The sequence below is a fragment of the Equus quagga genome, chromosome 17 (genome assembly GCF_021613505.1).
Source record: "Equus quagga isolate Etosha38 chromosome 17, UCLA_HA_Equagga_1.0, whole genome shotgun sequence".
Taxonomy (NCBI): Eukaryota; Metazoa; Chordata; class Mammalia; order Perissodactyla; family Equidae; genus Equus; species Equus quagga.
The window spans coordinates 43328477-43389408 of record NC_060283.1 but is presented as its reverse complement, the minus strand read 5'-3'; the positions used below and the strand labels follow the sequence as shown (position 1 = coordinate 43389408).

The 60932-nt window shown below is 40.5% G+C and overlaps 1 protein-coding gene across 6 annotated transcripts; it reads right to left on the bottom strand.

Moving 5' to 3' along the window:
* Positions 1 to 23646: 23646 nt before the first annotated feature.
* Positions 23647 to 43158, bottom strand: SLC19A3 (solute carrier family 19 member 3). 6 transcript variants are annotated; one of them, XM_046644953.1, is made up of 9 exons: positions 43075 to 43158; positions 40393 to 40549; positions 38439 to 38526; positions 35243 to 35404; positions 31552 to 31703; positions 29090 to 29918; positions 27328 to 27520; positions 25727 to 25868; positions 23647 to 24945 (listed from the first exon to the last, which is right to left on the bottom strand). In XM_046644953.1, the coding sequence occupies exons 4-9, from the start codon at positions 35274 to 35276 to the stop codon at positions 24769 to 24771; spliced, it is 1527 nt and encodes a 508-aa protein (XP_046500909.1). In that variant the 5' UTR covers positions 35277 to 35404; positions 38439 to 38526; positions 40393 to 40549; positions 43075 to 43158; the 3' UTR covers positions 23647 to 24768. The 6 variants fall into 6 exon arrangements, with proteins under 6 accessions (XP_046500909.1, XP_046500910.1, XP_046500911.1 ...); XM_046644954.1 differs by having other exon boundaries at positions 35243 to 35398; XM_046644955.1 differs by having other exon boundaries at positions 43079 to 43158.
* Between the last annotated feature and the right edge of the window lie 17774 nt (positions 43159 to 60932).

Sequence of the window (60932 nt, the reverse complement as noted above, 5' to 3'; positions counted from 1 at the left end):
TTCACTGAGTCTAGAATTGTCCTCCATTTTGAACCAATCTCCACCCTCACTTCTTGAGTTCCTTGAGTTCACTGAGTCTAGAATTGTCCTCCATTTTGAACCAATCTCCACCCTTACTTCTTGAGTTCCCAGGTAGACGTTTACTTAAGTGTTCTTAAAGTTTGGTGAATTTTATTCTTGTTCTTCCTGGCATTAAGGTGTAGTCAGTAACCTGGGAAAAGCTGCCTTCCATATCTGGTTTTTGTGACAGTCTCTGGAGTCTATATCCAGCCCAGGGATGTCTCCCAGCTAAACCGGTTTGTACCTAACGGCATTCAAGATTGGCATGTCCTTGTGTTTATTGTGAGGAAAAATGGTGGCTTGGTTTAGATGGCAGAGGTTCCTTCGTGTGGGGTGGGGGAATGTGCACACTGGCTGGGAAAGGGAGGCAAAGGGAGATAAAATTGTTATGCCTCATTTGCTGAATTACCAGCCTGTAAAACTGATGTTAGTGACAGTTTTTTCCCTAAAGAAAGTGAACTGGTACAGTTCTTTGTCTGATCTTGCTATTATTCAATGGCTTAAAGCAATGGTTCTTGAATTTTCACATTTGTCAGATTCACCTGGAGGGCTTGTTAAAAAACGGACGTACAGATTCCATAGATCTGGGATGGGACCTGAGGATTTATGTTTCTAACAGTTTCCCAGATGATGCTGATGCATTGGTCCAAGCACTGCATACACTTTGAGAACCACTCACCAATGAGCTTCTTGGGATTAAATCCTATGACCTAATAGTTAAAAACGGCCTTAATATCTATAAATAAAGAGGGGAAAATCTTCAGAGGATGTTTCATGTGCTTTTTTAGTAACTTTTCCCCTCCAAATCTTATATTATCCTCTAAGATGTACTCATATCTAGGGATAACTTTATCTTAGGTTAACGATAATAAGCAATAAAGTCCTAGAGTATTGTTTTTGTACAACTGAAAAATTAAAGTAAGGTTGTTTGGCACCCACTCATTTTTGTTGCAGCTAAGGAGTTTATATTTTTTACATGTCATATACATGAAAATCATTAAAGCCCATTTGTTCCCATTTGAGATTGTAAGATGTGCTGATATTTTACTCCTAACCAAGGCTTTAGAGATTGGTTTTAATGAGACTTAAATCTGCAATAAGCATGTTAGTTAACTTACCACGCTGAGGCTCATATTTTATTTAGTCCTGCTAAATAAGGTACGACAAATGGCTCTGATGATGTTCAGGAACGTCCTGGTGATGATCGTCAACAGTTCACGGATGGTTAAACTGTTGCAGACAAAAGCGAAAAGCAAGTAAGAAGGATTGGTCATCCATGCAACTGATTTCTTTTCATAAAACATGCATTCTCTTCCCCATGCTCATTTTGTCTTCAGTCTTAAAAACGAAAAACATCATTGTGACAGTGAAAATATATCACAGATCAAAACACAGGAATTTGAGTCTTTTCTTTCAATTTCTTGGTCTAAAGAGAAAACTACTGATTAATTGCAAACATTGTGGTAAGGTATTAAGTTTTATCTCAGCTAGAATGGTGTGATCACTGATGAAAAAGTACTCTTACCATGCTTAGGTAAGTCAACCACGCTCCCCTTTAGTCTTTTATAATAGAAAAAAATCAGCGAATTTTTCCTGAGGCAGAAATCTTGGGCAGAAGATAAGACTGGTGGAACTGAGATAGGAAAGAGAGTTTCCAACAGACTTTATCGCTAAGCAAACACCAGCGTCATGCCCTCCATCGTGAGCCTATTCACTTGTAGCTACTGATGAATTAGAAATTCATTTTAATGAGTATTTAGAAATGGTGACTAAAATAGCCTTTGGAGAGTAAAGATTTATACAGCAGATGGAATCCTGACTTTTTCTAATTATCAAAGTCAAAGTGAATATTGATTTAGCATAAGAGGCCTCAGTTAATTTGAACTGTCATCCATCCAGGTCATTTGATTTGTTTTTAAGACCTATCTTCAGAAGAAGAGTTACATGATATCTAGACAACATCACGTCATGGATGAAATTGAACCAACACTTAGGAGTATTTTTTTGAGTTGATAGCAAGCCTCCTCTACACCCCTCCACTCCTATTTTTTCCCAGTTATGTTGCTCATACTAAAGAGGCGGAGCTTATGTTCAGGATGATAGGCCTTAAGTTGGCCGACTCAAGGGAAGACAAGGATACCCTTTAGAAAGACAATCAACAGCTCCAGGAGAAATCTCACTCACTCAGTCATTGATTGTTTCTTCTCTGAAGCTTCCTGACCCAATCCAGCACCTCTCCCTCCTTACTCTATGCCTCATTTAATTACAGCCCTGGCAAGAGCTTCTGGCACAGCAGTCAAGGGCAGGGCTCTGGTGTCAATCAGGTCCAAATCCTCTGTTACTCACAAGCATGTGATCTTTGGCAAGTTACTGGACCTCTTTGTCCTCAGCTTTCTCATCTGTAAAATGGGATGATAATACCCAGCTCGCGTTGTGAGGATTACATGCATTAGTACGTGTTAGGACAATGCCAGTCAGGAAGCATAAGCTATACAATCTGTGCAACTGATGGCTGTGAAAGGTACTGAAGTCTTGACAGGCACAGCTGCTCCTTAGCCTGGGAGCTCCTTGGGAGCAGGCATTCATCTTTGTCACCTAGTTTAGCACAGTGTCTTATACATCAAAGGTCTCCTGGAAAAATGCTTGTTGAAAGTACAGTGATTGGGCCAAACAAGGTTTTCTAAGCAGAAGAATTCAAATAATAACAACGAGATGTTTTCCAAGTGTTTTGTTTATTTAAAGTTGTTCTCTCGAGTGGGAACTATAGGCCAGCATTTGAGTCTCAAGAATATGGAGGTTACTCTTAAAGCAGTTTTGGAAAAATGAAAAGAGGATTTTCTAGCAGGAAGAACTTGGGCTTGATAGCTGAGCGAATCCAAATCTCTAATCCACCCTTTCACGTCACATGACCCTGGACAAGTTTCTTCATGTGTTGGGGCCTCAGTTTTCATCACCTGCGCAGGTAGATTGTAACGCCCATCACACAAGTGTAATTGTGATGAAACTCCCTGGTATAGTGTCTGTCACGGCTGCAGGTGCTTAACATGGGTTAGAGTCCTGCCTCCACCTGGAGAATCCACATCCAGCTTCCATGGCAATGGACTGGGCAAGTATCAACTTTGCAGACAGTGTTGGCATTTGCCACCACTGCTCTGGTTCCTTTTGGAGTATAAAATGCTTAAGCCGCAGGTAGGTTCTAGAACATGGGGCAATGAGGTTTTAAGTGAGCTTAAGGATTGAGATTGTTGTTTATACGGATCGGTCCTGATGAAGGGGAAGAGCCAGGGAAGATTTTTATTCACCAGAAATAATTCCCTGGAGAGTGATAAATAATTGCATGCTTTATAACAATTTGTAATATCTCACTGTCTGTCTCATTGCAGTTTTTGAAAGTGTTTTTTTAGAGAGTAGTAGTTCTTGGGATACGAATAATAAAATGCAGAGTAGAAGCATACAGTTTCTAATACAAGTTGTAGCCAGGAAGTCTCAAATCCACCATCTGAATTCATGTCTCAGGTCTGGGTGTGGATGAAATATCAGTCACCATTTCTGAGGCCAGGCACTTCCGTTCCAAAGAGACCATGGCTTCAGGTTTTTATGTTGGAAATAACTTCTGATTCCACTCTTAGTGATGGCAGCCAGTTTGTAAAAGCAGAAAGTTGAACTCAAAATGGATGGATTGGTTGGTCTGGCTAGATTAGGGAATCCATTACCACCACAGTGAAAAGACTCACATACAAGAAATCACATGGAGAAAATAGCTACAATAAAGTCTCTTGAATGTGCGATTTTGACTACTCAATTAGGGTGGGACCCAAGTCTGCCCCCTGCTGGCTTCTTCGTTTATTGCAATAAGATGGGATGTTTTTATTTTATCTGTTAGTATTCTGCCTACACAGCTCCACTGAATTGAATGGCTTTCCTTGCGGCCTGTGAACGCTAATGGCTCCCTAGGAAGAACTTTGAAAACATAAGGAGTACAATATTCCTTGATTAGGTGGTCTCTGCTGAGATTGAAGGGAGCAAAGAACTCAACAGGAAAGATGAAAACAGCCCTTCTGAGAGCTCTTTTTCTAATTCCAAGGCATTTTTCTCTTTTTAAAATTAATGGTGGAATTTAACTGTAAAAAAAGAGCAATACTGAATTTACAACCCCAGGTTATCCCTGTGGCATGATTTTTAATATTTCAAGCAGGAGTAATTTAGTTAATTTTTAACCCGTTGCGTCAAAGGTCATTGGAAAAATCAGTTAAAATGTTACCAAATGCTCTGATTTGCTCCTAATTATGTTTAAATGCAAATTTCTAGCCTTCTCAAGGAAACTGGGTTCATTGAAAGCAGTGCACTTCTGTTTCAGAATGGTGGTCTATCCTAGTGTTATCTTGCTGGGGAGTCCTGGAGCCTGGGGTCCCACCCTGGCTCTTTGCAGAGCTGTCAAGAGTGGGCGGGCGTTTAATAAATATCCCAGCTATTACTGTGATGTGGGCCATCAGATATATATATATATATATATATTTTTTTTTTCTGTTGTACTTAATCATAGCTGGCTGACCTTACCCAAGTTCCTTAGACTCTCTGAGTCCCACTGATTAAAAGAAGATAAAAATTATCTACTTTATTGTTTGTGAGGAGTAAATGAGGTCACTGGAGTGGACTCAGGGCCATGCCTAACACAATAAATACCAGCATCTTTCTTAGGCCTTTCTTTGAGAATCTGCTCTAGCCCCAGTGATGCAGGAAATCACAAGGACCAAGGAACTGCTGATAAAGTAAAAGCTCATAATGTCAGACCCAGCAAATTTGGATTGTTGATCATCGGTACGAAATGTGTAATTAATTTCAAGGTTATTTTAAGAGAATAAGGAGAGATTGAAAGCGTAAATTCACAGTTTAAGTAAGGTTACAAGGAAAACCGTTTCTTTAAGGAATTACATTGTCTGAAAGCTCTTTATAAATACTAACCTACATAAGAAAAATCATAAATCATACTTATCTGCCTTTTAATCAGTCTTTACAGTGTCCCACTCTAGGGAACCCTTGGTCAGTTTATTTGGGTTCTGCTCAAAATACATACTGTCCACACACACACTTTATTCAGAAGTTTTGTTAATTCATTTAGAGTCTTCTCTAAATAGTCTAAATTAGGGAACATTTACTGTACATACTTTTTAAAGAATTTCAAGGAAATGATCCCCATATTCCAGCTCATCGTGACTCAGTATTAGAAGTATTCTTTTTATTCAGATTACTTAAATCAGCATTCCATGTCAACATTTTCCATCTGAACTTTGCCCTGCCCTTTCTAACCAGCGGTATTGGTTAACACACACAGACCATGTAGCTCATCATTTTTAGTGGTGATTGGACAGACTTTCTCCTGGTTCACTTTCAATAGTCACATCACTCATCTTGCTATTTGGATGCGATGAGCTAGGACTAAGGATTCATTTCAATGACATGTTTCCCCTTCACCCGGCAAACCACAAGGATTAATGGATTGTTGATGCCAATTTTGATATTGGGAAGTGAGCTGCAGCTGTGACAAATATCTAAAAATGTGGAAGAGGCTTTGGAACTAGAGAATGAATGAGTAGAAACTGGAAGAGTTCTGAAGTACTTGATAGAAAAACCTTAGACTGCCTTAAGAATATTGTTGGGAGAGATAGGGTCATTAAAACAAATTCTGGTGAAGGCTCTGAAAGCAGGGAGAAGAGCTATAGAGAAATCTTCTATTGTCCTAGAGAATCATATATCATCATGAGCAGAATGAGGCTAGAAATATGAATGGTAAAGGCCCTTCTGGTGAGGTCTCTATGGAAACGAGGGAGATGTTATTGGATGCTGGAGGAAAGGTGATTTTTGTTGTGAAACAGCAGAGAACACGGTTGAATTATGTTCTATTATTGGGAGGAAAGTAGAACTTGTCAGCAATGAACTTGGATATTTTGCTTGGAGATTTCCAAACAGCATGGAAGGTACAGCCCAGCTTCTCCTTGCTGCTTATAGTAAAATGTGAGAGGAAGGAGATAAATTGAGGAAGGAACTGCAAAGCAAAAAGTAATCAGCACTTCATGATTTGAAAGATTCTCAGCCTACCCAGATAATGTGCTTTAGAAGCAGGGCCAAGAGTGTGGCTGGACAATCATTTGCTAAAGATTAGTGTGTGGCTAATGGGGCCAATCAACCATCTCAGCAGAAGCCAAGACTAGATACGGTGTTATCAGGGAAAGTTCCATGGAGAACTCTCTTTTATGATGGTTTAGACCTCTGTGAATTGCATGGGAGACTGACAAATTTGTTGAGAATTTTGTACCAGCAGAAACACCACCAGCTTGGACTAAAAGCGCCAGAGACAGTATGAAATGAAGGAAAAATGACACTGAGGGCAGAGGCATGGATGCAAAAGCTTGAGTTGATGGGACTTCCTTGTGCCGAGAGGGCGGGGCTGCCATCCCATCACGCTGAGAGGACAGAAAATTATTCTCAGGGCTTGAAATCTAATGGAACTTGCCCTGCTAGTTTTTAAGACTTGTTTGGGACCTATTACCGCCCCCCCCCCTTTTAATTCCAATTTCTAGCCTTTGGAATGGGAATGTCTGCCCTATGTCTGGATACTGCATTTTGTAAGCAGATAACTTGTTCTCTGGTTTCTTAGGCTCACAGATAGAGAGAAATTTTACCCCAGAATGAATCATATCCTGAGTCTCACTCAGACTGATTTAGATGATTTGGGTGATGAAATGTGGAACTTTAAGTTAATGATACTTAGATGAGATTTTAGACTTAAAGTTGATGCTGAAATGATCAAGACATTTAGGAATGTTGGGAATGGGAGACCTATTAGATGAGTTGTCCTCTTCTTTGAGGTAAAGTAAATCCTGGTCCAATTTATATCAACAAAGCTCTTACTTAAATAGGGTAGGTGGCGAGGACAATCAGAAACTGAATTATATCAATAAAGAGCAATGATGACAATGAAAAAATTTGCCAGTGGTTAAGTTGAGGTGACTGCTTTCCATCTACTTCTACCTCACTGAATGTAGGGAGTTGCTCTTCTATGTGGGATGCTTCTGGAGTTTTCTAGGCCTTTCGTGTGTAACTTACTGATGAAATGACTATCCGCTGGGTCATCAATGAGACTTACTGGGGTCATCTATTTTCTGTGCTCCTGGAAGCCCACTCTCTTCTTTCTTCCATTATATTTCTGTCCAGTCTGACCATGGATTGTTTGCACAACTCCAAAGTTGAACTTGAACTGAATATCTCGTCTTTTCTTTTCCATGCCTTTCATGTATCTATTTCTATTTCTGCTGTTCTGGAGATGCTGAAACTCTCTGCCTGTTTTCATCTTTTTTCCCGCCTTGGCACTCCTGCCCTCTGAATTTGGCTTGAGAAAATCAGAAATAAACCTAATAGAAGAAATATAATCTCCCACTTGATGGGGAGGAGAGAGGACCACAGCCTCCTTGGAGAGAGGAGGGGATGAATAAGAAAAGGTGCCAGGATCAGGTAAGAAGATAGAAATGGAGGAAGATGATCTTGAGAGAGAAGGGAGATGGAAGTTATTTCCCCCAGTTAATAAGGAGAGCAATCACGCTGCTAGTATTTTTCAGGTTCTTGAGTTCAAACACCAGCTTCATCATTTTCTAGCTGTGATTTTGGGCATGTACATGTGGTCATTGTATTGTCTTTGATCCTCATTGCTGCTCCCAGACAATTATTCCCAATCTCTTGGGAGAAAATTAAAATGTTTGCTTCTTTGAAACTCATCTAACTTGACCACTTTCTCCCAGTTGCTGATATCTACTGACCTCCTGATCTCTTTTCCTCAGTCATCAAACTCTTTGGCATCAATTCTTCATCCCAAGTCCTGCTACTGTCTTGCAGTTCTTCAATATCCACATGAAAGTCATCTTGTCTTTCCAGTCCTTCAATCTTCTTATTTCCAAAGAGCCTTTTTTCCATTCTACCTCAACTACCCATTCTTGTGGCCATACCCCCATTCTCCCTCTAACAAGGAATTCAGTCATCTGGCTTGTCTACAACTATCTCTTCTTGCTTACTTGATCAACTACTTCCACTGTACCATTCTTCAGCTCCGTCAGGATACCTCTATTCTCCTTCCAATCTTTACAGCCCTCTCCTTTCTTTCTTTCTCTTATTTTTTCTACAGTAATCATGCTAATGCCCTAAACTCCATTGCTCTCCATGTTTTGATCACACCTGTGCGGAAAAAACCCAGTCCTGGGGTTGAAACAGAGGCTTTCTCCCTCTTACATGGAGATCCTGGGGTACCCTTCCAGGAGGTGGTACTAGAATGTCCCATGTGCAATTTTCAGTTGCTACTCAGTGATTCTTCTGATTTGGATGTGCCCTACTCCAAGCTGAGGAACACTCTGGCACCCCTGCCCAGATTGCTTTCCCAAAAAGGGACTGCCCGAGTGTCAGGTCTGCATGCTGCCTGGTTTAGCGCTGCAAAAAGGCACTGGTTAAAAGATATATGCACACAAATATCTGAAATCTTTTAGTCCACATAAGACTTTCTCCACCTCCATACCCCTTAGAAAGACCTGTGTAGTAAAATACAACCCGTCATCTACTAATGCCTCTTTACTTTGAATAACCCCCATAAGTATGACTTCTGGCAACCTAATTCAATCTGGTTGTACCTGTCTATCCACATTTCCTGAGATTGTGAGTGCTCAGCTTGCACTCCAAGTGTGCAATTCTCCCTCAGAACCAAATCAATTCTTCCTAACACATAATATTAACAAGTACATAAAAATGACACTGCTGGTAGTTGCCATTTTTTACCTCATTTCTACTTAGGCAGATCTTTATACGATATGCTTTCCATGCCTTGTTTCTAGTCCTTTGAAAAGTTTGCAAAGTAGATATTGTCTCCATTTGGCATGTAAGAAAGTAGAAATTCAGAGAGAGAACATGGTTTGTCCAGGGTTGCAGAGTTTAGAATCCAGTTCTATAAGGACGCAAAGCCTGAAGTCTCTGTTCTCTCCCTGCTGGGTTGTGGCATGATAGTCTCAGTTCCTTTCTCTCCTTCCTTTCAAGTTGTTCCACAGTCTTGTTTATTTCCTCTGTCTCTGCTGGCTATTCCCAAAGGTTGGACCTATGTGGAATACGACTTAAGGTTGCCATCTAAAATGATGTCTCATTAAATGGTTGAGTATTACCCCACCTGATAATAAATGGAGCATGCATTCTTGAAATCAGTTCAAAGGACATTTACAGAAGATCTTCTTCAAATAGTTTAAACCCTCAAATGCTTTTCCTTAGGCCAGTGATCCTGTACTATTTACTGCTAGTGACATCTACTGGGCACAGTTGGAGCTATTAGGCTCTGAGTGACATGGAGCTTAATTCCCATCTGAGAAGGTTCATACGGAAGGGAGGAACATCTGGATTGAGCGCTGGCTCTGTCTCTGGGGCCCAGGAATGCAACAAGGGATAAGACCCTTGCTTTTCTCTTCCTCCAGATTAGGCTGCTGCTGGGGCCACTAACAGAATTTTGGAGATTGCTTCAAAGATTCTTTCCCTTTATTCTTGCACCTAATAGTGTATAATTTTGAGTAAATGTAGCAGCCCCTCTCCAACCTGGGGCAAACTACAAAAATCAATGACAGTCTAATTATTATATGACTCATGTAAAGGACCTTCTCTATGACAGACCCAGTGAGGAGGAGAAATAAGAGTTCCATGCAAATTACTATTTTGCTATTGCCCTCTTTGTTCTGATATAAAAATTTTCTCTCCTCTGGAATGAATAGTTTTCCCTACTCAGAATGCAAAAAGGGTTAAATCCCTTATTTTCCTCCGTGTTGTGACATGAATAAAACTAACTGGTGAAGTCCCATAAACACAGTTCTTTACTTTGCACCTTTATTTTTTGGGCTGGCCAAATAAGACACTAATCCTGTATATCTTTGCTACAGCAGTTGGTAACACACTCACAAAGTCGGTTCCCTAAGACCCCATTTACAAAAGCCTCTGCAAAGGATTCTAGCCACATACATAAGTTCAAGACAATATACAGATGCCAAAAAAGCCCAGGCGTGTTGATAGCAGAACTAATCTTCTTGCTAAGAAACAGAAAACTTTTAAGAATGAGTGAGATGAACACAAAAAAATGGTGCGAGAGAATGTAAAAATCCCAGTACACCTGGCTGGACCAATGAATAGTATCTATAATCATAATTATGCAACTACTTATTGCTTTTTAACTTTTAGAATTGCTTGATGGTCAAATTGTTGAAGGCTTGTCAATAGTCATAGAAGGGAATAGAATGTTATCAATCCAGATATTGTGAAAACAAACGGAGAGACAACGGAAGTTCAGAGCTGTAAAAGGAAAGGATAGATGGAAGAATGACGAGGAGTCTAATATGCTCATTTTATAGGGTGGGAAGGCAAAAGATAATGTATAAGTGAGTGATACAAGACATAAAGGAGATAGCGAATTATTTAACAAGAGATGATTAATAGGCGAACTCAAAACAGTGATATGCCTCTATTAGGGACCTGTGATTTAAGTTAACTAAATCTTTAACTGTAAAAGCCAGAAATCAATGGCTAGTGTTGAAAATTGATAGAGCAGAAAAAAAGGGTCTGAATGCATCCTCTAGAGATAGGGCAATATTTCTTAAGTGAAACCTAGGAGCAGAAACTGTTAAGAGCATTAACAGAGGTTCTCCTAAGAGAGATTTAGGGCTGAGGAGGAGCACAGCAAGAGAGGACACCATTGCCTTACCCCATAAGGCCTTCTATCTCCTTTGATTTCTTTGCTTTGATAAAGTATTTAAGATTATATAAAAAGAGTAAATGATGCTTTCTCAGAGTGGTGCACACTGATAAGTTACGAAAAAATGAGCATTCTTCCAGAACCATGACTCCCAATTCATCATCAGTCAAGCAATTTGGTCAAACCAATGTCTAAAGCAAAAACTAGAAAGATGTCTTTCATCAGCTGCTTCTTCCAGTAGTTAAGTACTGTTTGTCTGGGTTTACCTATGTGGTCTTGAAAGTGAGAGAAGAGGAGGCTTTAGCCAACGGGAGAGTGTTAACCAGCAAAAGATGGAATGAACAAGGTGAACATGGAGCTCTGTACTCTGCCCAACCAGAACACAAGCAAGGCCAGCCACAATCAGCCACAATCTCAAAGTTCCTGTCTATAGGGTTGTGAAAATCAATAAAGGCAAAACTCTTTTAAAATGGAGCCAGGAAGCCAGAAGGGGGAGCTCCTATGCAGTACCACTATAGGTCAATTACAGACCCCAGGAGAAAGAAGTTGTCAGTTACAGGAAGAAATGTGCATTGCATCCCAAATAGTAATAGACTATCTCAGCAAGTCAGCCAATGAGAAGCCATCACCACCTTGAACTCTTGCTTTTCTCCAATGGACTTTTGTTCAAAACAGCCCCTCCCAATTGCCTCCTTTTTCTCTGTAAAATAACATTCCTCTCCTTTGTTTGTTGGATTTGCCTATGGTCCATAGCATGCACACCCTGAATTGCAATTCTTTGGCTATTCCCGAATAAACTTGTTTTGTGAGTAAAGCAACTGGCCAATTTACTTTTTCAGTTGACAGGGCAGATCGGATAACACCTGCCACAAATCTTGATTGAGCAATGAAGCTCACCGTGACATGCTGCAACCCTCAGCAGACAGGAAGGAACAAGTCAGAGTTCCATTACCGCAGGTTCCTGAAACTTCCACCTTGGCATTGGGAGAGATTCGATTTTTCCTTGTTTTAAAGATAAATCACTGCTATTATATCAACAATTTCTCTGAGAAGCTAAGTTTCTGGATTTTCTCACCACCTAGTTTTGTTAGTGACCAGAAGACCAGCTACATTCCTTCTATTTCACTAGCTTCTTATTGTAATCTCATGCCCTAGGGCTTTTCCAACATCACAGCTTCCTTCCTGGCACATCTAATTGGGTTGAATTTTTAAGAGTCCACACACTTGCCCTTTTCTTTGTGACATTTGCCTTAATTTCTCTAAAGTGGTTGCATTTCCCCCTTATCATTTTCTTTGATAATGTCTCCCTGTCCAGGATCTCCAAAGTGGTTTGATCTCTTAGGATTAGGATTCAGACATCTGTCTCCCTTTATTGCACTTATTAATGTGCTACCTCATTATTCCTGTTACATCACTTACAACCTGTTCGTGGACCACCTCCTCCAAGACCTTTGCAGCTGGCTCCAGGCCAGCATTCTTCTCTTTCTACGTGGGTGTAACTCACAAGGATGGCATTTGCCAGTCAGCACTGTGGATTTTATATAATGGCCCTGAAGCCCACACACATTCTTAGATGAGATTGGTTGTCCTTATAATTGTTCTGAAAGATAGGATAGGGAAATGATGTTCATGAAGGATTCAAAAAGAAATGACAGTGTTGCCCCAAGTTCTCATTTTGTGCATAATAAAAGGGGACAGAGTGTGGGCTGTCCCCCCTCCAATACTCTAAGAATCCACTTTGGGTAATTTTAGCCTCCCCTTACCTCTCAAGATTCATCTCTCATCTTTCTGAGTCACCTTGCCTGTGGGAGAGAAACTCAATGCAATACCTCGAATAATAGTGTCTGTGGAGAGGACACAGTCAAATTCCCCCATATTTTTTCAATTCTGAAGATCTAGAAAAGCTAAGCTAGTGACAAGAAATTTGCAAATGATTTGATTCTCATCGCCAAAAATGCCCACATTACCTTGGCAACAATGTTTTACACCCCTCTTCATAACCCACCATTTCTTCCAATGTCTCCAGAATAAACTCTGACTATAACGTTACAGATTGGGAGTTGGGGACAAGGTCCCCAAAATTGGATACCTGAAATGGAAATTTAAGCTTCTAGTTGAATTTCGTACACTTTCAAATAAAATAAATTTCTAATTTACTCTTGAGTGTTTAAGCAGGAATAAAACTCTGAATTTAGATAAAGACACTCTATGTTCTAATCCTGGCCAGGATCAGATGGAGCAGAAGCTGATGCTATGGGAAGTGAAGAGACTTGTTTCATTTCTGTTTCTCTGCTGCAAACAAAGAAAAATGGAAAGTGATTTTTCTAAGTCTTCTGATTAAAAATAAGCTAATTGTAAGACCTATAAGAATGCCTAGTTCATATCAAGCACTCAATTAATTATTAATAAGAGGTCTTGCTTTAGATGGGACCTCCTCCAGGGCAATTCAGTATTTTCAACCTCATGCAGACTGTCTCTTCGCAAGACCTCTAATTTTCCCATTACTCCAATGACCATAGTTTCCAGAACCCAAACATGTGCTCTGTTGTGTAATTAGGCAGTACTATGAGATATTTGAAATTGGGACTGTCCCAGAAAAATGCTAACAACATCATCTCTGCGTCAAAACTGGGGCAGCTCAAGAAAACGTGTATGCCTGGACATCTCACATTTAGAGAAATAATTATTAATAGTAATATTAGCCAAGACTTATTGAGCCCTTCCTGTGTGTTGGGCATTCTTTTAAGCACTTTACTTGTGTATCTTAATGCATTTAGTCCTCACAACAATCCCATGAAGTAAGACCATTCTTGTCCCAGTTTTATAGGTGAGAAAATTGAGGTATAAAAATGTTGAGTAACTTTCCCCGAGTCACGCCGTATGCAGGGATGTGAAGCTGGGCAGGGTGACTGGAAAGTCTGATGTCTGGACCACTTGTCTGTGCCTTCTGGAGAAGGTGCACATGCAGGGCAACTCCCCCTGCAGCTCCATCAACACACAGTATCAAACCATCCCTCTTCCATCATCGAGGAAGACAGGACGCTGGTAAATGGAACTAGCTGCCTTCTCCTGTTCTTATTCCTTTCTTCCTTTACCAGTTCTGATTTCTGCTTCTCCTGCTACCAGTCTCTGTGGTTGCCCAGCTTCTCAGTCCCTCTGAGCCACCTCCCTTCACTGCCAAAGTGTCAGGGCATAGTCTAGACACTGAAGCATACTCCCTGCTGAAGCCAGCTTCTTTTTTAAAGTCACGCAAAAACTTGATTCTCGGAGCCAGTTCCTTCTGGAAATATAGGTAGCTGGGGAATAAAGCTTGAACCAAGATTTTCCCCAGACTGATAGAATCGAAGAAAACTAATTCAGAATTTCTTTTGAATTCTGTGCTCAGTGGCTTAAAGTCCTAGAACCACAGATTTAGAAATGACTCCCAGTGCAACCTCCCACCCAGTGCAGAGAGCACCTGGAGGCGGGTCAGAATGTTGTCACTTTTATCCTGCTTTTCTACTTTTCACTTGAATATGAGGTGTTTTGCTATGTAGGGAAGAATTTGTGCATCAGTAGAGAACTAGATATTGGCTAGACTCTAGAACGTGTTCTTCTCGGTTACCTATTCTAGCCTTTCATTGCCAGGTGGGCTATTTCACAGATCGGCACCTTGCAGATGACTACAAGCAACACGAAACAAATCTTGTCTATAGACCTGTGATTGAATTCTGTCCAGAAATAATAACTCACTTACAGGCTGCTTATTCTGTTTATCTGTGGTTAGATTTGTTTAAGTATCAGAGGTGACATGTAGCTGAAAACGGAGGACTGGGAAATATGGTGTAGATGGAAACATAGCTTAGTTTTCCAGCACCTAAAATTCATTGTGGGTGAGTGGTCCCAGGGTTTGTGTCCCCTTCTTGGTGGCTTCAGCCAGTAAACATTATGTCCAACCTATTCCTTTTTACTTAAATGTCTGTTATCCCAAACTTTGTTTTCCTAAAATACATCAACATGGAATGAGCTGGTTAATTCTACTTGTCAATGCTGACATTCTGCTCTTTGGCTTGCACACTTTTTTTTTACATATTTTTATGGGTGTTTACCACATATAGCATAGAAGAGTGAAAGATCATGGGCTTTGCAGTTGGACAGGCTCCTGGCTCCATCGCCAACTGTGGGACCTGGGACATGTTACCTCCCTTCTCCCTTCTGGATCTCCTTCCATTCATCTGCAAAATGCGGATGAGAGATTTACCACTCAAGTTGTTGGGAAGAGAGTGTCTGGCTCCAAATACACCCCAAGTGCTCTGGGATATTTGCTATCTGCCACCATTACTTTTTCCCAGTCATGGTCAGGGACAGACCGCATGTCCCTCAACTCATCTGTAATTAACAGGTGTGAGAACTGACAACGCAGACACAAAAATCTCAGAAGAATGTCTGGATATTATTGCATAATTAGTGTTCCAGGCTGCCAGAAATTGATCAGATAAATTTACCTCTGAATCATTGTTACTCTGTAAATTAGCATTATCTGTTTAGATGTGATAGTTGGGGGAAAAACACAGTTAGGTAATTAATAAATATAAGATTATTTGAAATATGTTATCTACTGAAAGAAACCCAAAAAACCTTTAAACACAGTCCATAATCTGTCAGATTCTTTCGAAGGTCCTAATTTTGGTGTCAAACTGATCAAGTCATATTTTCAGGTATTATCTATAGCTGTATTAATTTTTTCTGTGGAGGTCCAGGTATATCAATTTGTCTTTGAAACATTATGCATTTTTCTCATTTTCCACCTTCAAGGAAGTTTAGAAATATACTAAATCGACAGCAGCAATCCCACTGGATTATCAGAAGTTTATTTCAAGACAGTTATCTTTCAACAACGGCTCAATTCCTTTTTGCTTCCTTAATAATGAGTTCTGACAGCAGAGCAAAGCTGAACCCTGTCTATCGCTCTTCCTCACAGGGACATCTTGCTGCTCTGAAAGGATTTGCTCCTTTTTAATTCAACTCTGTTAAATTTGGGAGAAGCCACAAAACGCCATTAGGAGGTAATTGTATCACCACTTTTTTTTTTTTTTTTAATTCCAGGTAAACCTGTGGGGATTAATAGGGGCAAAAAAGAAGAAGAAGATTCACACTGATGTTCAAAATAAAGCTTCCTTTGTCTGCCAAATGAGAATAAAAGAGGAAATATCCTTTTGAGGGTGCAGTCTAATTATACAATCTTCCTTAGCTAATTTTTATGTGCATGTGTAGAATTGACATAGATGTTTTTCTTTCTTATACTTCTCTTGCCAAATTTCACTGTCAAATTATAACAGACTCATGGAAAGAGCTGGGGACTGCTCTTTCTTTTTTTAACTACTATCTGGTAGACTTTGTGAAAGATTCAAATGAGCTGTTCCTTGACTGTTGGGTAGAATTTGCTTGTCAAACTGTCTGGGTCTGTTTTTTCTCTTCTTTTTTGGGTGGGAAGATTTTAAACTTCTAATTTGATTTCTTTAATTGTTAAAGACCAATTCATGCTTTCTGTTTCTTCGAGTCAGTTTTAGTAAGTTATATTTTCCTATGTCCGTTTTGTCTATTTTCAAATTTATTGGTATAACTTAGTTCATAATATTCGCATGCTTTGATCCCCACTGCATCTGGAGTTATACATATCTTAAAACTCATAATACTATGTGGAGGGGGCATGATTCCCTTTTTTCTCTTTTTTTGTGACCAATATTTCTGGACGATTATAAATTTTCTTAATATCTTTGAAGAAATCTACTTTTGGCTTAGATAATTCTTTTCACTGTATATTTGCTTTATTTTTCAGTAATTTCTGCTTTTAGCCTTAGTGTTTCTTTCCTATTTTACCTGGATTATTAATTTTTTCTAATTTGTTAAATCGAATGAGTAGTTCAACAATAATTAGCCTTTCTTCTCATCCAACGTACAGATTTTAGATCTATAAATTTTCCCCCGAGGACTGCTATATTTACATCACACAAATTGTCTCACATAATAATTTTATTATCCTTGAACTTTCTAATTTTTATTTTTTGATAAATGAATTATCTATAAATGTTTCTATATTTCTAAAAATATGGATTTGATAATTATTTTTTGTTATTGTTTCTAACAATTGCATTATGATCAAGATGTATAGCTTATATAATACTGAAGTTTTGAAAAATTTCGAGACTCGTTTTGTGTCTTGGATAAAATCAACCTCTGTAAAAGTTCTATATATACTTGAAAAGAACATTCACTTCATTTATTATAAATATTGATATATTTGCATTCATAGTTACCATTTTTACTTTTATTTTCTTGCTTTTCTGATATGTTACTTTGTTTTCCCAGTTTTGCCTTTTTTTAGACTAAGTATTGGTGGTTGCTGTCATTGTTTTTCTCATTCTTTTTTTTTTACCTCTCTTCTAGTTTAGAAGTTATGAATTATAATTCTAGTTTTTTAGGTGCCACTTGAGTAATTATAACAACAAATATGTTTAGCTATCGAAGTTTGAAGTTAGATGATGTGTTTGTTCTTCTCCCAAGTAATTCAAAGACTTTAGAATGCTTTAACTCAGGTCATTGTCCAACCTCAACGCTGTGGTTGTTACTATTTTGGGGCTGCATTTTTCATCCCGTGGATGAGAAGTTGTTGTGTTATACGGTCATTGACTGTTTAGATCACCCACCTGGTCACCTTTCGCTTCACTCAACCCCTTCCTCAGCATCTCAGACCTTCCTTCTGAGATCATTTCCTTCTTCCTGAACCACATCCTTCCATGGAAGTTCCTTTAGGGAGGATCTGTCAGTGATAAACATTCCATTTTTTTGTCCGAAAATATTTTCATTTTCCAAGAATTCTTGAAAGAGAGTTTCTTTTGGATACACTTCTAGGTTGACATTTATATTCTACTGTCTTCTGACTTCCATTGTGTTTAGACATCTGCCTTTGGTTTAATGATCATTTCTTTGCAGGTAATTTTCCTTTTTGTCTGGCTATTTTTAGATTTTATTTTTCTTTTTTGTTCTTCGGTTTCACTACAATGTGTGTAGTTTGAATTTCTTTGATTTTTATCCAACTGGTATTTGTTGAAATATCTGAATTTGAGGATTGGTGTCTTATATCACCATGGAAAATTACCAACCATTATTTTTGAATAGTGTGTCTTCTCTATTCTCTGTATTATCTTCTTCAACTTCAATTAGACATTTGTTAAGCTAATGTTTCTCAACAGAAACACTGTTGTAAATCTGGATGGGAAAATTCTTTATTGTGTGGGACTCTTCCTTGCATTATGGGACATTTTACATTCCTAGCTCCCAGACACTGTGTCATTGTGATGAAATGCCTTCATACATTTCGAAAACCCCCTAAGATAAGCAGTTATACATCTGCTTGGGAACCACTGTGATAAATCTTTCTTTCATCTGTGTCTTCTTATCTTTCATAATTTTAATCTCTATGCCACTCTGTGCTGAATTCTGAGTAATTTATTAAGCTGTTTTCTGTCACTGGTTTTCTCTTCAACTGTGTCTAATAATCTGTTTAATCTTTCTATTGAGTTTTTAAATTCAATTATTTCATTTTTCATTTCTAGAAGTTCTAGAAATTTGGTTCCTTTGCAAATTTGTTTGGTAATTATTTTCATTTATTTATTTATTTTTGGTGAGGAAGATTGGCCCTGAGCTAACATCTGTTGCCAATCTTCCTCTTTTTGCTTGAGGAAGAGTGCCACTGAGCCAACATCTGTGCTAATCTTCCTCCATTTTGTATGTGGGACACCACCACAGCACGGCTTGATGAGTGGTGCGTAGGTCCGCACCTGGGATCGGAACCTGCAAGCCCTGGGCTGCTGAAGCAGAGCACATGAACCCAACCACTGCACCACTGGCCTGGTGCCTGTTTGGTAATTATTGATAACTTTGTGTTCCTTTGTCATATTTATATTACCTTCTTTTATTTCTTTAAACATATTAACCATTTAAAATTTGTATATTTCATTCAACCCAAGATGTCACTGATTATAAGAAACATTACTCATTTATGTATCACTAAAAAAAGATAAAAGGCTCTCTCTGGGGGCTGGCCCTGTGGATGAGTGGTTAAGTTTGTGTGCTGCATCCGCTTCAGTGGCCCAAGGTTCACTGGTGGTGGCATCGCACATAAAAGAACTCCATTGATCTACAACTAGGATATACAACTATGTACTAGCACTTTGGGGAGGAAAAAAAAAGAGGAAGATTGGCAACAGATGTTGGCTCAGGGCCAATCTTCCTCCCCACCACCTCCCCCCCAAAAAAGGCTCTTTCTGTGATAGACAAGTGTTATTCCAGTATCCCTCTGTAGAGAAATATTTTTTCTTCTTCATTCAATATTTTGAAGGCATAGACAGTCTTACTTATCTTTGGAAAATAATCAAACATCTAGCACTTTTTCTGGAGATTTCCCTGTGATGTGAATTAAGGCTTAAGTTTAGAACTGTAGTGGGAGAAACCAAAGAGATGGCTAAAAGGAAAACCTAGTTGGGATATGACATAAATATTTCAGTTATACAAATTATTTTCATAATTTCTTTAATTCTATTTTGGCGACCCTTAACACAGTCAACCTGCCCATCCATGGTATAGATTTATAAGACAACAGGGAGATTTAGGTATAATTTGAGGTTATGATAATGGAGTAAATTTAAGTGGCCCACATAATGGTATAACTTGTTCTGTGGCCCCAGTGAAGACTCAGTGGTCCTTCTTTGATGACACAGTCCCAACTTGGCTCTCTCTGGTGCTGCCAATAGCATGGAAGATGGGCTATGTCTCCCACTTGATCCTAGTCCTGGTTGTCTGGCCTGACATCCTTATGTCCTGGATCATTTTACTCCTGCCACAGTGACCCTTGGCAACCTCCCCAGCCAACATCATCAGCTCGCCTCTCTGTGCCTCCACAGTGCAAGGAGACATTTGGGGTCTCTCCTACTCCACACGGGATCTGGGGGTCACTCTCTCAAGTTGAACAGGCCACCCCAGGATAAGATACATGTCAAATTATTCCTTCTATCTCGATTTTTCCGTCTTTTCTTCGCCTCATACTCTACTGAGTCAGAAGGCATTCATATACTCCTTTCTTGTATGTCACATCTTCTGAGTTTTGTAAGTCTATGAGGCCTGGTTCTTAACATGTAAATAGGATTTTAAAAATTTAGAAAATTTCCTTCTGAAGTTCAGCTCTTTTATTAAGCCAAATGTTTCCAGTAAGGATAGAAATGAGAAAGAATTCTAAATACTCTTCTGGATACTGGGATAAATACTAACAAGGAAGAAGCCATTTGTCATGCGTCCTGGGTCACTCCATCACCATCCTCCTCAAGATGGTATATAAGGGCCTCCCCCAGCAGAAGGTGGCATCAGACCTCCCTCACCTCCTGAACATCCCTCCTCACCTCTCTTGAGTCCTCTCTACTGACACCATGGGGTGCTGTGGCTGTGGAAGCTGTGGTGGCTGCGGTGGTGGCTGCGGTGGCGGCTGCAGTGGTGGCTGCGGTGGTGGCTGCAGTGGCTGTGGTGGCTGCGGTGGTGGTTGTGGTGGTGGCTGCGGCAGCTGCACCACCTGCAGATGCTACCGGGTCGGCTGCTGCTCCGGCTGCTGCCCCTGCTGCTGTGGCTGCTGTGGGGGCTGCTGCAGTGTCCCTGTGGTCTGCTGCTGCCGCCGCTCCTGTGGCTGTGGCTCTTGTGGCTCGTGCGGCTGTGGGAAGGGCTGTTGCCAGCAGAAGTGCTGCTGCCAGAAGCAATGCTGCTGCTAGGGGGCCGGCCTGGCCCCAGCTTTAGGGTGAGAAATGCTGGGACTTGCTCTCCTCATTAATGAGACTTTTCTCCACCCATCCTGTCTGCTCCTCCTCCCAAACCTTCCCACTTGCTGTCACCTGGGTGTCCTGGGACTTCTTCTTTTGAACATATCTCTGGTTTTGGAACTCTGCTCCCCTCTCTTTCAACCTAATAGTCTCAAATCTTTTTATTTGAAAAAAAATTCAAAGAAACAAGAAATGGCCATCACAACGATGTAAACCCGGTCCAACACCTGACGACCCATCACCTCCCTGAGCCCAGCCAGTGATCACGATTCTGAGGTTCTATTTGATGGATATTCACGTAGCCTTCCAACCTGGTACTTCTCCCTCTCTGCGTCTGTGTGCACACGATTTCTATTACTCTTACCTTTTCTATTGCTGTCACTATTGTTTCCAGTCACCACAAAGTTGTTGCCTAAATTTCCTAATGAAACACAGAAAACAGCCCTACGTGATTCTGCTTTTGTTCAGCTACAGCAACAGGGCGCACACAAGAGATTTCTACCTTCTGGAACAAGTTGAACGATAACTATGCAATGACAGCAATGCCACCACCAGGCCTCCGGGCCCCGCCCCTCCCAGCTGCGTGTCATTTTTCCATCTCATGAGATGGGCTATTCCCTCAGATATTTCAACGCCACTGCTGTGTGTCCCTCTTCCTTGAAGGCCCTGTGACCCTGCTTACTTGTCAAAAGTGCGTCATGTGCCTCTTCAGCCACAACTTCCTCAAACCGGATCTAAATATCTCGTCTAAGTCAAGACCTAAATATCGGCAAACGGCAAGTCCAGACAAGCTAGAACCATAAGATTTTATTTTTTTCTCAGAAATGGTTATTCTCTTGCCATAGCTATCCCCTTATTTCTGTTATTTGTCTATGAATTCTGTTTCTATTGTCGTTTCTGAGTCATTTTATGTACAAAACAAAAATTTTAAGATATTTCTCCATAAGGTGTTCTTACCAGTCACAAAAACAGACACCTTATAAAGCAAACCTATGTTTTAATTTTTAAAAAAGCTGTTTCTCTTTAATGAGATACCAAATAAAATTTTTTTATTTAAAAAATATTTTTTCTTCTGTCTGTTCCCTTTAATTATAAATGCACATTTACTTATGCATATATATTGCAAAAAATGTAAAAACATCAGAATGGTTACATATAAAAAAATTAAAAATCTCCAGCTCTTTCTTCTTCAGTGCTAGTTTATTTCCCAAGAGGTTAAACAGTTTTTTAAAATTAGCATTTTAATTTGGGGTGGGTAATTTCCAGGGTGCAAATATCAAAAGCTGTGAAAAGATGCCATCCTCCCATTTCCCATCATGCCACAGCAGGTCATCACTGTTAGATGTTTTGTTTGTCCTTCCAGAAAAGTTGTACGTGTATATAAAGCAACATAGATATTTTTGTCCATACTTTTAAACAAATGACAAGCCATTGCATTCATTATTATTTTGGCACTTGACTTTTTCTCCACATAATAATATATTCTAGAGCCCTTTATTGCTATGTAAAGATGCTCCTCATTTTCTAATGTAGTTAATATGATTATAAATGAATATATTAGTGTACCATAATATATTTCCCTGCCATTTAATGAAATTTAAATAGTTCCCAATCCTTTGTTCTTAGAAACAACATTGTAATAAAAAGTCTTTTCTACACATCAGTTCCCAGCCTTGCAAGGATATCGGTAGTGTATATTGCCATCAGAGAAATCTATAGGTGGAAAGAGATGAACATTCGTAATTTTGAGAATGTGGGATTTTCCTTCGTAGCAATGAAACTACTTTACACTCTGACCAACAATCTTTGAGACTGTTTGTTGACCCATTTGCAGGGAACAAAGTGCATTGTCACACTTTGGGATTACTTTCTGGTCTGACAGTTGAACAATGGTATCATTACAGTTTTAATATACGATTCTCCCATGAGTTAATTTGAGCTTCTTTTACATGTCTGAGCCATTTGTATTTTTCTTTCTCTGAATTCCCTGTTTGCGTCCTTTTCCCATTTTTCTATCAGGTTATTGATCTTTTTCTTATCAATTTGTATTGGTTCTTTATGAATTAGGGGAAGTAGCTTTGACAAGTCATACTATTTTTCCCAGATTATCATTTGTCTTTGCTTATAGTTTTTCTTTGATGCATAGTTTAGCTTTATGCTGTCAATTCTTTTTTTTTTAATGACTTCTAGGTTTTGTGTTCCTTTAGAAAGGTTCAAGGTTATAAAATAATTCTTGCATGCTTTCTTCTGGTATTTTTGTAGTTTCATATTTTACATCGGCATGGTGATTCATATATATTACTTATTGAGAGATATTCTAGCACTCTTGGGTCCTACTTATTTTCTCCTTTGAAAAAAATCTGTTTGAATCTTATTAACTATTCCATCCTCTTCTTCCTCTTGTATGAGATGCGATCTTTATCATAGTCTTAAATCCCTTATGAATTAGGAACTCATTCAGAACTTTCTACTCTGTTCCATTGGACTTTTTCATGCTCCTATGTTACTGAAATTAAGAGCAGAGAGTAGAATTTTACTCTCTGCAAATAATTTAATCTCCTTTTTACACTTAAAAAAGCATTCATCCTCAAAAGTGTTTTCAGGTGAATTCATATATGTTATACACATTTATTAAGTTATTAATTAAATATAATCTTAGGAATTTTATTACTTTTGTACTACTATAAATGGGGTCTTTTACATCCATGTTATCTTCTAAATAGTTGTATCTTAAAGCTGCCAGTTTTGATATATACTTACACTGTCTCAGTTTTTAACTGAGTCTCTTCAGTGTATACTTGTAGTCTCTGGAATAATGATAATTTTGCCTCCTCCTTTCCAATTTCCGACTTCTAATTTTTTTTTTGCTTGTCTGATTGTGTTGGCTAATACCTCCAATACAACAAGTTAAGTAAGAAAGCTGATACTGATCATTCTTTCCCTGATTTTGCTATAAGTAGGAAAGTTATTAATTTTCTCCATTAAGTGAATGTGTTGGCTTTTGGGCTGAAATTTTCTTTTCAGTCCAGGGACTGAATTTTTGGATTTGGAGAAGAGTGTATTTGAAATACAAATCTTGAATCAGCATTCTTTATTCCCGCTGGCAGACTGCTCAATACAGCCTCTACTGAAGATTCAAAGGACAGAAAAGGCCAATTTTCAGTACAATTCATCAAAAAATTAGGCTCTTTAATATTTTTGCACATTTAATTTTATTTAGCACAATTTCTGCCATTTAAAAATCAGGTGCCTCCCCCATCAGTGTTTTCTTATTTACAAATACTTCTAGAAACCCCTGGAAATTTCTACTTAACTTTTTCTGTCTTGGACAGACATCATGCTGACAGAGCATTAAAACACCTCTCTGGCGTCACATTAGGGAGAAAGCTCATTACTTTTCCTAGGGCCACTGGGAATGGACATGAATGTCATTCTGTGGACACACAGGAGGGTTGCAGCTATTCCTGAGGTAGAGTTTCAACAGCACAGCTCAGCAGAGCGCAAAATGAAAAATAATCATGAAACAATTAAATGGTGATATTATCAAATACTAGTTTGTGAGTGATGCTATGTTATCAGGATTGAAGAGGAGTCCTTAGAAATGGGACTAAATCCTGCAATTCTCTCAGAGAACTGTTAAGTTATATAGAAATACACTTAATGGAAGAAGAAAAATGGCTCATGTGACAAAAATGTCCCATGGGTTGCCTGTTTTGGTAAGATAAAACAAATATCTAAGCCAAGCAACAGGGTCAGTCTAGCTAGTATTTCTGCTCACGAATGGGGAACATCAACTCCAGGACAGCTGGAACTTTCTTATGGTTTCTTTCCATGCCTTTGCATGTCTTTGCAAGTGATCAAAACCAGAATTTTCCAGCTATTGCTATTCACTGGGGTTGCCAAAATGGGTTGTTTCATTGAGATAATGGGCCCTGTTGACTTCATCCAGTTCAGCTGAGCACATAGATATCTGGTCTAAAGCTGACATTTTGTTGTGGTTTTGAAAAGGTTCATTGGAAACCACACTTGTGAAACATGTCAACTTATGGCACTTAGTGGCTTTGTGACCAGCACAGTCCTTGCTCAGAGGTTGTAATGGTTCACATAAGATTAGAGCTTTGTTCCCATGATGACATCCCTTGGCTCCTCTGGGTGTGGTCCATATGGATTCTGACTTGTAGCAGAGCTCTGCACCTTCTTTTGGCATTTGGCTGCATAGATAATGTATACGCTTCTCATTAGGAAAATTCCAGCAATGACTGCAAAATAACTCCCATAAACTAAAAACTGGAGAAAAACAAATGGAATTAATTAGACGCACACAAAATCTGTCCATGTATGTCATTGGTAATACATGGTGATGCTGTTGATTTGCTTGGATTATGGGGTAAGCGAGACCCAGGATCTTAATATGGGTCATTTAGATTTGCACTAGACTCCCTTCTCCCATCTTAGAAGAACCAGGTATGAGAACGTAAGCAATACAGTAACTAAGGGTGTGGGCTCTGGAGCCAAGGTTGCTTGGGTTCAGATCCTAGCTAACATCACCAATAGTGAAAAAACAGTGAATCTCACTGATTTTTGTGTCTATGACTGGAGGATGGTGCAATGGTATATGTAATGTCTCTAAGAATCAATTTTAGACATTGAGGTGACTTCCTATCTATCTTATCTCCCTTTCTTTCAGATCCATATGCAAAATGAGAAATTGGACTAATTTTAAGTGAAGTAGGGAAGAGGGAACTGAGTTCTGCAGTTGAATCTCAGTAAACCTTGGAACTGGATGGTGGGAGGAAGAGGAAAAACATAGGGGACACAAAAACCAGTGTTACCCAATGATGTTTTAGGAGCCAGAGGTAAATGCTGACCTATTGTGATTATTGTTCAAAAACTATTTGGTATGTTATAACATGATAATTAAGGAATTGCTTATTTTAAAATTTTCCTAGCCAAGGAATTCAAGAAATTTGAATGTTGGCAGTGGTAAAGTTGAAAAAAAAAACCTTTGAGATTACCTACTATATTTCCACCAACTACAGGAGTAGGAACACAGAAGTACTGAGCTCACCTGAATGCTGATTGGCAGATTGAGCCCTCTCTGATCCACCACGATCACAGTTACAATGGTCTGAATCACCAGGGCAATGAAGGTGTTGATTCCAAACACGAGAGCATAGCGCTCCACGCTCAGATTAACTGCGATCTGAAATCTATCATCAAACATCAAATAAGTTTTTAACAAGAACATACATGAGATTCTTATCTTTAAAAGACAGAAATGGAAGAGAAAGCAGTATCTTGTTACCAGCACTTTTTGTCTAAATCTCCTCCAGGAAGAGCAAAGAAAGGGAGTTAAAAAATACAGTGAAAGGCTGAATTAAAATACAGTTAAAGGAAATGTGGCAAAATTCCTCCCGTGCAATTTGATGCTTCCAGAAATTAAACCTAACGTTCTAAGTTCTCATAACTTGGGAATATTGGATGCTATCTGACTTGAGATATGGTTTTGCAGTAAATTTTTATGAAAATGCAAGCAATACCCAATCTGAAGAATTTTTTGCAGAGTTATTCATTTTATTGTCAACTGTCTGCATTGACAGTTTCAAAATTTGGTAGGTGAATTATTCTTTGGAAGATCCAGATCATGGCTGGTTGTCCAATTGAGTCAATTTGTAATTAATTTATTTTTAATAATTATATAGGTTTTGAAGTCTTACTACAAAACATTTATGAAAGACTGGCAATTGTATATTATTTAGAGTTCTTCTTTGTAATTCAGGTAAAAGGCTCTGGATTCTGAATACTGTTAAAATGAAAAGAAATCATATCATCTTACCTTAACAAATCCTCACATTAAAAAAAGAAACTCAAGACTCATGAGTTTGATTCATTAAATTGACACATTTCAGTGAAAAAAAGTAAACTTCTCAAAAGTTTTATCCCTTTCCTTTATTTCACGATCTTTTCCCAGAGTGCTTAGAGTTCTGTGTTTTGTCAATTGCTTATCAAACATTTTTCACATATTAAAAAACAAAACTTGATAAACCTTTTGTCTCTACTTCTTTTGTGGGATTTGAAATTCAAATGTTTCTTACCTCTTTTGGTTAATACTAAAGCACATTTCCTACCGTTAGATTTCTATACACTTATTTTGGAACTAAATGTTTTCAATGGTTTTTAAAAAATGATCTCTGGGATTTACAGTTTCTTGTAACTTTTGCATCTATAATTTCCAGTATCCAAGTTTTTATAACCTGCTGACAATATTTTGCTTCACACAAAAGCATATGCCTTTTATGAGAATTACTCAAGCAATTAAGTGAAATTAAGGATGAAATCTAAACCTAATCATTCAAAACCAGATTGCACCACCCCTTGTTATGGCCAACTGCTCGAAACAGGAAACCACAACCTGACAATCTATGTCACTGCTTTTGGTTTATGAACCTACACAACTTTCTCTCCTTGATGACTAATCTTAGCAATATTCAGAGGGCAAAGAGTTAAGCGAAAGATGGCTTAATTTTCTCTAATTTAGTATGAAGTAGTCAACATTTAATATTGCAACTGATTAAAATTCTTCTGAAGTTCTCAGACAAATTATAGGAATACAGAAAAGAGAATATGGTTTAGTTTTAGGAATGGAAAGAAATGGTTGGTAATACCTACACAGCTATGGTTATAAGAAGCATATAGCTGGACTTGAATATCAAATAGCCAGCATAGCATGCCCAGATGTTGGTTGTGTAATGCATGAGAAAGAGAGCGCCTGCATTGGCAACTGAGAAGATCGCCAGAGCCAACTCTCCCAGAAGATCCCAGTTGACTTTCACATAACCCACTGCAAAGGCAGCCACAGCCCCTGAAAAAGAAACATTAAGGAAGACGACACATACTGACTTTGCACATGGGAAATATCAAAATGCTCTCTTAAAGACTCAGGTCTTAGGTAATTCTCAAAGATGAATATGTTGCTATCGCAATTTGTGAAAATACTGCAATACACCTAAATGTGGATTTATCCTTTTCTCAATCAGGTTTTCTTTTCCCTTTACTTCCTATTCTTTCAATCATTTAGTCCTCACACTTTCAATCAGCATCAACTACCTGCCAAGCGCTGTACTATGCAGAGAGGCCAGAAAGGTTCCTAATCACAACAGAGGAGAGAGAAATGATACATAAACCCAATCAGTTAATATATCGTCCTAAGGGCAGAGACAGAAAAGGATGAAACGATTGCTCTGGGAGTACACCTGGCCTGTACATGTTCGTCTTTCTTTATTGTTTTTTATCATTATGTTCTTTTCAATGATGGGTAACAGATGTGTTGCACTGGGTAGTAAGTTTTAGTCTTCATTATTAATCTTTCTTAACCTTAATCTTATCTCTAGTCTCCATCTTAATGTCTTCAAGATCTGGCCTAATTTACTTGAGGCTTTTGGTGCACAGACCTATACTGACTTATAGAGTTTAACAGATTGAATAATTGCCAGTAATTAGGGTTACTAATTATAGTTCTCTTAAACAAAATGAAAGGCATTTATGTTTCAAATTATTGACATTCGATTATGTACCTTTTCTGCATGTGACCTAGGAAAGAACCATTGTTACAAAGGGCATAAAACTATTTCCCCCCCTAGAATTTGGAATGTAGGAGAAATAATTTCAGTGAACCAATTCCAGCATAATCTTGGTTTTCAGAAGTTAAACTGAGGCCTCCTAAAAGCAAGACAATAATAACACGGATGCCACATGAGTTTTCTGAAATTTTTGTAAATGAGGGTGTGGAAATCGGCAACTTCCTAGAAAATATCTTCAAAGTCTCGGTTGAATTTAAGTTTCCACTTACCAGGATATAAATATTTATTGTAGAGAAAACTTCAAAGGCAGATTTCCCTCTGATATTAGAATCCTGACTCTCACATATCTTCCACTCATTTAAATCTCATAGGAAAGCTACTTTTGAAAATTTTTGGTGTATGGCCTAGAATTGCTAAAGGTGGCTGCCAGCTAAGTCCAATCCTTTCTTTAAAAAAACTCTCCCAGTGATAATCTGAAGCCTTAATAGTTCATTTTCTAAAATAACAAAACTCTTAACTTATATACAAGATGTGTATTATCTTTTCGATATTAAAAACAAGTCTGGAAGAACAGGGTATTTTATTAACTTTTCTGATGATGAAGTGGAATCTCAGGAATTTGGCCAGAATTTGGTTGAGCTCTTGAGTTACCTGTTGTAACTACAACACACTAAATAGAAGTGTCATAGTCCTGTCCCCTCCACCCCCCACCCCCAGTGCCTTCCATTTCAGAAAAACATTGATATGCCTTCCGAACACAGCTAATTTTCCACCATGGAGAAGTTTAGCAACTGGAAAGATGAACTTAGTTGGGGTAGCCTATCAAGGAAGATAAATCAATGTTTACCTACCTCCAAAGGTTGCGAGAGCTTCTACTGCCCCATTATAGACAGAAGAATTTTGGGATGGTGCTTTATAATCCCACAAGACTTGAACATAGTTCAAAATCTGGTTAAAACCTGCTGTGGAAAACGCCCACCACAGGGACCAGTAAAAAAGACGCTTTGAGGAATAGCACTCCTTCAGATCTTGGAACCACTGCATGAAAACTCTCAAAGCTAAATTTTTTGGCTTTAGGCTGCTCAACAGGCCATCATCTGGGTTCTCCGATGTGGTAGATATTTCCGACGTGGGTTTCTCCTCTTTGCAGCCTGGTGCTTCCCCCTCCTGAGGTTCACCTAACACGCCATTCTTGTTTGATGGCTTTTGTACTTCTTTGCTGGGTTTTGCATGAAAAAACATGCTTTTCTGGGGCATTGGTAGAAAAAGTGAGAGAAGGAAGGCCATGGAGACAGAGACCAGGGATATGACATTGAGGTAGAAGTAGGATAAATTGGCCAGAGATACCAAGATCTGGGCCAGCACTGAGGCTGCTGTGTAGGCCACCAGCGTGACACTCCTGCAGTAACCACTCACTTTCTGATAGTGTTCTGGGCTGACCACACTGTAAATGTAAGCATAGTAGGCCACCTCGGTGGCAGTGACCATCCCATAGAAAAACTCTACAACCTGCATGGTCTTCACTCCTTGCCCAAACAAGAGCAGCAGCCAGGTAACGATGAAGCTAATCCCTTGTAAGATGATGACTGGCTTGTAGCGGACGTAATCGGTGAGGACAAACACGGGGAGAAGCAGCACCAAGTAAGAGTATGTCCACACAGGAAAGATCTCATTTGTGATCTGCAAAGTTGAAAAATGGATCATGTGACCACAAAGCATGAGGAAGTCAGAAGTGCTAGCTTTCTCAGATATGTACATTACTAAGGTACACGTGGCTTGCCCAATGTCAAATTCTGCATCTGATCGGATAGAATATTCTTCATATTACAGAAAAGCACAGTAGAAAACCGATTTTCAAGGAAACCACTAGGAAAAGCAAGCCTCCTGCCCCCCAAAAAACCAACTTACATACTTATGTGCATTCCAGCAGAAAAATATAATGTGCAATCTGAACTATATTAAGATATTATGTACATTTGAGTAAATTAGTTAAAAATTATTCAACAGATACTTCTGGGTTTTTAAGGCTCTTAAAAATTACCATTCTCTTCTTGTTCAAAGATTAACATTAGATGAATCTGGAAACCTTTATCTTTATTTGATCCATCACTACGTCAAAAATATCAGCCCTTCCAAAATCTGAATGGACATATATATGAAGACGGCAAAGAGTAAATAACCTTGCAGAATTATGGAGTGGGAACAAGTAATGCATTTAATTTCCTTGCTGGCCAAATTTGCCAGGCTCAATCTTATTCAATATTGCTTTTTCAATTCTGGCCTCAGTATAATATGGGTCATCTCATGGATTTAGTCGGAAATGCATAGGAACTCAATGTTCATTCATAAAAAGAAAGGACTGAAGAAGTTGTTGATCTCTGGGGCATGACAGGTGAGTTGGAGCTCGGTCACATTAGCCTTTGTTCTGGTCTCCAGCAACCTCAGTGGGTCCAAATGTCAATGATGAGGGGAAATTCAGTGATGTGAAAGGCTAGTGCGACTGAGCTGCACTTTTGAGGATGGGGACATTAAGTGATCACACAAGCAGATGCCAGTAGGTTCACTGGCTGATTCCAGACCTCTATCTGTTGTTTGCTTGTCTTAATCGTGACATGCTTCCATCTGCGTAACTCTGAAACAGAGTTTCACTAAGCGATCTTACAGCAAAGCACAACAAGCTTGCTTTTCTATATTTACCACCTTATCACCTAATAAACCAGCATCAATTAGCCTTCCCAGTAAAGCTACACTCTCTGCAGTGTCTTCATAGCTCTGGTTGGAGATTATAAAACCAGCCAAGGGTAGCTCTCCAGCGCATTTTCTTGCTGCACTTGTTATAATGAAATAGGGAGATCTTTTAAGTAAGAGACTTTGGCCTTCTGGGGCCTGCTGGTAAATAGTTTTTCAAAACTGAGTAAGTGTCCTAAAGAAATGGTACAATTCTTTATCAGATTCTGCTTATACCTCAGCAGCATGAAAGTTTATTAGGACTAGATCCTGTGCCTGGCGGTGATTTTATTTTAGGATTAGCATAATAGAATTAATGGAGAACTGAAATGTTCCGTGTAGTAAGATTATTAGTAGAACTCTATAAAAGTTAAAATATTTATTTCACATACACTGTGTTTTGTTTCCCGTTTGCGCAAGTATGAGGAGGAAAGAATAATTAGACCAGTTCTATTGAATAAGAAGTACCATGAAAATCGAGGTCAGTGGTTATCTTTCCCCAAGTTGAATGAAACTCTGACCTCATGTCCTTGTTCAAGTCCTGCAAAATTAAACCACATTAAGATATGTATGTATGTTAACCTACCTCTGAGCTGGTCAGGTTTTTATCTGGTCCAGATAAATAAGGGATAAGGAAGGGTTCTGAGGGTCTCATCATGGAGAAAAATCCAAATAAGCAGAGGATCACAGTGGGATAAATCCAGGAATGACTCAGTGAAGTTCGGAAACAACCCATGGCTGATCAAACGGAAACAGAGCCAAAATTAACTGATGTTTATTCCTGTCCTTGGATGTAATGAACAATTGATTATTTCTAAATGGTTCATGAAAGGATAAAGTTTCATCCATCTGCAGCTGAAATGGAAAGGTGAGTGATGAATAGCTGCTCTCAAATATCTCTTAGGTGACCAAGTCAAATCGTCATTGTCAACAAACTTATTCATTAGTCCTGGGGGTAGAGTCACACTTCTTTAGTGTTCTCCATCACAAATACAGTAATGAATAGCTCCTAATAAATGGTAAACAATGGGCCCATGACTGCTTGAAAGTCAGTAAAAAACACTGGCCAGGGAATTGTTGGTGTACATGTGGTAGATAAGGTACTTCTAGGAGGTCAAACCCAAGAGAACATAGATTGAGTTGATCAAATCTTCTATTATCTGCCCACTATATTTTGCACTGTGACTCTGAAACATTTAACACACTGAATGGCATGTGTGTATTTATACATTTATCTCTCCACTAGACTATCCCTTGCTTAGTATTGTGCTTAACACATCATAAACATCCAAGATATTTTTAAGTGTCTCCAATCTGAGAATTTATAATTCTTCAGTTAAAAAAATTAAAATGGATAATGATGTAACTGGCCATCTTCTCCATATTTCTTCCTTCTCCCATACTGGTCCTAACTCTATCTTGGGAATGGAAGCCATCCCTTCTTAGACTGTTACTCCACTTTTCTTTATGACTGGGCCCATTTCTTCCCTAAACCTGCAGTTTCACACTATTCAATGCGGCAGGTAGCTAATTAATAGTTCATACTTTTTTCCTAACTTAGAAATAAAATTGCTTGAAATTCAAACTTCAGACAAAAAACCCAGCAGAGTATCTCATTTTCCACTGCACAGAAACAGCAAAACAAAACCAAAAAAACTCCCTTATTTTATGGTGGCTATCTTTGAAACAATCTTTTTTTTTTCATATGGATTACAATGTGCATCAGGAAAATCCTGTCTCATTCTTTCTTATTTTGGATCAAGCTTTACTTTGTAAAGCATACATGTTTTTGATAGTCTCGGATGTGGTTAAGTTCTCTGAGATAGTATATAGGAAAGAAACTAACCTGCTGTGAGTATGATGCTTTTCTGCATATTATCTCATTAAATTCTCATAATAACTGTAAAATATGTACTAACTTCTCAGATTCCCAGGTGAGTACATGGGAGATCCAAGATGTCCAACAAGTGGCTTCAAACCACATGGCCAAGAGTTGAATCCAGGTCTCCCTGACTCCCATCAGGGTCCTTTCACCTGCTCCACTCTGACTCATTCTCTTGGTCTTTTCTCCTTGGCTGCTGGTATTAACCTAATGTCAACCTCTCCCCAGTGAGGGAAGAAAGTGTTTTTATAAACACATTGATACTGAAGATTACGGCCTAATGCATAGAGCTGCCAGGGCCAATTATAGTTTGAAAGCGGGCCAGAGAGAGGGAGGATGCTCACTCCAGAAGAGCAAGTCACCAGGGTGGAATTCCAGGTATTCAGGAGGAGGAACTTTGCTAGGGGCTAGGGAGGTGGGGAGAGCCTCCTGGGTCATACCTCGGTTTGACCCCACCCTACCCTTTCACAAGGTGGCCCCAGACAGCTGCATAGTTCCTCTCAAGTTAAATAAGGTGAACACTGTTTGCATCTTTGTCAACAAAACCTTTGATGAAGTGGTGCAGAGACAATGGAAACCCGAATTTGGAACTGGATTGCAGCAACTATGAGCAATGCTGACAATGTGAAAACTTTGCCAGAGCACCCTGGGTTTATCCTCCACCTCCTCCCCAAGCCCAGAAGGCATGGACTTATCTTCTTCCTGAGCTGCTGCAGGAGTGTGCTGGGGCCTTATTTCTTCGTGAGTAATGTTCTTGTAGAAAAGGCTAGCCTGGGTAGGCAATTACTGAGGCTTGGCCGTCTTTCAAAGTGTGGTCTTAAAGGAGTGGCATCCGCTGACTCGACATCTAAAACATTCTCTCACTAACTCCAAGTCATCCTCTTCTCCACGCATCTCAGAACCCTAGGACTATGCCCATGGGCCCTGGGCTGCTAAGAGTCCCCTGGACTACTGACGTCTTCGTCTCTTAACTGTTCTAATACTGCTGCCTGACTGGATTTAGTTGGGAAGGTGAAGCAGGAATGGACAGTAAATGCCCAACTAGAGTGGAAGCAGAAGGGCAGGGTTTTTTAACTGTTTGGGTCACTGCTCTATCCCTGTGCCTTGAAGAGTGCCCGACACACAGTAAGTCTTGTAGAAGGAAGGGGGTGAATGTCAGACCTCCCCACTGAGAACTAGGAAAGCTCTGCCTGGGTTTCCTGAGTGCACTTCCTAGCTGCATCAGGTAAAGACCCGGGAGGCCCTCAACTCCACAAGGGCCCTGTGGTTCAGCTGCTTGTCTGTAAAACGGGATAACAATGCCACTTGCATTGTGTGAGCACGGAGCACCTCGATACTTGGAAGTGACTTGGGAACATGTTGAGCCCAGAATTACTCCTCAAACACATGTCATTTCTCTTCCCTTTGCTCTCTTTATGTTGGAGGACTCAACAGTGCTTCTGGCTTAATGAGGAGAAAATGAGAGAGGACTTAGCTGAAAACAACTGAGAAACATTTGGGGAGCTCGTCCCTGCACCCCAGGATGCTGGGCTTCCTTCCCTCACTCCTTTTCCTAGTCCCCTCCCCTGGAAACAAACGCATGCGTCAAAGCTAGCTTTTGGCCAGAGGAAATGAAAGAAGGCACTTAACCAAACATTAGCAGGAGTCCTCTGAAACCAGAAGGACTCGGGAGAGCAGCTAGAGTTCCTGGTTTAACCGCAGCAGCAGCTCCCAGACCCTTTCAGAGACCACGTCTCTCCTGGTGGCTTTTCTTCAGCCTTCAGGGCCACAGCCACTGTCCCTGCCCACTGCCTGCTCTCCACTGGGAGACTCCTGAGACTCTTAGCTGCTAATATCTGGCTGTTCTTTCACCTCTCTGCAACTCAGAGTCTCTTTGTCCAGCACTTGCCCCATTGCATAACCCTTTCCAACCCTGGCCAGTGAACAAAGACTGTGTGAACATGACTCACACATCAGAATCACCTGGGAGCTTGGTAAAACTATGGATCCCTGGACTCCATCCCTAAAGCCTGATTCAGTAGGTATAGTGAGGCCCAGGAATCTGCATTTATATGCACTGAGTGATTCTGCTGCAGGAGGGCCAAGGACCACTGTCCTTATCTATCCACTGGGCTCATGGGTTCCACGCCACAGCCTTGGACCTTAATGGGCAGTGAGGGAAGTGGATGGAAATCATCTAGGGAGCTTTTTCAAAGCTACATATGGACTCACAACTTTGACTTTCTTTTCTGGCCCTCCAGGTCCTGGAGAGTCCAGGACAGGTGGAAAAATCCTCAGGTGACTCCGATGTTTCAGATATGCCTCTTGCACTTTGCCCCAGTCGACTAACCCCTTCACAGACACACATCACTCCGTGTTTGTGACCCACTCTGTTCCATCCGGCCTCAATCCTTACCCAGCAGGGGCCCCGGAACGCCTGTGTTCAGCATTTAATAGAATACCATGGTTCTGGCTCCTTCAGTTACGCACAGTACAGATATCTGACATCATCCAGCCAGCACGGCTTTTCACCCACCCTCTGAAGGCAGTGATCGTTTTCCTTACATAAAGTCTGCAACTTACACAGATAAAATGGTATCAGTTATTATTTACTTAGCTCCTGCTTTACACCAACCATCGGACTAGTCGCTTTATATAATTGTCTCTAATCCTTACAACAATCCTAATTATATATATTATACATATAATTACATATAATTATATATTTATATTATATAATTATGCAAATATAATACATGTATTTATTATATAAATAACAATTATAAACATTGTTATATTAAATAAATATAATGATAGAATGTTATATAATATTTATTACATTTAATATTACATAATAATATATCATTTATATATACAAAATGTCCCCAATTTCTCAGACATGGGAACTGAGCTTCCTCAAAGCTCACAGACACCCAGCTAAGAAAGGTTCCAGCTGAGCTCAGAGTCTGGTCTGTTGGCTGCAAGTTTACATTCCCCCCTCTACTCTGACAGGTAGCTGCCTCCCACCTCTGGGGCACCATTCCCACCTCCTTGACATTTTCCTCTCCTCCTTTTCTTGCCAGCTACCCCCAAAGGCACTGTCCGTGTGGGCTCTGGGATTCCCACCGAACAACCTGGGTACTACCAAAATCGATCTCTCTCCTACTGGAAAAGCCTGCAGCTAATGGTCTCATAATGCTTGGAAGTCTTGATCATCATCTTTTATTTTATCTTATCATTGAGGAGATGCTTCTCTTTTCTGTCATCGAGACCATGACTATGATAATCAAATTCCTAACGCAAGCTCTATAACTTTTACATTCAGAAAATTATTTTACTCTTTCTTTGACAATTTTGTGAGGAAGACAGAGGAGATGGTGTTGTCCTCATTTTATAGATGGGGAAACTGAGGGCCATAGGCAATAAGATTTGTGTGTTTTTCACATTTAACCAACCTCAGAGCCTGAACTTGGACTCAGTTTTTCTAATCCAAGTTCAGTTATCTTTCCTGTTACATCATGTTGAGAGTGCCGAGTTATATCCTCAAAATTCCAATTCCAGTTTATTTTAGAATAGTGCTATTCAGATCGTGGGTGTCAAAAAAATTTAGTGGGTTGCAAATAGGATTTTTCAGCAAATATTGCAGAAAAGAATATTAAATATCAAAGTACGCTGCGGAGTAGGGCTGTTTTTTTCCTGAAACTGTGCTTGGGTTATTAATATATAGATACACAAAAATGATCACAGTATGCATTACAACCTACTATGGGACACAGTCACTGGGTGAGAGGTTGCCGAGAAAAGACTAGGACTAATATCTTCACATCCCTCATAAGCACACCCATCTGGGAAGACCACAGCCTTCACGGCAAAAAATCATCTGGAACAGACTGTTCTCTTGTAAGTTTTCATTTTATCATTCTGTTTTGACCTCATAATATTATTCTCCTCCTAAACAGTATTCTAGATTTCCCTTCATGGAATCTAACTTGAGGACATGAACTGGGTTGGTACGTCTGAAGGGAAGATATTTATCTTTCCCCTTTACTTTCTGTGCTTTCCAAATAAGATAATCCTTTTAAAAGGCGTCCCTGTGCCAGTAAATCTCACACATTACTCATATGCTCTATGACCATTTTTTAAAAAGTACAAGAACATTGTGTGGGTAGTAGGTTAAAAGGAAAATAAAGAAAAAGGACATTCTTCAAACAAGTCAGCTATCAGGCTATCGTGACTCGAAATCTACAGTGAAGATGCCAGAAGCAACAAGAGAGGCTGAATGAATCAGCCGTTCCTTCCAGCAGAGATCCGGAGCAGCTCAATCCACCAGAGCTTACCCTGGTGGGCTGGGATGTGTAGGGGAGCTCTTCGGAGGGAGAGCTCTAGCTAGCAAAAGCAGATGGAGGAAGTGAGTGCTGAGCATCAGCTTCTGCTATGGTGGTCCCTGGCAGGTTGAAGTTTCCCTGCTCTGACCCTCTAGGCAACCAGGGATCACCTGCTTATGACCCAGTTGCGCCATCTGCACACACGTTCAACACACCACATGGGCCCTGGGAGTAAACGGCCACGTGCACTGTTGGGGTTACCAGCCAGCCTGTGGTGATCTTGAATGAGCCCCAAGGGCTACCAACACCTTTGCACTGGAAGTGACCCAACTAAATTACTTTGGAAATGATGTGTTTCTTTCTCTTTTTGCTAGTAGGGGAATAATAATTATTTTTCATTAAAATTCACAGCTGTCCCACCAGGGGCCCTTCAGTATTCTACTGTTAACTCTCCAGCTTCTCTCAATCTCTAATTTGGGTCCATTTCTAGAAGGCCACATATTTCTATGGCTGCTTTCCTTTCTTCAGGTATGGGGGCTGCTGCAGCCTTCTTCAAAATAGCAATCCCCTTGCTAGCATATCTAATCTGACTTCATTTTAAGGTGTGCATAGATTTTTTTCTTCATCTTCTAAAAAATTTAAGACTTACTTATGTTTTGACTATGATCAAGTTGGGCTGTGTACTTAGAATATTTCTAAATATATATTTCCATTTGCATAGAATAGGTAACTACTAAAAAGAACTGTAGAAACTGGCACACACGAGTGGGCTTCCTGGCTCCTGAGTCCTGGGTAGACTTCTTAGCTAAGGAGGACCTTAGTTGAGCAGATTCCTCCACCCACTCCTAGAAGATGGAATTCTGCTCCAACAGAGCTGTGGGGCTTCCTGAAGTAGGGGACAGGAGGATCTGGCCAAAGCCAAGACCTTCCCCAAGCTTGGATTTGCAAAGGTTCCCCACAACAAAGAGCCTAGAGTATAAGGGACTGGGTCAATGGAAAGGAATCATTTTATCAAATCCTCTTCCATACTTGTTTAGAAGATAGTGCCAGAATTAACTGAGATCCCAACAATTTAGAAGGAAACTATCTAGAAACCCCAGTCTCCACCCAACACCTGTCTGCCCCTCCCAACTAAACCATCCAGTCATCTCAGAGAGGGTGCCTGACAAGACCACCAACGTCTGAGAAGCGGGCTGGCCTAATTTTCACATTACTCCCCAGAACCTTTACTGCAGTCAAACACCTACCTCAAATAAATTAGACTGATAACGTAAAATAGTCACGAACCTCACAGCCTCTAAAGTTCCAAAGGACCTGGGCAGCTGGGCAAGAGAGATGACACTTGCAGATGGTTTCACTCCCCAAGGCCCAATGCCTTTTGAAAAATAGTGAGGGTCAGTATTTATTACATTTTCCAAAAAACGTCTCACTTTTCATGTTTTCAACATTGCCAGAGCCAAGCCATTCACTGGACAGAAGCAAACCAAAAGTTTGATTACTGGAAACTAAAATTTTTGCTTTTAGCTGATATCAGAGTATAACAACTAATGAAGCCTTTTAGCCTACTTACTACTGAAAGAGAAGAGAATATAACTTGGAGAAAAACCCAAATAAAACAAGAGCTGCAATGTGCTAAGGTCAAAGCAGGCTGGTGCTGGAGGAAGGCATGGGGAAGGGATTCCAGCATAGTGCTTTATTACTATACCTCTGTTGCAAAATCAGGATTGCAGGATGGTTTTGCCAACTTCTACTGTGCTATTGTATTTCAGTTGTGACTTCACCTGGTTTAAAATGCATTTTACTGATCTCTATCTCACTCTATACACAAAAACCAATTTGACGTAACAAACTCTAGGACCTTAGAGTACCATCTAGAAGAACAGAGCTTTGTGACCCAGGGATTAGCAAATATTTTACCAAAATGACAAAAGGACTAAACTTAAAAGGAAAAAAATAATGAATTGGATTTTATCAAAAAAACATATCTGCTCATCTAGCGATACCATTAAGAAACTGGAAAAAAACCCACAGAGAACATTTCACAACCACTGGAATGCCTGAGTATAAAAAGACTAGCAGACCAAATGCTGGCAAAGATTTAGAGCAGCTGAATTCGTATACATTGCTTGTGGGAATGCAAGGAGGTACCAAATTCTTTGGAAAACCATTTTGTAATCTATACAAGAAAGTTCACGTATTCATAATAGTGGAAAAAAACAGGAAGCAACTGAAATGTCCATTAAACGGTGAATGAATATACAATACTGTATATTTATACAACTAATACTGATTCAACCAGCAATAAAAAGGAATGAACTATTGTAAAAACTTGGATGAATATCAAAAACATTAGGCTGTGACAAAGAATCCAGACACAAAACTGTATGATTCCATTAATATATCTAAGGTCCTAAAATAAGCAAAACTAATGTATAGTGATAGAAATTGGATCAGTGCTTGCCTGGGGTGGGAGACAAGGGAGGGACTGACTGCAGTAAACCACAAGAGAACCTTCTGGGGTGATGAAAACACTCTGTATCTTGATTGTGGCCGTGGTTATAAGGTTACGTATATTTGTCACAACTCATTGACTATGACATTGACACTTATAATGTACATGCATTATATGTAAACTATACCTCCACAAAGGTGACGCGGAAAAAAGAAACTAATCACTGATACATGGAACAAAACAAATGACCCTCAAACATTATGCTTCGTAAAAAGGATCCAGACACAAAAATGCCCTCCTGTACGATTCCACTGCCGATAGAAGTCAGAACAGTGGTCATCTCTGAAGTGGAGGTGCAACGTGACTGTAAAGGGGAAGGAAGGAAGATTCGGGGGTGATGAAATATTCTATATCTCAATGGGATATAGTTACTTGGGTGGATACAATTATAAACACTTAAAATCCAGATATTATATTGCATGTAAATTATATCACAATTAAAAAAATACACCCTTCCCCTCCTCCCCTACTTCAAAGCATTTTACTGTGTAGGACTCCCCACAGCCCTGACTTATTCTATTGGTGCAATGACTAAGGTTTTTCCAAATTTCACATGGGGCAAGGCCTCTATTTAATCTGAAAACAGAACAGCATCTTTGAAATTGGGTCTGTCCTAGAAAATTGAGAATGGAAACAATGCCCGTAGATCAAAGCTAGGACAGGCCAAGAAACTCTGGAAAGCTGGCCACATATAACACTCTTCAAAATAATACACAGGGAATAAGTTACCTGTTCCTTCCGTGCCCTGAGCTTATTTCTTTCTAGGAGCAAGTCCAGTTTCCTGCCTTCAGATCCAGCTTCTGCTCCTTCCTGCTGCCAGCTGCTGGGAGTCCAAGACACAACGGCCCTTCTTCTCCTTGAAGTCTTGAGTCCTCCTCCTTCAGGACTGTGCAATCAAGAGCAATGGCTTTACACACCAAAGCCCACCCTTTTCTAATGGCTTTATACACTGGAACACACCCTCTTCCACAGCCACCCTCTTTTGGAAACCCATTAAAAAAAAAAGAGAACCAGATTCATATCTTTCTGAAACACAGATGATTAGGGAGGTAAACACCAAAAACCCTTCTCCCTGAATGTTAGTACTAAAATAATCGAATTTAGTTTCTCTAGAATTTTGTCTTAAGTGACTTAGAATCGCAGAAAACCTCAAAGTAGTCCCATCACCTATGCATAATCCTTTTTATAGCCACCCCCCAAAAATACCGAAGACCAAGAATCTTTGCTGAAATGAAGTACTCCACTGAACTTCACAAGGTAGGAATAGGCCCAGATATTAAACATGTAGGCCAGAATAGTTCAGCTTTTGGTTAAAACCACTGCAAGAGTAGAGATACAAGTGATCTTTAAAACACACGCTTCGGATTCCATTTTGTCACATATGGCATCATTCCTTTTTGCTTGCATGACACATTTGCTGATCAATTAACCATCCCCTTACAGACTGTTTATTCTCTGTATGTCTATGGTTAGATCAACCTAGTCTCAGGTGCAGCTGGAGAAATAGGCCTGTCGAAACGATAAAACTGGCAGAAACTTACACAGAAAGTCAACTGATCATATCTAGCCATTGAAATGCATGTGGGTAAATGGTCGAATGCATGGGGGTTGGGGTGGGGGTGGGAAAAATTTATGCTTCAAGGAAAAACTACGCATTGTTTGAGCTATTTTAAACCTCTGTAAATTATAGTGACTGATAACAGTGTGCAATAATTCTTGTCTATAGACATGCAAATAAGTTCTATCCAGTGAAGGGAACTCTTCCAGTCTCCCCCTTGGAAAACCAGTTTTACCTCTATCTCAGTATTTCTGATCTATAAGTGTACCTATTTTTTAGATTCTCCTTTGATCTGATTGTAACAGCCTTACCATTTTCCTCATTAATGAGTTAAATAAAATCTTTAACCCGTGTTCATTTTTATATCCGTACGAAAGTCATAATTTTATCATTTTCCGAAAGTTATCTTTTTTAATACTAGTTACCATTCGCCGTGCCTCTAGCCTATCCGAATAACCTCTAATTTATTCCTCTGAACCTAAATGATTTGCTCATAGTTGTTAAATTACTGAATTAACTTTAATATTTTGACATCTCACTACCACCCTCCCAGTCTTAGTTTTTTTTTTTCACTCCAGGTTTGGGTTTGCAGTGGCCGGTGTGGTCCAGGGGAAAGAGCATGACTTCGAAATCTGGGGCTCATGTTCTTCCTGGCCCCACCTCTGTTTGTGGCAGTACGTAACCTCTCCAAGCCTACTGTTGAAACGTGGAGGATAATCACAGCCACCTCACCAGGTTGTCCCCGGAACTACTCAATCTGGTTCTTGGCCCATATTACACACTCAATGCAGATTCCCACCCATCTCTCTCATGCAAGCACAGGTTGCAAATTCAACACAACACAGCTGGGCACTCATAGATGAGAGACAGCAACTTCCGAAAGGTACACAGCAGATAATTTCACCTAAACAGCTAAGGAGCAGCAGGCCAAATGAATTCATCTTTGAATATTTATGCTTGAATTGCATTGCCCATTACCCAACCTTCAGAAACCATCGTTGGTCCATAACCAAAAATGACCAAAAGAAATTAGTTCTTTTGTCCATTTCAGCTACTACTAAGGCAGTTTGAAGAAAAAACTTTTTGGAAGTTAGTTACGTTCTGGTCTCTTTAAAATAGCTACCTGAATGAAAACACAGCTTTTGCCTTAGAAGACAACGATGTGTTCTGATAGCTGTAGGAGCAAAACACTATGTGTGAGTATTTTTAGAAAACACTATTTCCTTCACCCTTTTCAAACTTGAAGCACTCCACAAGCTCAAACCTTCTGCGTATTTACAGCAGCAACAATGACTTGACAAACAACTGGTAGGTTATTTGATGATTAGGTATCCTTTCCGGCAATATTATCGTAAGGTATGGTTATGTTTCCTTTTAGTGTTATTAAAGTCTTCTGAATCGAACCCTACGTCTCTTAACCTCTAAGTCCCCCTTCTTTTCCTCACTAGGGCCTTTTTGCCATTCTTGGATCGGGGTTTGGAATTCTGGGCTAAGGTTTCTTTTCAATTAAAAGCTGTGAACGCGGGTGTAACCATGGGGGATGCTGGCCCTTTATTAGGATCGTGGTTTTATTTAAGCTGCTTTTCCAGATGGCTGGAAGTGAAAATTCTAGCCAAACCTCCCTGGTTGCGTCTCAGCATTGCAACCGGCAGCAGAGCTCGGGGATGGCAGCCCCAGGGAGCGGCCTGACCCCTGCCTCCGGCCCCGGGATGTAGTCCCGGCCGGTTCCAACCCGCCCGCTGCAGCGCAGGTGCCCGCCCGGCCCGCGCTCCTGAAACTGGGGCAAGGGGAGGGCTGCGGCCGGGGGATGACGGCGTTTCTTCGCTTAATTCACTTCCCGGGGCTCCTCTTACCTACAGGAGGGAGTCTCTACTCGCCAGATCGCTCACATGCGGGGATAACAAGCGCCCGGACCGGCAGCCTTTCTGTTGTGTGAAGCCAGGGGGGGGGGGGGGGGGGGGGGGGGGGCGGGACGGAGCCCAGAGGCCCCGCCCCAATATTTTGCACGTGCTAATTAGACTTCTTAACCTTTAAACGAGAGGCGGGAATCCACCGTCTGTAGACAAACCTGGAAGGAACAGCTTAAAATAATATACTGATGCCCCAAGTCAACGTAACAAAGCAGGATGAACTGAATGTAGTATCAATCATCTGCTCTACTTATAAATACGTCCTTTCCTATAAGTCCACTTATTTCTCCCAAAAACGTATGAGAGAGGTACAGCTATGATCCCCATTCTGCATATGAAGAAAGCGAGGCAGAAGGAAGTAAGACTAGTAAATAGAGAAGGCTGGATTGTGGGAGCATCCTGGCTCCAGAGCCAATGTTTATAATTACTATGTATTTTTTTTTTTTAGGCAGTGTGGTGGGATGGTTTCCTAGCACTTTGAGGATTTTGTAATGCAAATAGTTAATATATTAAATACTGTTTATTAAGCAGAGTTTTTTTTTTTTAGGCAATATAAAGTTCTTGTTGGTTAAAATGGAATTGTTTTTAAAACTTTTTTAATCTGTTGTGGAAATGGAAACTCTTCTCCCCAAAATAAACACTGCTTGGTTTCTAAGGGCTAACAGCTCTTAATGAAATTGATTAAAATTCCCCTAGGTGTCTTGGGTCACGATCCTATTGGTTTGGATTTTTCTATTCTCACCCTCCTTTGATTTGTGGAAAGTCTGCCTATAAATTACTAAGGTGCATCTCCGGAATGGGAGTGCCCTTGTAAATTGCCAGGCCCTCCCAGAGAACACTGTGGAATTTTCTTAAATGTTGAAGGTGTCATGATTTCCTCCACACCTCTCACCAAGAGGCAACCTCAATTTGGACCTTGAAAAGTTTACCTCTCTGATATCTCATAGGCATAGTCTAAATCAGAGAGAGATGATAAGGAATTCATTCATTCATATAAAGGTAAACATATTTGCTGATGAGGTGACATGAGGTCTGGATTTGGTTCTGAACGATCCAGTGGTGGGAAGAGGGTGGGTGAGGTCATAGATGACAAGAGATGGGCTATGTGTTGATAATTGTTGACCTGGGTGATGGTTCTTAGGAATTTATTGTACTATTCTCTACTTTTGTGTATGCTTGGCATTTTCCATACTAAAAAAGTTAAAAAAATCATTTATTCATTCAGAGGCTGTTTATTGAGTATGTACTATGTGCCAGACGCTGTTCTAGATACTTGAGATACATGAGTGAACTAAGGAGTGAGAAATCTTTGTAGAGTGTACATTCCTTTTGCTTGTGGGGTGAGGCAGAGGGAACACCATAAGGTAAACGTGATAAATTCATGAATTTTATGGTATGTTAGAAAGTGTTAAGTCCTATGAGAAAGAAAAAAAGACAGACTAGAGATCAGATGAGGATGTAGTACAATGGAGAGGAGGACCAGGGCCTGAGCCGTGGGGCACCAGTGTTGGGAAAGAACATACAGAGGAGGTGGAAGAGGAGCTGCAGCGAGGGCGAGGGGGTTATTAGGGAGGAGGAAGGAAAGCCAAAGAGAAAAGTTTATTAGGGAGGAGGGAGTGGCCAGCTGTGTCAAATGCTGCTGGGAGGCCAAATGAAAAATGCTGTGGAAGCTGTAAATCACTCACTTGGTTGGCTTACCTGGCATAGGAATTGAGAGTCACTTACATTGATACTCAACCATGTGGCTGCAGTAATGGATACAAAAATCTACATAAGTCATTGATATAGGAGTGGGGAAAAGGTAACCAGGCAAAGGAAATCTGACATAGGAAGCTGTATTGTAAGTGACTGTCTCTATTTCCCTCTAGGACGTCAACTTGAAGGCAAAGACTTGTTTATCTTCAGCTCTCTAGTGCTTGGCTGAATACCTGGCCTAAAATAGCACTCAAGTATTTGCTGAATGAATGAGTGAAAGACACATGGAGCTCTAGAGTGAAGCCATGACCTGCCACACTAGAACTGTCAACACTTATAACCAGAATTCGCTTGCAGAGACAGACATCATGAAAGCATCTGTAAGAGAGCAGAGGAATTTCCCTCATTGATAGTGATGACCAGATTTCCCCCCAAATTTATGTCTTTATTGTAAAACCCATTATAGGACATTATAGGACCAATGATCCGTTAACTGAAACCTGGCCTGTGTCTTTGAATATCACTCTTTTTTTTTTCTCCATTGTGCTCACCAGTGGGAGGGTACGCATCTTACAGAACAGAGAGACACATTAGAATAAGAAAATATTTTTTTTATTAAGAAAGAGTTGCCTTTTTTTTAACAGAGACATAGAAATGGGAAAGATGTTAGTGAATGTACAATAGAAAAGAACAAAAAGTTCATCGTAAGTAATTTTTTCAAGAAAACTAAATATTAGCTATCATGATTTTATTTTGTTAAGCTTATAATGTAAATAGATTTTTGACATGAGTGGCTGTGTTCCAACCTCCTAATGTTGATGATATAAGGTGATCATTTTATCTTTCTTCCAAACAGAGACAAGATGACAGAGAATAGATACTTCTTTGATGCTAAATTCTGGATGATGCCGGGGGAAGAAATTGATGTCATCATGATATCACACTGAAAGGATAGAACCAGCCCTGAAACTTCAGAGTACAAGGGACAGAATGAGCAAAGTTCCATGACATCGAGGTACATAGGACAGGAGGAAACAGGCAGGAGAGATGGAGGAAAATCTTACCAAGTGCTGTGAGCTAAGTCCCAAGCATCTCTTACCCTAGAGGTAGAGCTGACCGACTGCCTAGTGGCAGCATTGCTTCTTGCAGCAGCACTTCTGCTGGCAGCAGCACTTCTGCTGGCAACAGCCCTTCCCACAGCCGCACGAGCCGCACGAGCCACACGAGCCACAGCCACAGGAGCGGCGGCAGCAGCAGACCACGGGGACACTGCAGCAGCCCCCACAGCAGCCACAGCAGCAGGGGCAGCAGCCGGAGCAGCAGCCGACCCGGTAGCATCTGCAGGTGGTGCAGCTGCCGCAGCCACCACCACAACCACCACCGCAGCCACCACCGCAGCCGCCACCGCAGCCACCACCGCAGCCGCCACCGCAGCCACCACCGCAGCCACCACAGCTTCCACAGCCACAGCACCCCATGGTGTCAGTAGAGAGAACTCAGGAGAGGTGAGGACGGATGTTCAGGAGGTGAGGGAGGTCTGATGCTGCCTTCTGCTGGGGGAGGCCCTTATATACCCCATTCGGGGGAGCCTAACCCAGCGCATGTGGCCACTTCCTTGTTGTAGTTTCCACCAGCTTCCCTGGGAGAATTTCACAAGACTCTGAGTGTATTTCCTCATTGAACACCTCTGACCTCATAGAATTGCTTATTTCAGCGTTTACTTCTTCCTCAAGTTATGCTTCTAATGAAACAATGTGTTTCTAAAATGTTGATCTTGTTTTCATCTAGCTGTCTTCCAGGGTAAGTAGGAGCTGCCCATGAGTCTCATTTGATGAGAGTTCATCTGTTTTCTGAGCATTAGGGTCCCTCAGCACTGAGGAAGAACTTTCCCTTGGTTTCAGAGGAACCCTTCTCTGCTTGCAGATATTCTTTCCTGAATGCCAGAGAAGGTGGGATCCCGTGTAGGAAGCAAATCACCCAAATTTGCCTCTTCTCACATGTCACAAGTTTCTGCATCTAAAAAGTCAAAAGGGTTTTCTCATTTATTTTCAGATTCCCTTTTGTCCTTGACTTATGCGTCAAAATATGGGAGAGCTGCTTTGAAAGGGATCGCTCTGGGGTTGCAGATCTTGTGACAATGTATTTCAAAATGAGTTTCCCATGCTGGCTTGTCTCTCCTCTCTTCTCTGCTCATGGGGTCGTGGATGAAGGAGCTGAGAGCCTCAACCACCAGCTGGCTTCATGTCCCAAATAAGGCACAGTCCCTCTGTGGCTCAGTTCCCTTAGTTTAGGGGAGATCATGTCTATTTTTTAAAAGTAGACAATATTTTTTAGAGCAGTTTTAGCTTTACAGAAAAATCGTGCTGAAAGTACAGAGATTTCCCATAGACCCCCTGCCCCAACACACCCATAGCTTCCTATACTATCAACATCCCTCACTAGTTGTTAGAACTGATGAACCAACACTGACATGTCATTATCACTCAAAGTCCATAGTTAACATCAGGGTTCACTTTTGGTGTTATACATTCCGTGAGTTTTGATAAATGTATAATGACAGGTAGCCACCATTATAATATACAGAGCAGTTTTGCTGTTCTAAAAATCCTCTATGTTCTTCTTAGTCATCCCGCCTTCCCCACTAATCTCTGTCTCCAGTTTTACCTTTTCCAGAATGTCATATACTTAGAATAATTCATGTCTAATTAAAAAAATATATATAATTTATGTCCTGCCTAGACTTGTGTTGGCCTGAAATAATTACAATTAATCTTCCTCATTTTGTTAATGTGTCATATCACATTGATTGATTTGTGGATGTTGAACCATCCCTGTGTCCTTGGTATAAATCCCAGTTGATCATGGTGTACGATCTTTTTGAGGTATTGCTGTATTTGGTTTGCCAATGTTTTGTGGAGGGTTTTTGCATCTATGTTCATCAGCAATATTGGCCTGTAATTTTCCTTCTTTGTGTTGTCTTCGTCTGGCTTTGGGATCAGAGTGATGTTGGCCTCATAGAATGTGTTAGGAAATGTTCCATCTTCCTCAATTTTTTTGGAATAGTTTGAGGAGGAGAGGTGTTAAATCTTCTTTGAGTGTTTGGTAGAATTCTCCATTGAAGCCATCTGGTCTTGGATTTTATTTTTTGGGATGTTTTTGATTACTGTTCAATCTCTTTACTTGTGATTGGTCTATTCAGATTCTCTATTTTTTCTTGATATAGTTTTGGGAGGTTGTATAAGTCTAAGAATTTATTTATTTCTCCTAGATTGTCTAATTTGTTGGCATATAGTTTTTCATAGTATTGTCTTATAATCCTTTGTATTTCTGTGGAATCTGTTGTAATTTCTCCTCTTTCATTTCTAATTTTATTTATTTGAACCTTCTCTCTTTTTTGCTTAGTGAGTCTGGCTAAGGGTTTATAAATTTTGTTTACCTTCTCAAAGAAACAGCTCTTTGTTTCATTCATCCTTTCTACTATTTTTTGGTTTCAATTTCATTTCTTTCTGCTCTGATTTTTATTATTTTCCCTCCTTCTGCTTACTTTGGGCTTTGTTTATTCTTTTTTTTCTAATTCTGTTAGGTGTAGTTTAAGATTGCTTATTTGAGATTTTTCTTGTTAAGGTGGGCCTGAATTGCGATGAATTTCCCTCTTAGGACTGCTTCTGCTGCATCCCATCTGAGTTGGTATGGTGTATTTTCATTTTCATTTGTCTTCAGATTTTTTTTTTTTTGAGGAAGATTAACCCTGAGCTAACATCTGCTGCCGATCCTCCTCTTTTTGCTGAGGAAGACTGGCCCTGAGCTAACACCTGTGCCCATCTTCCTCTACTTTATATGTGGGATGACTGCCACAGCATGGCTTGACAAGCGGTGTGTAGGTCTGCACCCGGGATCTGAACCGGCAAACTCTGGGCTGCTGAAACAGAACGTGTGAACTTAACCACTGTGCCACTGGGCTGGCCCTTGTCTCCAGATATTTTTTGATTTGTCGTTTAATTTCTTCAATGATCCATACTGTTCACTAGCATGTTGTTTAGTCTCCACATCTTTGTCACTTTCCCAACTTTTTTCTTATAGTTGATTTCTAGTTTCAAGTATTATGGTTGGAAATGATGCTTGATATGACTTCAACCTTCTTAAATTTATTGAGGCTTGCCTTGTTTCCCAACATATGGTCTATCCTTGAGAATGTTCCATGTGCACTTGAGAAGAAATATGTATTCTGATGGTTTTGGATGTATTCTTCTGTATATATTTATTAAGTCCATCTGGTCTAGTTTTTTGTTTAAATCCACTATTTCCTTGTTGACTTTCTGTCTGAATGATCTATCCATTGATGTAAATGGGGTGTTAAGGTCCCCTACTATTATTGTGTTGTTGCTAGTATCTCCTTTTAGGTTTGTAAATAGCTGCTTCATGGTGCTCCTGTGTTGGGTGCATATATATTTAAAGTGTTATGTCTTCTCAGTGGAGTGTCCCTTTTATCATTATATACTGCTCCTCTTTGTCACTCATTACCTGTTTTATCTTGAAGTCTGCTTTGTCTAATATAAGTATGGCAACACCTGCTTTCTTTTACTTGCCATTAGCTTGGAGTATCATCTTCCATCCTTTCACTCTGGGCCTGTGTTTGTCTTTGGAGCTAAGATGTTTCCTGGAGGCAGCATATTGTTGGGTCTTGTTTGTTAACCCATCCTGCCGTCTTGTGTCTTTTGATTGGAGAATTCAATCTATTTACATTTAGAGTGATTATTGATATATGAGGGCTTAATGCTGTCATTTTATCACCCATTTTCCTGTTCTTCTGCATTTCCTTTGTTTCTCATCCCATGTATTTCAGACTACCGATTCAGATAGGTAGCTTTCTATGATGGTTTTCTTAGTTTTCTCTTTATTTATCATTTGTGTCTCTGTTCTGATTATTTGTTTAGTGGCTACCATGAGGTTTGTATAAAAAATCTCATAGATGAGATAGTCCATTTTCTGATAGCCTCTTATTTCCTTAGACTAAGCCAATTCCCTCCCTTTCCTCTTCCCTTTCTAAGTTATTATTGTCACAACTTATTCCATCTTGTCTTGTGAGTTTATGGTTAAAATGATGAGATTATATTTATTTTTGGTGTTTTCCTTTCCTTTTTCTTTAATGTTATAATTGTTTGCTAACCTGTTCTGATAGAGAGCTGCAATTTTCTAATTTTGTCTACCTATTTATCTCCCTGCTCAAGGCTTTTTGACCCCCCCCTTTTTTTTTCCAGGTATGAGGGCCTTCTTGAGCATTTCTTGTCTGGGGGAAGGTCTTGTGGCAATAAACTCCATTAGCTTTTGTTTATCTGGGAAAGTTTTTATTTCTCCATCATATCTGAAGGAGATTTTGGCTGGATAGAGTATTCTTGGCTGAAAGTTTTTGATTTTCAGAATTTTGAATATATCATTCCACTCTCTCCTAGCCTGTAAGGAAAATCACTGAAAGTCTGATAGGGGTTCCTTTGTAAATTATTTTCTTCTGCCTTGCTGCCTTTAATGTTGTTTCTTTGTCGTTGACTTTTGCCAGCTTTACTACTATATGCCTTTGAGAAGGTCTTTTTACACTGATGTAGTTAGGAGGTCTATTGACTTCTTTCACTTGTATTTCCAGCTTCTTCTCCAGGTTTGGGAAGTTCTCAGCTATTATTTCTTTGAACAAGCTTTCTAGACCATTCTCCTTCTCTTCTCTCTGGAGTACCTATAATCTTTATGTTGCATTTCCTAATTGAGTTGGATATTTCTTCATTTTTCTTTTTAGTCTTACTTCTCTGTCTGAAGCATTTCTATATTTCTGTCCTCCAGACTGCTAGTTCATTCCTCCATACTATCAGCTCTTTTATCCAGGAAGTCTAGATTTTTCTTTATCTCATCCATTGTGTTTTTCATCTCTAATATTTCTGATTGGTTTTTCTTTATAGTTTCAATCTCTTTTGTGAAGAACTTCCTGATTTCATTGAACTGTCTGTATTTCCTTGTAATTTGTTGAGTTCTTTTTATGATAGCTATTTTGAATTTTCTGTCATTTAGATTACAAATTTCTCTTCTATCAGGATTGATTGCTGGGTGCTTGTCATTTTCTTTCTGGTCTGGAGTTTAATATATTTTTTTCATGCTGTTTGATGGCATGGATTTGTGCCTCTGCATAGTGATAGTATCTGGTTGCAGCTTCCACCTGTTGCCACTGGGTGGGGGTCAAGAATTGTGTATTCTAAGCCTACTATGACCCCTCACAGCTGCTGCTTGTCTACCATATGTGGTGCCACTCCGGCTGACGGGCTGAGCTGGAGTGCTGGGCTAGGCAAGGGGCACTTTCTTTTGCCTGTGCAATATGGGGGTTGTTCTTGCTCTGCCTTTGCTATCTGTTCTCCTGGGGTCCTGGCTTGATGAAGACACCCCTGCAATAACTTAGTCACCTCTGTGAGGGGCTTTCCCACAGGCTGTGAGGGAACTTGGAGAGCGAAGGTGTTCCCACAGAGGGCCCCCCGCCCCCCTCTCTCAGAGCTGTGCTTGGTTCCATGCCTTGGGTTACTGCCATTGGGGGAGGGAGAGGAGATCCCCTTACCTCCTTCTACTTCTTTCGGGGAGTCCAGCACCTCCACTTTCAGACGGATGTCTGCATGGGTCTCTCAGACACCTTTTGTGTTGTGTGAATGTCCTCTGTTGGTATATGAATGTCCTTTTCCTTGTATCTTGGTTGGTGAGTCAAAGGTGGGGGCTGACTCTGCCATGATACTGACATCCAATCACGCATTTATCTTGACTGCCACTTAAGGAGGTTCACAGTAGATGTAAGAAACTTACTTTGCACACCCCTGTAGCTTCTATATCTAGCTATCATAGAATAAAGAGACTAACTACATGTACATGGCCCTGCTCCAGGTATTTTGTTGTATTTATTCTCAATACAGTCCTGCAAGGTAGATTCATTAGCAATTCTGGCTCAAAGGGGTCAAGGGACATGCTGAGGGTCACATCTGGAGTCTGAGCAGGATTCCTCCTCAGCCCTGTGTCACTCTCCCTGAACACAACAAAGGGATGACTATGTCTCTTTGATTCTTAGATCTGCTCTGTCTCCTCAGAACCTACTGCCGTGACTTCCAGGCTAGAGTTTTCCTTTCAATTATAACTTTGAGATACAACATCACTTGCAGTGATTACAATGATCTCCCATCGCATTTAACATATTTTGTGCAGAGCAATGGTTAGTTGAGTCTATGATCCTCTGCAGAAATGCCTGAAATGGATCACGTATGCTCAGTCACCCATCACTTCTGAAGGAGCACTTGTGTCTCAAATATCCTCTGCAAATGTCACCACAGACATTTGAGAGAATGGTGAATGACCTATGCTTTCACAGCCAAGCTTGGTTTCTTGGTCAGATTTTTATACTTGGAAAGATACCATGATTGGTCATCTAAAAATCATATTTGAAGAAAGCTACCTCACCACCACTGTTTTCCTCACCTGTGACCTCTTGGAAGATTTTTGGTCTTATTCAAAGCTCAACTAAAACATATTCTGTCCACTATTATTGCCCACAAAGCATTGCTCACTCCTCCCTTCCCACTTTCTCTGTTTCTTTCTTGATGTTCTCATGTTGCCAGATTACAACCTGTTGTCTGTGTTCCTGACAAGACTGTGAGCTCCTTGAAGTCTGGGATCATCTTGTATTTATATTTTCATCCCTGTGTCAGGAACACAGAAATGAATTGACAAAAGGACAGGTTGATGAGAGGTGAGGATGTAATGGACTGAATGTTTGTGTCCACCCAAATTCATATGCCGAAATCCTAACCCCCAATGTGATGGTGTTATGACATGGGACCTTTGGGAGGTGCTTAAGTCATGAGGGAGGAGCCCTCATGAATGGGATTAGTGCCCTTACAAAAGAGACCCCAAAGAGCTCTCTCGTCTTCTTTCTGCCACGTGAGGATGCAACTAGAAGTCAACAGTCTGCCACCTGGAACAGGGCTCTCACTAGAACCTGACTGTGCTGGCACCCTGATCTTGGATTCTAGCCTCCTGAACCGAGAAATAAATTTCTGTTGTTTATAAGCCACCCAACCTGTAATATTTTGTTATAGCAGCCTGAGTGGAGACAGATATGATCAGGTAAAATAACTTGGCCAAAGAAGAATCACAGTGCAGACTTCCAAAGAGAAACTGAGCAGAAGGCTGTGGCAGGCTATGGAAAGATGGGGACTTCCTACCCAGCCTGGAAGAGACAGCAATCGAGGGGGAAGAGGTACAGGATAAGCACTGGGCCAGTTACAAGATGGCAAGGTTTACTGGTGGCATTCTCTCAGCTCCATTTTTCTGCTTCTTTTCTACTTTCTGGAGCATTGCTTTTCTATTCCCCACAACCTAGGTCTCTTAGAAGCCCCTTTGAGCTCCCTGGGGTACCTAATATTATGAAAAAATGTTCATCTCCCCGGGCTCCTTCCCCAGGCCTCCTGTCTTCTCACCAGTGACTTGTGACTGCCAGGAGTCAGCAGGCAAGCCCACTGGGGTCCAACTATGGCACCTGCTCTTCCCCTCACCAGCATCATTTGCATTTCTTTGTATTTCTTTTTCCCTTCCTGAGGGAGTGAAAGATAGAATGCTGGGTTACCTTGATTAGCAAAACAGCATGGACTTCAGGCTTTTTTGTGCTTTGCTCTTTCTATACCACTTCTTAGAAAGGAGGCAGGATTTTGTTTTGTTGCCATTGCTATAATTTCCTGTGGTGTTCTCAGTATTGATTGCCTGCCTTCCTGTGGTATTTGACACAAGAGAAACTAGAGGAGAGCACAAATCAGTTTACTCCAACAAACATTTTTTGAGCACTTGCTCCTTGTAAGTATGGTGGCAGGGGTAAGTAAAAGCAGCGAGCCCCTCCTGTCCTCTCTCACCAGCTACCCTAGGTCCTTAGCCCCTTTAGGATCATATGCTCCAGGAATTCTCTCCAAACATTTAAAAGGAAAGAAGAATTTCATAGAAATCCTTTTTGCAGACTTCAAGCAACTATCTCTAAACTGGCATCCTTTTCCAGAGCGCTGTGATCAGGGATCTCCCTCCTTATATTTATGTAGAGCCCTGGATCTCAATGGGGTGCGAGTTTGCCCTCCGAGAAACATTTGGCAATGTCTGGAGACATTTTTTTTTTTGTAAGGAAGATTGGCCCCGAGCTAACATCTGTTGCCAATCTTCCTCTTTTTGCTTGAGGAAGACTTGCTGAGCTAACGTCTGTGCCAATCCTCCTCCATTTTATGTGGGACACCACCAGAGCATGGCTTGATGAGTGGTGCTAGGTCCACCTCCAGGATCCAAACTTGTGAACCCTGGGCTGCCAAAGCACAGCATGTGAACTCAACCACTGGCCACTGGGCTGACCCCTGGAGACATTTTTGATTGTCATAACTGGGAGAGACATTGCCATAACTAGTGGGTGGAGCCCAGGAAGGTGTTCAACATCCTACAATGCACAGGAAATCCCCCTACAACAAGGAAATATCTGCCTCAAAATGTCAGTACTTCCATGGTTGAGAAACCCTTCTTAGTGCTTTCTTTCCAAAACATTTTCCCATCTGTTATTTCAAAACAACATAGTTGCCTGAGACTGGCCTGAAAGAAAATTATTCCTCAGTTCATTGATAAAGATGCATGGAGCCCCTGGCATGTAGGAGGTTTTGTGCTGGGGTGTTCTTTAATGGAAGATTTTGTGCCATTATTTGGTCTCTGAATAGAGCAGGAACTAAGGCTGCATGTAGGGCCACCTATATCAGACCATGTAAAATGTACAATATGGGTCCTATTAGTCAATTTCAAACATGTCTTGAATATTAATTAAAAAAATATATTTACATGATTAAATAATTCCATGGTGCCCTCTGCCATCCCACCTGACCTTCTAGGCCACTTAGCAGAGGCAGTGCTGTCATCTAGCGAGCTGTTTCTGATGGGAGCTGCCCTATATTTCTTATTAATTCCTTTATATGGCTATTTTTTGATTGCCAATGTTAGTTTTTATTAACATAGGTGGGGATTTAACTCTCTTATACTAATCCCAATATTTTTATATCACTATCTTTAGTAAAATCCATAACTGATGCTAAATTAATTATTACAATATAAATATTACACATTCTAGAGTCAAAGTAGTCTATTGTGATTATATTTCCTTAATGTGCCATCTTTCATTTTCTGGAATATCTGTCTTTTTGCTTTTGTTTTATTTCTCTTTATCTGCCATTATAAGCCATACTATTTTGCATTTAGATTTTCATCTTAGATATCAATTGATAAAAACTTTTCAAGCACCTGAATTCATTTTTCCTTCTAATTAGGAAATGCTTTCTTATTTTAAATGCAATAGGAATTGTACTACAAAGAGGTGAGCCATTGCAAAGATTTACTTGTGCTTTCTAAGCAGTCACACTGTGAAATATACTGCATAATGGGACACAGCAGCTTGCTTTACATCTATGTGGTAGGGAATAAGATCTTCCATTACCTGGTGAACAAGCCCTGGTGAGGGTGTCACCTGGCAATGACACATGAGCCTGAGACCTCTTTCATTTCTTCAGTCTTTGGTAAGAGGACTTGTGGGCTGAACACAGGAATAGCCTCCAGATGATGTTTATTTGTTGTTCAGATGTCAGACCATCAGTTCAAGCAGAGCCTGTTGTGCTATGTGGGTCTTCCTAGTGGTCCCATGACTGTTGACAGTATCCCCTTCTCCGTGACTTCCAGGGGCCCTTGCTGGAATTTTTAGGGCATCTGACTTAGAAAAATAAATAAGTCCAATAAATCTAGCTGACATTCCAAAAAAAGGAAGCAATTAATGTATTATGAGATTCTCCCATGACCACTGAGCCAAATAGCAACAGGGAAGTGGTCATGTGTCTTCCCTCTCCTGTCCCTAGAGCTGGTATATAAGGGCCTCCCAGCAGAAGGTGGCATCAGACCTCACTCATCTCCTGAACATCCCTCCTCACCTCTCCTGAGTCCTCTCTACTGACACCATGGGGTGCTGTGGCTGTGGAAGCTGTGGTGGCTGCGGTGGTGGCTGCGGTGGCGGCTGCGGTGGTGGCTGCGGTGGCGGCTGCGGTGGTGGCTGCGGTGGTGGTTGTGGTGGTGGCTGCGGCAGCTGCACCACCTGCAGATGCTACCGGGTCGGCTGCTGCTCCGGCTGCTGCCCCTGCTGCTGTGGCTGCTGTGGGGGCTGCTGCAGTGTCCCCGTGGTCTGCTGCTGCCGCCGCTCCTGTGGCTGTGGCTCCTGTGGCTCGTGTGGCTCGTGCGGCTGTGGGAAGGGTTGTTGCCAGCAGAAGTGCTGCTGCCAGCAGAAGTGCTGCTGCAAGAAGCAATGCTGCTGCTAGGTGGCTTGCCCGGCTTCTGGGAAAGTGCTGCAGGTAACTGTCCGATTGGTAAGATTTTCTTTCTTCCTGCGAGTCCTCCCTGATTTGAATGTCACAAGGGTGACATGAGACTGGTTCTCAGGCTGAGGAGTTTAATCTATATCCCCTGGTCCCTGAGATCCTGCCTCCAAATGAAAAACACCAACAAATCCTCCTCCATCCATCACTGAAGTATGAACCCAGCAAAACAGAGTGATGGTTTTTAATGCTATGCTTTCTTGAAATTTTACTGTTGAAATGGTGGTTTCTATTCCTCTTCTCTTCTTTCGATGGCTTATGAATCCTGTATCTCTGCTACTATTTTCTGTTTCTGTAAGCCTAAGACAATTCTTTTCCTAATAAACCACATAAAATTGGCATTCAAAGACTCATCAACATCTCCTCTTTTTTTTCTTTTTTGAATGTGTCTCACCCAAAGATGCTATTAAGCCCATCAAAGTGAGTAAGACCCCTGCTGTTGGTTTGAGATGGGTTTAGAGTAATTAATGGATAATTTGTCTCTAATAGCTTTTCACTATTGATAGTAAAAATTTGGTGGTTTCAACTACCCTCTTATATAAATCATAAAAAGGATTCTGGGAACATCATATCCCTGGATGTTTATTTTGTCACTGTCTCTTCGGCCCTAGATTTAACTTTTCTAACAGATTTTGATCTCAGCGTCTATAACCAGATGAAATTCAACACCTAAAGCAATGTGTATCCATTTAGGTCTTGTTTATTTCAGTTTGGTCCTATGAACAGTCTAAAATTTGATTACAGTTTCATGAGATTTTTTAATTCCATCACCAGTACTAGTTAACTGTCTTTTTGGCAGATTATGGTCACAAAATACTAGCGTGGTTTAAGTGAATAAATCTATCGGGAAGAGTTGTGAGTTACTAAAAGGCTATCCCCGTTGGTTATATTCTATCATAAGTAAATGTATTATAAGAACATAAAAATAAAGAGGTTACCATGTGTTGCTTTCAAACCACATCTCTCAGAGTCCCTTGAAGGTGAAACCACCCATGGTGTACACTGATAAACCCACCTTCAGAATGCAGGGCCCTTTCTTATGAACCATCCCTTAGAATTTTCTACCTAAATCTGCTCTCTCTTGAAAGTGGGAGATGGAGAAAGGGGCAGAAGAGCGCCTCCGTGGTTCAGGCAGCTGGCCCAGGGCTGCGAAGGTGATTGACCCCCTCTGGTTTATGCCCTCTCTCTCTTCCACTCCGTGGGGGGCGGGGGGCAGCACTCACAGAGAGCAGATGCTTCAGAAGTGTCCCATTGAAAAGAACTGCAGGAAGCGCTGGTACAAGAGTGAAGGCACGGCAAAACACAACAGCAGGAGCTTGCAGAAAGAGGCTGTGGGAGGATTTCATAAGCTCCAGGAAAAATGGGTCCTTCCTGCCTGGCCCAAGTCTGCTTTCAGATGTCCCTACAAGATAATGATGGGAGATACTGCGTGCTGGGGGGTTATTATTACTTGTTACTGCTTGGCAGCCATTGTATTCATATGTGCATCACAGGAACCAGATAATAATATAAAATAGATGAATTCGCTTCAGCATGTACCTCGAGATCCCCAGCTCTGTCAGACACTGTGCCCGGCATGGGAGGAAACACAACAATCCAGGGCTGGAGCTCATGGAGGGGATTGGATCCGAGGGATACTCAGTAAAGTAAAGACTTCTGAGGATCACAGCAACGTCAGAAATATGCACCAGCAGCATAATATTTTTATAGATACTTTATATCCCCTCATTTTACAAATATTTATTGAGTACCTACAATGTGTTAGGCACTGTCCTAGGCACCAAGAATACTCCAATGGACAAAACAGGTAAAAACTCCGGTTCTCAGGAATTTTTTTTGTCATACCTAAAGCTTTATCTTAATACGTTTAATTAATTGCAGAACATCACTGACAACTAGAAACTTGTATGCAAGAGTGATTTTTACAACTGGAGAGTAGATAAAAATATAATAGATAATGGAGGGGTCAGCCCCGTGGCTGAGTGGTTAATTCACGTGCTCTGCTTCAGCTTCAGTGGCCCAGGGTTTTGCTGGTTTGGATCCTGGGCGGGACACGGCACCGCTCATCAGGCCATGCTGAGGCAGCGTCCCACATAGCACAACCGGAAGGACCTGCAACTAGAACACACAACTATGTACTGGGGGGCTTTGGGGAGAAGAAGAAGAAAAAAAGAAGATTGGCAACAGATGTTAGCTCAGGGCCAATCTTTAAAAAACAAAACAAAACAAACTAAATAATGGAGTTGTAACAATAAATACACCTTAAATATGAGTATACATATCGATACCCCACCTGTATAAAAGTCACGCTCTGCAGATACACTCTCCACGTACTGTCTTTGTGGGGTACTGAATTCCGGGAAGGATCTTTGAAGGTTTACATGTGTCCCATTAGTTATGGTTATTTCCAGAGAGCTTATGTAGGAGCAACACATTACAAATTAAAAAAAAATATCACACAAATTAAAAAAAATTTAATTCATTTTTGTTCTGTCAGGAATGAGCGTTTCTTAAATATTACAAATGGTGAAACAAATATACTAGCTTGCAGATATGTACAATTTACTACTACATACTTCAAAAATGCAGGAAGATGAATTAGATATATATAATATATATAATTTTAGATCTAATGAACAATTCAATATTGCTCTTGTGTTGATCTTGCTGTATTGCATGCACGCCCAGGGCACACCTAATATCCTAGTCGTGGGAGTTAGACAATACACATAATAAATAAGCACATTATATAGCATGTTAGAGACTGAGAGAATGAATATACAAATGGACAATGACAGGACCATATATAAAACTAGAACTCTGACCCATAACCTGCAGCACCTGCCCAGGAAACCAACCCATTATCTAAACAACCAACCCAGGCAGCCAACCTGCTATTCACAGTCAGACCCACAGGAATGCAGATCACTACCTCTAGCAAAGAATCCAGGAAGTCAGATGATAGCTCCTGTAACAATCGGCCCCAAAAGGCCATGGCTTGATTAATAACTCACAGCTTCCCTAATTTTTGTCCCTTCTTCCAACTTAGGACCAACCAGAGGCAAATACGCACTCTAACCAGTCACATAGGACGCCCCACTTCTAGTTAGCCCACCTGCAACTTCCCCAGGCCCACAGCCTCCCTTCAGGTCACACCTGGATCCTTTCCTGTCTCTACCATAAAGCTTTCTTACTTCTCTGTCTGCCTTTGAGTCTTCCCAAAGGACAAGTGATGGGGGCTGACTCATTTGCTATTGTGAACTCTGAATAAATAGCCTTTGCCTGTTTTCTTTGAGTGGTCTTCATTTATTTCTACAAGACTCAGGAATTCTACTCCTAGATGTGTGTAAATTCTTGCACATGTGCTCCAGCAGATATATACAAGACTGTTCATAGCCCCACTGTTAAAAATAGCAAAAACCTGGAATCAATAGAAATTCCCATTACCTGAAGAACAGATGAACAAATGAATTGTAGTATATTCACAGAAAGGAATGCATACAGATGTAATAAATCCATGTCCAAAACAAAGCAAAGAAATATGAGAACAAGTTTAGGGAAAGGACTGCCCTGGATGCAGGGGTGCAGAGGGATGGGTGGAGGTGGTGAGGAACCTTATAGGTAGACTATACTGTCAAGATCTTAGCCTGTTACATTATTAAAATACTTAGTGAATGAAATAAAGAAGACTATGCTTAGACCTCATTATGAACCAAAGAGATTATAGTCTATTGATTTCTGTGCCCCTGAGGACCTTTAAAAAACTAAAGCATGTGGGGCTGGGCCCATGGTGTAGTGGTTAAGTCTGGTGAGCTCCACTTTGGCAGCCTGGGTTCCGGGGTTTGGATCCCAGGCATAGACCTACACAGCTCATTAAGCCATGCTGTGGTGGCAACCCACATACAAAACAGAGGAAGATTGACACAGATGTTAGTTCAGTGACAATCTTCCTCAAGCAAAACAAGAGGAGGATTGGCAACAGATATTAGCTCAGAGAGACTCTTCCTCACAAAAAATAAAAAATAATGAAAAAATAAAAACAACAAAAAATAAAAAATAGAGTATATTAAAATGTGACATCAAGGAAAAAAACTAGAGCAGTGTATGAGAGATTCAGATTGTAGGGGATGTGGTTGGGATTTCAATTTTAAATTGGGTGGTCCAAATAGGACTCAAGGGGAAGGTGACATTTGGGCAAAGAGTAGAAAGTGATGAGGAGTGAACTCTCCAGTTATCTGGTACGAGAACCTTGTGCACAGTGAGACACGGGGAGCAAGAAGGCAGATCCATGAGGGTGCTAGAGTAGGGTGTTCAGCAAGGCGATGTGGGGACTGCGTTGCATGGGCATCATTTTAGGTCACTGTGCACCTTGGCTTTGACTGTGAGTAATGAGGGCAATCTGGAAAGAGTTTGAGTTTAGAAAGATCACTTGCCTCACACTGTAAAAAGATTCCTCTAAACAGCACCTTGAGAATTGTCTATGGGATGGGAGCTGTGCCATCTTGAGAAAGTTCTTGCTGGGTGGGGGTGATGGGGTCTGGACCTGTGGAGTAGGGGTGCAGGTGATAAGCGGGTGGGATTCTGGTAACGTCAACTCAATCTGCTGATAAATCCAGTGCAGGGCATGAGAGGAAAATAGGAGTCATGGTGGCGCCAATGTCTTTT

What these genes read in the sequence shown, in the direction of transcription:
- SLC19A3 (XM_046644953.1), bottom strand. Translation starts at nt 35,276, where the DNA reads ATGCTGAACACAGGCGTTCCGGGGCCCCTGCTGG. An exon ending in AGCTCTCGCAACCTTTGGAG is followed by an intron (nt 27,521 to 29,089) that starts GTAGGTAAACAT and finishes TTTCTTTTTCAG; the next exon opens with GGGCTGTGGCTGCCTTTGCA. An exon ending in ATCTGCCAATCAGCATTCAG is followed by an intron (nt 24,946 to 25,726) that starts GTGAGCTCAGTA and finishes GTTTTTCTCCAG; the next exon opens with TTTTTAGTTTATGGGAGTTA.